This window comes from Salvelinus alpinus, chromosome 24, assembly GCF_045679555.1.
Source record: "Salvelinus alpinus chromosome 24, SLU_Salpinus.1, whole genome shotgun sequence".
NCBI lineage: Eukaryota > Metazoa > Chordata > Actinopteri > Salmoniformes > Salmonidae > Salvelinus > Salvelinus alpinus.
The window spans coordinates 10,917,388-10,989,476 of NC_092109.1; the positions used below are offsets into that span (position 1 = coordinate 10,917,388).

The 72,089-nt window shown below is 42.6% G+C and overlaps 1 protein-coding gene across 1 annotated transcript; it reads right to left on the minus strand.

The window, feature by feature from the left end:
- Positions 1-10,876: 10,876 nt before the first annotated feature.
- LOC139552140 (neuropeptide Y receptor type 1-like) lies at positions 10,877-42,017 on the minus strand. The gene is made up of 6 exons (XM_071363571.1): positions 41,871-42,017; positions 22,828-23,446; positions 22,453-22,694; positions 22,219-22,365; positions 21,468-21,684; positions 10,877-21,204 (listed from the first exon to the last, which is right to left on the minus strand). Exons 2-6 carry the CDS (start codon positions 23,134-23,136, stop codon positions 20,989-20,991), a joined length of 1,131 nt encoding a protein of 376 aa, XP_071219672.1. The 5' UTR covers positions 23,137-23,446; positions 41,871-42,017; the 3' UTR covers positions 10,877-20,988.
- Positions 42,018-72,089: the final 30,072 nt, after the last annotated feature.

A 72,089-nucleotide genomic window follows, 5' to 3' on the forward strand; every position in this document is an offset into this window, starting at 1 on the left:
TACTATCAACACAGTAGCCTATCAGATTGAAACCAACTAATTAAACCATAAGACAAAACCATTATTTTATAAATTTGCGAGCATCTCCAGCATAATCTCTTCTGGAATATGCCAGGAGGTGCCGATTCTGCAGGTGTCAGATTACGTTTGGACATGGTGAAATGTGGACGCTATACCAGCCACTAGGGACAGGAGTGCCTATTAGCATCTAGTAGACTTGTCAGGTCAAAGAGTACCACTGTATGATTCATAATACCCACAAAACCTAGTGGTCAAACAGAGAAATGGTTCCAATTGATTTTCCATCATTAATTTCCCCCATTTGTTTTTTTTAGAAACACTTAAAATAAGGGCTGTGCTTCGTGTGGGCTTACGCTGGCTTGACGTTTCGATAACCGTGCAAATATTTCTAGGACAAGGTGACTTTTATCAATATATTTGCCTGTATTTACCCCCCAAAAATGAAATGCTAATTAGCTGCTAATGTGGCTATCATAAAGAACTACAAATGCCATGATGATCTGGACAAGACTGCTGAATTGAGGCAAAGGTAAGAATCTCTGGATTAACTATCTAATGTTAGATAAATTGAGTAATTAATAAATTGGCTACATTTCTTTAAATTGACAATTCTATGAACTGTCTTCTGCAAGTTTTAAATTTACACAATAGATGACATGCAGGAGCTTACAAGGATTTGTAGTCTTGCATGATGTTTACTTTGATGCTAACTATCATTTTCGAATCTGAGAGGAAATAGAGTGGAATATATGGATAAAAGTCACCTTGTCCGAGAGATATTTACATGGTTATCGAAACGTCATGCCAGGGTAAGCCTACACGAGAAACAGCCCTTATATGAAGTGTTTTTTTGGAACCACTAAGACTCTTCCAAGAGCTGGCCACCTGGCCAAACTGAGCAATCGGGGAGAACTCTTTGGCCTGAATGCCAAGCGTCATGTCTTGAGGAAACCTGGCACCATTCCTACGGTGAAGCATGGTTGTGGTGGCATCATGCTATGGGGATGTTTTTCAGCGGCAGGGACTGGGAGACTAGTCAGGATCGAAGGTTCACCTTCCAACAGGTCAACGCTCTTAAGCACACAGCCAAGACAACAGAGGAGTGGCTTCGGGATGTCTGAATGTCCTTGAGTGGCCCAGCCAGAGCCCGGACTTGAACCCGATCTAACATCTCTGGAGAGACATCTTCCATTTAAGAATGATGGCCACTGTGTTCTTGGGGACATTCAATGCGGCAGAAATGTTTTGATACCCTTCCCCAGATCTGTGCCTTGTCACAACCCGGGCTCGGAGCTCTACGGACAATTCCTTCGACCTCATGGCTTTTGGTTTGAATAAATGTAAAGAAATGTCTAAAAATCTGTTTTTGCTATGTCATTATGTGGAATTGATTGCTGAAGATTTTTTTTACGTATTTAATCGATTTTAGAACAAGGCTGTAACGTATCAAAAAGTGTAAAAAGTCAAGGGGTCTGAATTCTTTCCGAATGCACTGTATATTTACTGCAACCGCCGCCAACCACAGGAGGAATCAGGAGCCCGCTCTCAATGAGTGTAGACAGCCTGCTGCTCTGCTAGTTGTCAGATGGGGGAGGGGAGGAGGTAGGGGCCCACGTGGGTAACTGGGGGGCCCTGCCTTGATTGGGTAACTGATTAACACAAAATAAAAAAGTTAACTGCATAATAAATAAATATGACTGGTCAATTGTGTGAGTCGGGGGCCCAACCACAGGAGCCCGCTCTCAATGTTCAAAATACACCAGAGAGCATAATATAGCAACAGAGGATAAATAGTTTCAAAAATATAACTGTGGATAAAATGCTATCTCAAGAGCATATGGGTAACTGCCAAAATAAAGGAAACACCAACATAAAGTTCTTAAATAGATGTTGGTCCACCACGAGCTGTCAGAACACCTTCAATGTGTCTTGGGCATAGATTCTACAAGTCGACAAACCATGCCAGGAAAATACAGCCCACAAACATATTGCCAAGGTCTGCGCCTTGCTGAAACTTTCCCTCCTCTAGATCTGAAATAATTGGATGGCGAAACCTGCATCCACCCAACCAGAATAGCAAGGTGAAGCATTTCAGGCAATATTGAAAGTCAGGGTAATCCTTGTCCTGCAAATAAACATTTTTATATTTGAAAAAATAGATGAAGTAGGCATTTAGAATACGTTGTGGAGTGGAGCTTTATAGTTATGTGACAACATCACGTGCCCCAGGTACCTTCAAAATGATTCAGCAATCATAATTTATTTGAAAAACACTGTCTCGATCATCATTTGTCGCAATAAAGTTTGACAAAAGAAAAATACAACCCTGTCGAACATATGCAAATGTTGTCTATGTTTAGAACATTTCTCCTTACAGCTGCCATTTCCATTACCCATGTCCCAATGTTGTTGTTTTTTTCGACAATGTTTTTGTCAAATAAACCTGGGTCAACGAAAACCTGCCTAATGACTTCACTGAGCTTCAGCAGGTCCTCCACACAGCTCTGTCTCCAAACTATTGATGTTACGTTTGATACCGGAGCTTCGAGGCATGCACTGCATTTGCTAAGCAGCTAACATGCTGACCAAACTGCTCGCATGTGCGCGTCCGCGCGCGCCATCACGCGCATGTTGTCCACCCACACCAGACGCGATCAGGACACGCAGATTGAGATTTCAAAAGGAACTCTGAACCAACTATATTCATTTGGGGACAGGTCGAAAAGCATTAAACATTTATGGCAATTTAACTAGCTAGCTTGCTGTTGCTAGCTAATTTGTCCTGGGACATAAACATCGGGTTGTAATTTTACCTGAAATGCACAAGGTCCTCTACTCCGACAATTCATCCACAGATAAAACGGTAAACCGAGTTTGTTTCTAGTAATCTCTCCTCCTTCAGGTTTCTTCTCCTTACTTGGACTTTATATGGCGGTTGGCAACCAACTTTGAGGTGCATAACCACAACCAACTGGACTGGGGTGTGGACCTCTGTTCATCTTCAATCACCCACATGGGTAAATGCTCCTAAAGACCAATGAGGAGATGGGAGAGGCGGGACTTGCAGCGTGTCAAGCATCACAAATAGAACCAAGTTCTATTTTAGCGCCTTGCTACGCAGACGCTCACGAGCAAAGTGGGTGCAATGATTGAATAACATGTAAGTGCAGTGGTGGTTTTAGCTTGTATGGCTCCCTTGGCGAACCCCCCCTACTGTCATTTTTATTCAGACATTTGGAACAACACAAATAAATAATCATAACATTTAGAAATATATACATACACAAATATATACAAAAATAAGACTCATAAATATCAAAAAGAAGTAACAAATACAAATAGAAACAAATTGTAGTATATAAATACAAATAAAAAAGAGAATCAAATTATTACACTATTACCCTATTGCTAACAAAAAACACACAAATAAAACTAAATTGCACAAATCCTATATCACACAAATACACAAATAGAATAACACACTTATAAAGAAGAGAACCTGATTATTACACTATTGCACTTCAAACAAGAAACACACAAAATAAATTGCACAACTGCCATCTAACCCTTTCTTGCCTTCCTTGATGCAAAGTCATCAATTACATTATCATAAGAAATCTGCCCAGCAATTGCATGGTTAATACTGATGACAGCAAGGCCACTAAGGCGTTCCTGTAACATGGTGAACCTCAGGTAGGATTTGATGCGCTTCAGCCATGAAAAACTCCTCTCTACTTCATCTACGGTCACTAGAAGAGTAAGACAAATTCTGAGAGCAGTCCACAAATTTGGATACATTTCTGAGAGCTCCCTTTCGTGTATAAATATCAGCATCTCAAGCAGGGTCATGGTCTTCAATGGCAAGTCAGACAAGTTCTTCATTTCCTGTGCAAGTTCTCTGCCATACAAGTCTGAACATCGACAACTACTGTGATTATTATTATTTGACCATGCTGGTCATTTATGAACATTTGTTATAATCTCCACCCGGCACAGCCAGAAGAGGACTGGCCACCCCTCATAGCTTGGTTCCTCTCTAGGTTTCTTTGGTTTTGGCCTTTCTAGGGAGTTTTTCCTAGCCACCGTGCTTCTACACCTGCATTGCTTGCTGTTTTGGGGTTTTAGGCTGGGTTTCTGTACAGCACTTTGAGATATCAGCTGATGTAAGAAGGGCTATATAAATACATTTTATTTTATTTTATTTGCCTGTTCTTTATAGTGCAGTGTCATTCTAAGGGCCTCACATTGTTCTGTCAGCTCCTTTTTTGAGAAACTTTGGAAGGTTGGCAGCACTCCAAACTTCTCTCCCACATTTTCCAATGTGTAAAATCTTTCCTGAAGGGCTGAGGTTGCACCATCAACAACGACATTGAAAAATGTCATCGCCGGCTTCTTCAGGGCATCACTCAAAGGCTCATCAAATGATTCGTATGAAAAGTGCAGCTTTGTGGACATCAGTCTCTTTTGTTGTAGAACGGCCTCTACATTCATACCCTGGAAAATATCCTTGGCTGACGGTTGTGCAATCATAAAGCCTGTTGCCCTGTAGTTGCTGAGACCTCTCTCTGTCTTTCTGAGACTCACTGCAACATCCACATGCATACTGGGAGACTGCATCAGCTTTCTCACATGTAGGATCTGGCTCAAGATGTCATACCACACCGCTGTACAGATGCTGAAGTGGTATGATCCCACCTCCTCTGACAAGGACTGGGCCTCAAGCTTTATCACATGGTCTTTGGTTTGATCCCTCACCTCAATCAGTGCCTCTCTCACCGCTGCTGCCTGATACATCAGTGGCTCGACACTCGTAACTTTACTCTCCCACCATGTCTCAGTTCACATCTTCAAAGTGATGTCTACATGTTTTTTCAGGATGGCCCATCGCTGTGTGGAGGCTGAGAACAAGGTGTACAGTTTGTGTAAGATGCCAAAGTAAGCTGTGTCATCGACAGAACTTTTAGCATATCAGCCACAACCAGGTTCAATGTGTGAGCCCCACATGGTACAAATAGAGCTCTTGGATTCATTTCCGGGAGTCTGGCATGGACACCTTTGTTTTTGCCTCTCATGTTGGCCTCATTATCACAAGACTGTCCTCTGCAGTCCTCATAAGGAATCAGGGATGCCAAATGAGAATCAGGGATGCCAAATGTTGGCCCATGGACACCTCTGCCTCCAAAACACCCAGAAAATGTTCCTTTATGTGGGGCTCCTCCTTCAGCGACACAATTACAATCACAACTGACAAATGTTCAGTATGGCTGACATCTGAGGTGCAGTCTAGAATGATAGAGAATCATTTTGCCAATCACTCACCGTTATTGAAATGACCTCGCTGCTCAACATATCAATGAGTTCATTCTGTATTTGGCCAATGTAGCTGGTGGTGTGAATCGAGGTCTCTTTTTAGACACGGTTAAGGTGCTTTTTCATGACTGGAGAAAATTATGCCATCAGTTCAACTTCTTTGAGGATATTTCCATTTGATGGAGAGTACAGTGTTTCTGTGTGTCCCCTTAGTGACAGATTTCCAATTGTCAGAGACTGCACAATAGCAGTCAGACGTGTCAACACCTCTCTCTCCATCTTATCCTCTCAGCCTCCATAAGTGCCATCTCATGCTTATCAATTGTTTCCACTTTTTTGATCCTCATTGCCAGTTCTATCCTTGTTTTCATGCAGTTTTGGTGTTCTGGACTGCTGTCGTGTGAAGTCAGCAAAGAACTTGCATGTTTCCAGTCTGTCAGTCCTGAGATAGCTAAATAAAATTTGAAAAGAGTTTGCAGCAGAAGACGAAAATGCTGTTGTTTCTTTCAGAATACAACAACTAACTTCTAGGGATTTTTTCACCACTCACCAAGGTCTTCCTGAACTTCTTCCATCACTCTCATTCCTTGGGAAAACAAAGTGAGGTGGTACCTCACTTGGTCCTCTGCAAACTAGTTGTGTCCGAGTTCTGTCAGTCAGAACTGAAGGACAGTCAGCAGAGTCTGTAGATAGTGGTTCATCATCAGCAGCAGGATTTGGTGGGGCTTCTACTACAGGCATTTCTAATGGAGAGCACATTGGAATTATTATACACACATTATTCACAGCATTTATAGTGGTGGAACATCCCACATACACATCCAGTAATATTGTTGTTACCGACAATATGGAAACTTAAAACTTTGCAAAAGGGAAATTATTTATTGTGTTTATGTTATGCAGGGATGCACACATAAACACATGTGCGTGTACCCACACACACACACACACGTGCGCATGCACACAACCACACCTGAAGAATTCTGCTGGGGGGAATTGGAAGCAAATGGGTCTTTATCCTCATCCGCAGACAACATTTATGAAGACACCTGTGTGGCTGAGGAGGTGGATGGCTCCTCATCCTGAGGGTCTGAGATAATTTCTGATGGGGCCTGTGTGGCTGAGGAGGTAGATGGCTCCTCATCCTGGCCAGTGCCAGAGGGTGCTTCAAAATATTTCAGAAGTGCCCCTGAATTTGCATTGAAATACAGTATATAAATGCAACAATATGTCTGTGAAACTATATATTCACAGTATTATGAATGAATTGTGGTTTATTTGGTAGCATTTCGTAGTGTGACTGATTTGACCAGTTGCATTAGTACTGTACAAAGTTAGAGGTGCGCTATTTGATAGATTCCTCCGCTCCCCCTACCTCGGGCTTCCAGTGGGGAGACCTGAGGTCAACCTAAAACTCCAAAATGTGAATGCCACTGCATGCCCGATGTGCTGCTGATGCAGCCCTAATTGCCGCCAGGTGTGTAGTGTGCAGCAGTCAATTAAGTCTCTGTAGAGAGTTGCCACACCTTGTACCAGGTTTACTTAGCCACCTGATGGGGCCAAAAGCATCCATCAGGTTGTCACACTTGATTGCCAATTTTTCTTCTTGCTCACTTATTATAGGAAGCAGAAGTGGTAGTCACACCCTGGTTGTAAACATTCGAGCTCTCTGCTTTAAATCCCATAGGTGTTTTTTGCATTTGTGAATATAAGCAATCTGTTGAAAGGAGAGTCTTGATTTTGTTTTACACATGATTGAATTTTCAACTAACATGTATTTAAAGGGAAATCAACTAAAAATGTTTCCACGTCATTGGATTTAGGTTAAAAGTTGGATGAAAAAAATACGAAATGCCCTTACGTTGATAACTTTTTGCAAATCCAATCAGTTTCCCAAGTTGATTCAACGTCATTAAAGATTTCTGGGGGTTGAAATTAAATCAAACTCAACTTGACACACACTGCTGATAAAGAAGATGTTGCTAAATATCCCCAAAATATCTCCAATTTATCGAAACAATTCAACGACTTTCACAGAATTGGAGAACTACAGCAATGTTCTGGTGAGAAAACTAGAGGAAATATGTAAAGAAATGTTTCGATGTAGCATAAAACCCATGAAGGGATTTGTAGGGGAACACGAACACTATTAGTGTATTAATGAGCAGGCATGACATCACACATCACTCCAATAATCCAATCCATTTATTGTGTTTGATTGTTTGCACTTTTCAGCACGTATATAAACATAGCTATGAAACTAAGTTAAACTATTGAGGTTATTATTATATTGGCCAGCAGTATATCACCCTGCATCCCACTGCTGGCTTGTCTGGGTTGGTCCCTGAATGGGAGACCAGATGCTGCTCGATTTGGTGTTGGAGGGCCAGTAGGAGGAAAAATATTCCAATGCCCCAGGGCGACATTGCCCTGTTTAGGGTGCTGTCTTATGGATGGCACGTTAAACGGGTGTGGTCACTAAAGATCCCATGGCACTTATTGTAAGAGTAGGGGTGTTAACCCCGGTGTCCTGGATAAATTCCCCATCTGGTACTCATACCATCATGGCCACCTAATCATCTCCAGTTTATAATTGGTTCATTCATCCCCCCTCCTCTCCCCTGTAACTATTCCCCAGGTTGTTCCTGAAGATGAGAATGTGTTCAACTCACCTGGTAAAATAAGGGTTAAATAAAATCTAATTCTGTCCAAACATGATATATTTAAGCAATAAGGCACAAGGGGTGTGGTATATGGTCGATATACCATGGCTAAGGGCTGTTCTTATGCACAACGCAACGCGGAGTGCTTGGATACACCCCTTAGTTGTGGTATATTGGCAACATGTCACAAACCCCCGAGGTGCCTTATTGCTATTATAAACTGGTTACCAACGTAATTAGAGCAGTAAAAATACATGTTTTGTCATACCAGTGGTATGATATACCACGGCTGTCAGCCAATCAGTATTCAGTGCTCGAACCACCCAGTTTATAATTCAATGTAAATGACAATTGCTGGTGGACACTCCAGACTGAATCTGCCCTGGACTCTCTCTAGAGGAGATGAGACAGGATGTGTGGCTCTGTGTAAGTCTGTCTGCCCCTGGACCCCAGGCCTTCCATCTGGTCCTACCAGTAGAGCATTGTGCAGAGTCTCCAAGCAGGGAGCCAGGGACCTCCAGCAGCTTGTAGAGAAATGTGGAAGCAGGTACCATGTTTTCAACATTAAGGACAGGGCCCGTGGCACTCAGGTCTCAGAGTTCCTGGAGCAGGTAGTGGAGATGTAGGCAGGAAACAAAAAGAGCTTCTACAGCAGTCAGATATACTAGGCAGAGGCCCAGGTCAGAGATATGGAAGGAATAATACACACAGAGAGGAAAGAGATGAGACAGAGGGCTGAGAGGGAGCTGCAGGACTCTAAAGTTGAGGGGTGATATATGAGGAAGATATCAGAACACTCAGAGAAAGACCCACTGAACTGGAGAGACAGGTGAAAGAAGAGAGAGGGGAGAAGAAATGAGCTGGAGATGGAGCTGAAGAGAGAGTCTGATAGTAGGGAGGATATGGAGAGATTTAGAGAGAATGAAAGGAGGGAGAGGAAGGAGAGACACAGACAGGAGATTGAGGAGAGCATGGAGAACCATGAAGAAGATGCCAGAGATGAAGCAGAGAGAAACCTGATGAAGATCGTTCTACCTGAGTTACAGAGGAACGTCATGATCTAACAGACAAAGATGCTGAGGGAGTTCAACAGACAGATGGAGAATAAAGATAGACTGGTGAAGAAGGATAGATAGACAGAGAGACTGAAACAGAACTCGGAAGAGGTCTATATTACAAGTGTGAGAGCAAGGTAGGAGTGTCATTAGCTTTATTTTGCCAACCCTTCAACGATCAAAGTTCACGGGCATACTGCTGTAAATGTTGAAACCTTAAACATACAGTATCTCTACAGTAGTCTGATTGTGTACAGACGTGCAGCATGCCGCTCACGTGAGATTTGGTTCCCGGTTTCGGAGACTACTCTACAGTGAAGGATTAATGAGTCATGCATGTGTATATTATGTGCTTGTCAGTTGAACCCATTAGTAATCAGTGATATGAATGAAGCTTACATTTAGCACTGTGTTGTCTCCCATTGATGCTGGGACTCTATCCTAATGGGACACTGACAATCACCACCTGAGACTGATATTGTTTAAAAAAGAAGACATTTCTTGATTTGAAGGGTTCTCTACAGTACAGAGCTGACGTGCTGCTTTCATCAGTGAGCTAGTCTAGCAATGGGTCTCTCACCACCAGGTGTCTCTGTTACAACAGGAGCTGGAGGAACTGTGAGGAGTAACGAGCAGCAGTAAGCCAGACTTACCATGGCAGTCTGTAGGGATTCTTCTCTGAGGGATATATCAAACCTGATTTATTTATTATGCACACAAACACCGATCTATGGTATGTCCAAGCGGACAGATTTTAGAACAAATATGAGTGGAGGGCCACCGTAGTGTTGCGGACAGTTCAAGTGTGCATCGTGTTAATGGTGTTAACACAGTTGCTATGCAGTTATCTTTGCTGTGGCGTTGTGTGTGTGTGTGTGTGTGTGTGTGCGTGACTGTGCAAATGTCTCATGCCCAGTTCCCCAGTCACCACCACACAGAGAGACAGACACGGTTATAAAAGAGTATGCTTCAATGTTTTAAAGCCAGTGGTTGGCATATATTCAGACCTGACAGTGTGTTTCTGTGAGTGTGTGGGTGTGTGTGTCTGTCTCACCATGGTGTTGTCATGGTATTTATGGGGGGGATGACAGAGAGAGAGGGGGGGGGGAGACAGAGAGGGGATGGGAGAGACAGGGAGGAACAGAGAGAAAGAGAGTATAAATATAAAAAAAATTGTCTGGCACATCTCTGATGTTCTGTCTTTATTTTGAAGGAAAATAACATGATGAATTATGGATGAGTTATCAAGAGATAAATGAGGAGAGAACAGAGTGTGGGGCCCGGGGAACGACAAGGGGGAGCAGGAAGAAAGTGAAGTCAAGGAAACTGCATTGCATCAGTAATTGCTAGCCTCTCTCTCTCGCTCATCATGTTTAACACACCAGTGAGGTGAGAGACCTGCTCCTGCAGCCATCCGTGAAATCTTCCGCCATGCGAGAGGGAGGAAAGAACCACTGAAATATCAGGGACAGACTACACAAAGAGGAGACAGAGTAACACCCTAACACAAACACATTTACTCTCTCTCACAAACGCACACGCAAGCAGGCCCATATGTGCGAGAAAGAAAACACACAGATTTACTCCACAGGCACTGTAATCTGCTCCATGGAGACTCAGATCTGCAGGAATTACAGAGGAAGGGAAGGAATACTAGCAGGAGGCAACAAGCTCTCTTCGAACATGATGATCCTGTTTCTCTAAGCCCCGACTCCTATCCATCCCTCTCTCAAGCCGAGTATCCTCCTCTGACCCGTGACATTCCAGCAAAACAGAAAAATAACATTTTTAGCTTTGAATCCTTGAAAGAACACAAAACCACGGAGATGCAGGTTGGACTCTTGTATTCAAACACATTTACAGAACATTTCAGCCTCATAAAAATCTATATGGAAAGTATATTAGAAACCAATGAAGACATCTAAAAGGAAAGCTTGGTTCAGAGGCTTGAGGCTCCGTTACATTCATCAGAAAACAGAAGAAAAAGAAAGATAAACATTCTTTTTGGGGGTTTTAAGTGCATTTAAAAAGAATCTCAGTCCACTTCAACATAATACACTGCTCTTTCTGAAAGTTACGGTACAGACACACTCAAAAGCACACACATCAATTGTCCAGATGTCTTGTAGTCATGTCCAGCACACTGTAGTGTCATTAAATGTCTGTGTTTGCTGTACCTGCAATCTATGTCAAGGTCCCTGTATGTATGAGTGTGTGATCATTAGGGAGGGCAAACACACTTAGGGTGGTGATTATGCAACACACAAACACACACGATGATTATTTATGTTGTTGTGACTCATACAGCCGTAACCACCTGTTATCTATCTTTTATCTCATGTCTTTGAGTGAGTATGTGTGCGTACATGCGTACGTGTCTTAAATTAACCAGCAACATGCATCAGCCTACCAAACACTCCTCCACAACATACAGAGTGATGCACCATGGGGCACCAAGGCAAGAGAGAGATCGTCATATCACAGACAGAAACACAACGTAACATATCTAGTTTGCACCTCTTCTTTTCAGATGAATAAAAATGATTGGAAACAAAACCAGAAATAAACCGCTGTGAGGTCTTTCTTCGTGTGCTTCGTGTGTGTATGTGTCACTGTGTGTGTGTCACTGTGTGAGTGTGTGTGTGTGCGTGGGTGTTTAGCCCTTGGAGTTGATGGTTTAAACAGTATATTCTTGGCAAGGAAATCATCCAGAGATGCTGAGTCAAATTTGTCTTGTCAAATTGTTGTGTGCGATTTGAACAGCTGGTGACAGCAGTCTTAACTCCTCTGTGTGTGTGTGTGTGTGTGTGTGTGTGTGTGTTTGTGTTCGCGTGTGTGCACACACTGTTGACTTGGTGAAGTGTGTTGGAAGTGCATACACCATAATTATATCTATTCTGAAACAGGAATTTAAATTCAGGATTTCTTATTTCAACGTATGAACATCTACAACAAGTATGAGGCAGGTTATTCCCAACACTTCAGTATAAGAATGCCAGGTTTCTCAGTACAGTATTTCTAGGTACAGTATTTTTACAGCAGCACAGTAATTTGTCAGAATACAGTAAGCATGTGAGTAAAGCATGTAAGTACAGTGGAGAGATACAGCGGAGAGAAAGGATGACAGTTCAAGTCTGTGAGCTAGAGTACAGAAGTTTCCCCTCAATCTAACCCTCTTCTATCTGATCCAGGACCTGTTATCCTTTTAGCCCCTCTGATCTACAGCCTGATCGTTTCTGCTTAAGACAACTCCTTGTGGTTGTCATACCAACCAGTCTGACCAACAGTACTTTACAGTAGTATTCTTTTCATCGTTCTATCTCTCTGTAAACATTTAATCTCTCTTCAATACATTCAGATTCCAATCTATTATCCTCAATGCCAGATTACCATGAGAACTGGAGCTATATCAATATGTGATATAGGGGTATCAACAGCATGACCAGATAGACTGTAGAATAGAAACATAGAATAGAAACATAGTCAATATTATATGACCCTCTGTAGCACGCCTACAGATGTCGGATCTTAATTTGACCCGTTTTGTCGCAGAAGGAAAATAATCCTGCAGCAAGGGGATTTGAATGTCTGAAGAAAAATATTGAGAATCGCCGCCAAGGGACAACTGCAAGCGGCGTTTGAATACAATGCAGTACTGTACATTCATTGTACCTTTGACTGCAGTTCCGCTGGGCACCAGTTCAAGTAGCCTATGTAGGATACAGCACGTCTCGTGTGAAAGAAAACGTTATTTTCTTTTACATCAATTGTTTTATTATATGTTCAAGGCAAGCAATACAGTACATTTCCACTTCCCTTTAACTCCCCCAGCTTCCCCGTCTTTCCAACACTGTTCTATCTCTACAATAAAAGCTACAAAATTACGAACATGTAAAAAAATACCTTTAAGAAAGAATAAATTATTGGACAATAACAATTTGATTGTGAGCACACGTCCAACATAAAACATGATTAGGCTAAATACAAGGTAGGCTAAATTGATTAATAAAACATTAACAAATCTAGCAAGCAACAATATATGCTATGTTCCACCATTGAACAAGAAAACCAACAAAGAAATAGAAAATAAACTCTGTGTGCTGGAATTCAGGTCGAAGATTTTGAGTAGGAAATTAAACACTTCAGAGGACTTTTAAGTCTTGAATACATTGCAAGTTTTCCCTTTCACTTTTGATTCAGACACTGAATGAGTGGAAAAGTTCCACAATTGGATCGCTAATTATTCTATTAATTTAGGCACACAAGTTAATTAAATTTTTTTCAAGAAGTAAAATGAATAGTCTAATAATTACACATCAAAGAAAAGTGTCTCAGCTCAACAACATTTTCTTTGGATAGGCTCAAATGCATATGCAACATCTTGACACCTTTATGAAATGAAATATTAAAGCCATACAATACAGGCTTTAAAATTCACAATAAGAATGACTTCAAATACCGGCATCAAACTGAAAGTACAGTAGGCCTATGCTACTGTAGCCGGACCATAACAGCTTAGCAATCGAAATCTCACCAACTGTAAACGATATCCACACCAGACCATAACTATATTGTCTTCAGAAAGTATTCACACCCCTTGACTTTTTCCACAATTTGTTGTGTTAAATTGAGATTTTGTGTCACAGGCCTATACACAATACCCCATTATGTCAAAGTGGAATTATGTTTTTAGAAATGTTTACAAATTAATAACAAATGAAAAGCTGAAATGTCTTGAGTCAATAAAGTATTTAACCCCTTTGTTATGGCAAGCCTAAATAAGTTGAGGTGTAAAAATGTGCTTTACAAGTCACATAAGAAGTTGCATGGACTGACTGTGTGTGCAATAATAGCGTTTAACATGATTTTTAAAGGACTACCTCAACTCTGTAACCCACACATATAATTATCTGTAAGGTCCCTCAGTTGAGCAGTGAATTTCAAACAGATTCACCCACAAAGACCAGGGAGGTTTTCCAATGCCTCACAAAGAAGGGCAGCTATTGGTAGATGGGTAAAAAACAAAACAAAAAAAACAGCCATGGAATATCCGTTTGAGCATGGTAAAGTTATTATTACACTTTGGATGATGTATCAATACACCCAGTCACTACAAAGATACAGGCGTCCTTCCAAACTCAGTTGCCGGAGAGGAAGGAAACTGCTCCTAACTCAGTTGCCGAAGAGGAAGGAAACTGCCCCGGGATTAAAACATTTACAGAGTTTAATGGCTTGTGATAGGAGAAAACTGAGAATAGATCAACAACATTGTAGTTACTCCACAATACTAACCTAAATGAAAGAGTGAAAAGAAGGAAGCCTGTACAGAATACAAATATTCCAAAACATGCATCCTGTTTGCAATAAGGCACTAAAGTAAAACTGCAAAAAAATTGGCAGAGAAATTAATTTTATGTCTTGAATACAAAGCATTATGTTTTGGGGGAAATCCAACAAAACACATCACTGAGTACCACTCTTCATATTTTCAAGCATAGTGGTGGTTGCATCATGTTATGGGTATGCTTGTCATCGGCAAGGATACAAAATAAATGGACTGGCGCTAAGCACAGGCAAAATCCTGGAGGAAAACCTGGTTCAGTTTACAATCCAAAAGACACGAGGAGAAAAATTCACTTTTCTGCAGGACAACAGTCTAAAACACAAGGCCAAATATACATTGGAGTATCTTACCAGGAACAATGAATGTTCCTGAGATGCAAAGTTACAGTTGTAATCACTGCCAAAGGTGACTCTAACATGTATTGACTCAGGGGTGTAAATACTTATGTATATTAAATATTTCTGTATTTAATTTTCAATACATTTTCTAACATTTCTAAAAACATGTTTTCACTTTGCCATTATGGGGTATAGGTGAGATAGGTGAGAGAGAAAAAAAATCTATGGAATCAATTTTGAATTCAGGCTGTAACACAACAAAATGTGGAACAAGTCAAGGGGTATGAATACTGAAGGTACTGTAAATAGCCTAACTATAGAACATGGGCGAGCACCCACACTCGAGGACAGTTTATAGTTCTACAGTAGGCCTACATCTGTCAATCAACTGATGGCTCAAATGTGCTCATCAACTCAGCCAGGGAAACACAAACAGTAGGCTATTATCGGTTTTCACACCTTTCATTACAGTATGTAACAATGGACAGGCTAACGGGTAGCATGAAGAACATATTAGAATATAATCCAAAAACAAGAGGCCTATTGCAAACCATCGATGGCACTAGATTATCGTCAGTTGATGTCTCGTTAAACCATCAATAACAGCTAGATTAACCCGCACAGGTGATCTCAATTGCAACCATATTGGTTACCTCATTATTGCGCCCTAAAAGATGTCTGTGTTGCCTTAGTCCTGCTTGCAACCAAAGTCTTTCAAGAGCAACTGCCCCTAAAAAAGAACCAATCCCTTTGAAAACGGCCTCTGTGGCATCAAAATGAGACAGAAACATTTGTTCTAGTGACAACATTGACTACAAACTGTAAATAGGATAATTTTTGACATAAAGTTAGTCTCATCTAAAAAGGAGTTTGGAACCTGGGTGCGTCACAACGAGTAAATGTTGGGTTGGGTTTGGATTACAATGACCACGTTTACATGCACACCAATATCCCGTTATTATTCAGGATACTCAAGTATTCTGTTTTCTGAGCTGATGCAAATAAACATCATATCCCGTTTACAATAACCCGAAAAAGCTTGTATCCGGATATGAGAAACCCATATAAGGGATATGCGGATCTTAGACGGGATACTGTGGCATGTAAACTTCTTATCCTGCTTACTGTTGTTTTTCACAGTCTGCTCAGGTGCAGTTGCGCACATCATGGGTGTTGTGTGATGTTTTCATCTGATTAGAATATTAGAATTTCCGACATTTGGTAGGCCATTTTATATTTTCTGACATTTGGTAAGCCATTTGTTTGTCGGATTATAGTTAGATAGGACAGAAGAAAAGCTGTATGTAGGCCTAACTTGTTGCCCCCAGAAGACTAAATAAAGTAGTCCTCACCAGAATAATGTTTTACATTGATAGAATGAATGGATTAGTAATCTAGTTAACACAGGTAAAGTTGTCTGTTTCATGTTTAATTTAGGGACCGGGGAGAAATATCAAGATTTTCAAAACAGTGGAAAGACTGGTCCTGTGCAAAATGTCCCATGTCATCAGTTTGACTGGTTTCATGAAAATGAAAAAGCTGAGAAAATGATGAAAGACTTCAGTTCATCTTGGGTGCATATTTTATGTGGTTGAAATACTGTCTGCTTGCATAACAGTGTCAAAGAAAGATAACACATTACATGTGCATTTGCATTTTCTCAAGAGATGCTGAAAGAATCATATTTCTCCTCTCTTGTTCCTAAGACAAAATTAGCATTTGTTGTATAATTTTACTGCAAGAAATGCATAATTATATTATATATTATATTACGCTATGTGAGAGGTTATAGGCCTATAGTCAGTGTCCATATTTCAGTTACTATTCCATTTAACCCATACAGTATGAACTTAAATTAGGAATATTCTGTTTATTCATGGTAATACACGTTCAAAGGATCACGGCCTTTTGAGACTGAAAAGCCCTATATCGATTGACCATACCTTCAGGATTAGGTTGGACAATGCATGCTTCCAGCAGGATGCACAGCCGAGCCAACTATGGTTTGCATGCCCTACCGAAGGGACCCTAGTATCCTGCTGCCTAGTCACATTAACCCTACCTATATGTGCACATATACAGTGCATTCGGGAAAGTACTCAGACCCCTTGACTTTTTCCACATTTTGTTACGTTACAGCCTTATTCTAAAATTGATTAAATAGTTTTTTTCTCATAATACCTCATAATGACAAAGCAAAAACTGATTTGTATAATTTTATGACATTTACATAAGTATTCAGACCCTTTACTCAGTACTTTGCTGAAGCAGCTTTGGCAGCGATGACAGCCTCAAGTCCTCTTGGGTATGACGCTACAAGCTTGGCACACCTATATTTGATGATTTTCTCCCATTCTTCTCTGTAGATCCTCTCAAGCTCTGTCAAGTTGGATGGGGAGTGTCACTGCACAGCTATTTTCAGGACCCTCCAGAGATGTTCGATTGGGTTCAAGTCCGGGCTCTGGCTGGGCCACTCAAGGACATTCAGAGACTTGTCCCGAAGCCACTCCTGCGTTGTCTTGGCTGTGTGCTTAGGGTCGTTGTCCTGTTGGAAGGTGAACCTTAGCCCCAGTCTGAGGTCCTGAGTGCTCTGGAGCAAGGTTTCATCAAGGATTTCTTTGTACTTTGCTCCGTTCATCTTTCCCTCGATCCTGACTAGTCTCCCAGTCCCTGCCGCTGAAAAACATCCCCACAGCGTGATGCCACCACCATGGTTCACAGTAGGAATGGTGCCAGGTTTCCTCCAGACGTGACACTTGGCATTCAGGCCAAAGAGTTCAATCTTGGTTTCATCAGACCAGAGAATTTTGTTTCATTATAATCATTGAACAGTACAGAGAATTAAGTAAAACCACAAGTCCAAATCCATATCTCCATCCATGGCTAATTTAGGAAAAGGACAATTTTAGCTAGATGGCTAGCTAGTCACCGGAGGACAACACAATGAGATGCAACAATTCAAGTTTTTCTGTCAATGACGTATGCTCTCAATAGGATTTGATAGGAGTGACGATTTCCCGATTAAGACATGAAGGTCAGTCAAAGTAATGTTGGACTGTCATTTCTCTTTTCTTATTTGAGCTGTTCTTGCCATAATATAGACTTGGTCTTTTACCAAATAGGGCTATCTTCTATATACCACCCCTGCCTTGTCATAACACAACTGATTGACTCAAACGCATTAAGAAGGAAGTTAATTCCACAAATTAACTTTTAACTAGGCACACCTGTTAATTGAAATGCATTCCAGGTGACTACCTCATGAATCTGGTTGAGAGAATGCAAGAGTGTGCAAAGCTGTCATCAAGGCAAAAGGGTGGCTACTTTGAAGAATCTCAAATATATTTTGATTTGTTTAACACTTTTTTGGTTACTACATGATTCCATATGTGCTATTTCATAATTTTGATGTCTTCACTATTATTCTATAATGTAGAAAATAGTAAAAATATAGAAAAACTATGGAATAAGTAGGTGTGCCCAAACTTTTGACTGGTACTGTATATTTTGGGAAGCCTGGCTTCCCTTGGCACCCATGAATACACACCACTGATTATACCCAAAGCGGACATTGCCATTGGCTGCACGAAGTCACATTAACAGAAATCCCATGCAGCCTTGTTTACAAGTTGGAACACTGGAATTTGAGATGTACTATACATCTCGATAAGGATGATAGAAACCCTCCTTATTTAGTTTCATGATTTTCAATTTGAGCATAATTATTTCTATTTAGCGTACACTTCCTCGTTCTGAATTTCATAATTCAAGGGTGGCAGGTGTGGCTTCATGACAATGATTGCAAGAGCAGCTGCTCACCATTTGATGGCTCCAGTGCAGTTCCACCTCCAACAACGCCAAAGCATTGGCTATGCGGGTGTCTGCTTTCTCCGGTTAACGATTGATCTGATTGAACCTAGGCTTCTGTCCTTTTCGAACAGACTAAGGGCGAGGTATGTGTTTTACAAGCATTCAGTACAATTGAAATCAGGTGTTTCCTCATTTACCACGGCACATCTACTGTGGCATTTTACCCAACACTTTGTGTGAATGGAAACTAATGTTGGTGTAGCCTTCTGTTATTTTTTGATATTCATATTCATAATTCCTATTTATGTTATCCATTAAATACAAAAGTCTTTAAAATATTAGTGTCTGGTATGGTCTCTTTAAAAAAAAAAAAAAAATGTGTATTTGAAATGTGTAACTAAATCAAGTCAATCGGGTGGTTTGAATGATATGTGTCAGAAAGGTGTGGGTGCCAGAATCAAGCCCACGCCTACACGGCACTGAAGGTAGCAGCCCTGACTGCTAGACCACCCAATGCCACAATTGAAGGACATTTTGATAGTTGATTCGTAACCTTTTTGCCTATGTATTTTTTATCGGTCGCTCTCCTATGCGGCATTACGCTCCATTCCGTAGGCTACCTCACTATTCTCAATTTCACCAGTTGCAGTAATAGGACATATCGGTCTACAGTAGCAGTAGGAAGAAAAACATATATACTGTCTGGTGCTTTAGTGTTTGAGCAAGCGAGAGAGGGACAGAATAGTGATCAAATTAAAATCCAACATCTGTACTACAGTGGTGAGTTCATATCTGTACTAGGATCTATTGTCTAGATTCTAGTTCTGCACTCAGGGCCCAGGAGTTAGGGGCCAGGATTGTTTCTGGACCGGCCAAAGCTAACACGTTAGCATGTAGCAGTATTTACATGTTAACACATGATTGGCTCTAGTGAAGCAGGAAACTGCCTGCCGTTAAGATCCAAACAGGCCTCAATGTCTGGGGCAGGAGCCAATGAGAAGGGCTGAGGTGATTATATCCTGAACACACACCTAAGAGGGTTTACACACTGGGGCAGGAGCCAATGAGAAGGGCTGAGGTGATTATATCCTGAACACACACCTAAGAGGGTTTACACACACACACACACACACACACACACACACACACACACACACACACACACACACACACACACACACACACACACACACACACACACACACACACACACCAAAGCTAATACTAATTTTATACATGAGCGATATGGTTGGATCATTAAAATCAGAGCCAACTAAAAACAATAACAAAAACACTCCATATATAAAATTACAGATGCACAACATCAAGCTGGAGCCTTGGCAGTTTCACCGCAAATGAAAGGAAGAAGTGGAATTTTGTTTTACTTTTAGACAAAAATATAAAAATCATGATATATATATACGTATATATATTTTTACATCCATTTCCACTGTTTTGTACAATCATAAAGTTGATGTGGATTAATGATGAAGATCTACAGTAGGCCAGCCAGCCAATCAGCCAGTCGGCCACCCAGACAGATAGTCAGAAGAACAGCCAGACAGTCAGTAGACCAGACAGCCAGTCCTGTCAGTCAGCTCTGTGTGTGTATGATCTGTCTGCAATGCGTAAGCAACATCAGGGACTCTCTCTCTCTCCGCCCCTCTCTCTGTCTCTTTCATCAGCATGTCTCAGACTGATCTCTCTGATTACTGAACAGCTCACAAGGAGACAGCGACTGAGAGGGAGGGCTGTCAGTGTCAACAGGGTTATTCTCATGTTAGACAGACAGCTGTCATATCAGCTCAAGGCAGCCCTGAGTTCAGAATTGACTGACTGACTGACCGTCTGTCCATCCATCCATCTGACTGGCGTGACAGCAGCGTAACATCCTAGGATGATGTCAAACTCTGGTGACGACAATTCTTCTGGGAACAAACTGACTTAGTTCAGAAATACACCATCACCATGGAAACAGAGCCCACACGTCCCTGGGTCTGTCACTCTGTCGCAGTCTCTCCAGCTGTGTGCTACCTAGCGTAGCTGCATGTGTGCACTCTGTCCACGAGCTGCTCTGTTGATTAGCTGTATGGATCTTTTCGTTCATTTTTATTTTAGCTAAGTGCAGACATCAGTTCTGTATAGTCTGCTCGGCCTGCAATGCTTCATAGGAATTCAGAAATTGACTGTACCTCATGGGAACTGGGGCCAACTACCTCTGTCTGTCCTGTCTGTCCAGCTGCTTATTTCCACTCTGTCTCTCTTTAGCATCCGCCGCTAGCTCTGTCCATTAGCGTTAGCTGCTCTATGCCAGCTCTGTTCATTTGGGGGTTTGTCTGTTTGCTGCTTACTTGATATGAACTGTATCCTTGTTGTTACACCCTGTCTGACAGCTGTACACGCTACACTACTCATCCATTAGCATTAGCCACTCTGTTGGCTAGACGTTAGCTGCGTACGCTAACACTGGGCTCGGCCCGTGGAGGCAGCGCGGTGCTCATTGACCCTGCCCGGTTCAGCGTTGACATCTTGGTTATCCCCTCGCTGCCGACGGTAGAGAGCGGGAAATTCTCATAGCTCTCTGGCGCCCCCAAGCCACAGTGGCAGCGCTGCAGCTGAACCTTCAACTCCTTTTGAAAGTTACTGTTCAGGAAGCCGTACACCTGTGTGGTGTGTGTGTGTGTGTGTGTGTGTGTGTGTGTGTGTGTGTGTGTGTGTGTGTGTGTGTGTGTGTGTGTGTGTGTGTGTGTGTGTGTGTGTGTGTGTGTGTGTGTGTGTGTGTGTGTGTGTGGAAAAGGTGTTAATGTACAGCACCAGCACATGTTTGTAATGACATTTCCATTTCCACCATTTTTATCAATACAGTTCAGTTCAATAAAAATTAAGTTAATTTAATTTCAATTTAATTCTAGTCCAGTCCACTCACCACAGGGTTGACACAGGTGGAGGCCATGGCAGTGAGGTGGCAGGCAGAGAACAAAGCATCGTGCTGGCAGGCGGGCAGCGCCTGGTGGTGCCAGTCGAATATCGTGTTGAACACGTTGAGCGGCAGCCAGCAAAGGGCGAAGGCAGCTACGATGGCCGCCAGCATAGCATTGATCCTCTGGGCTCCCCGGGCCGTCCGGCTCCGCTCCACCATGTCCCTAGATGGGAGAAACACAGGAATGGACTTTTTATTTGTTCTTGGGGGGGCCACAGGAACGGACTAGATGAATGGGATTTATACCACACTATACCAGGTACTCATTAACTTCATTAACATTTACTCATTAACTGTTCACTGGCTATCCCCTTTGATAATCATTGGACTACTACTGCACTCATTCATTTATTTCATTCTCCAATTCATCATTGGTAATTAATTGACTACCATTCACTGAATCCTGTCCTGATGTATTACCTGCGTCTGAGTAAGTAGACTCTCATTTGTCTTCAACTTTTCTTCACAATGACTCCATTGACTATGAACGACTCATTCATTTGCCAATTCTTTGACTGTCCTGTGTGTGTGTGTGTGTGTGTGTGTGTGTGTGTGTGTGTGTGTGTGTGTGTGTGTGTGTGTGTGTGTGTGTGTGTGTGTGTGTGTGTGTGTGTGTGTGTGTGTGTGTGTGTGTGTGTGTGTGCCTGCTTGCGTGTGAGTGTGCATGCACGTGTGTGTGCGTGCATGTGTGTGTCACCTGCGTCGACGTAGGCGTAGGAAAATGCGGAGGTAGCAGAGCAGCACCAATAGCAGAGGGACGCAGTACTGGAACAGCAGCAGGAAGGTGGTGTAGGCCAGACGGTGTCTATCTGTCGGCCATTTCTCCATACAGATCACATGGTCTCTGAGGAGAGAGAGAGAGGAAGAGAGAGAGAGTGCTACATCTGGCATGCACAATCAAACACACACACACACACACACACACACTAACCTGAAGGGGTTGGCGGGCAGTGTGAGGTTCTGGAAGGGATCGTCAGTCAGAATGTTGTAGGATAGGAAGGGGAGGGATATTAAGCAGGCGACCAACCAGGTGAGACCTACGGCCAGATAGGAGTGGCCTGCTGCTGGGGACCAGCCAGTAGGGTGCAGGATCAACTGATGGCGCTCCAACGCAATCAACACCAGGGAGAATATAGACACCGTCACTGACACACACTGTACAAATGGAGTGACCTGAGAGGGAAGAGAGGAGATATATGAGGGAGAAGAGAGGGAGCGGGAGGAGAAAAAAAAGACAGATTACAGACACAAACAAACACGGAACGGTTATCCAACAAACATACAGGTGCAGGAACTGTGTTCTCACCTTGCAGAGTGCCTCTCCCAATACCCAGCGGTCCATCAGAGTGTAGATGACGGTGACTGGCAGACACACCACACACATCAGGATGTCCGAGCAGGACAGGTTGGCGATCAGAATGTTGGTGACGTTACGCAGCTCCTTCTGCCGCCCAATGATGAACACCAGGCCCACGTTGCCTAGTAACCCCACCGCGATCACCGTGCTGTAGGCCACAATAAGGAATGTGGCCCCGCACACCGAGGGCGGGCACTGGCCTGACTCGGACCAATCAATGGTCTCCCAGATGCCAGGGGAGCTGCTGTTATTGGTCATGGTGGAAGAAGGGCTTTGGAGGCTGTTAGAGGGTGCTTACTGAACTCCCTCTGAGGGGGTAGAGACTGGGAGTTGATGGGGGGCCCGAGAGAGTTCAAGGCGGTGTAGAGGGGTACAGGGTGATGGGGTAGACAGGCAGTTATAGTCTTTCTATACCCTTCTCAGTTGGCCACAGCTGGTTGGTCGTCATGTTGCTAGAGTCGCCGTGATTGGCTGTCCGAGTCTGCTAATCACTTTTATTGGCTGAGCCCACTCCCTCGGTCTGCTGGAGACACTGTGACTGGCTTGGCTCAGGATCAGCTCAAAGTCTCTATGTGTAAAACAGGGAAGACAATAGAAGATAATCTCACAGTCTATTTACTGTATAAGAGTAGAGAATAATCTACAAATAAAAAAAAATAAAGGCAGGGGATGGAGGAAAAGAGAATATAGCTTCGAAAAGACCATAAGAAGGAGAATGTAGAGAAGATGAGAGAACATGTGAAAAGACAGAACAGGAGATGAGAGGAGAGAAGAGACTAGAAGAGAGGACAAGAGGATAATGAAAAAGGAAATGAGAAAAAGGAAAAGAGAGTTTAGATGAAGACAGAGAAGATACGAGAAGGGTTGAGATTCGAAAAAAGGAGTTGAAAAAAGTTGAACAGAAAAAGAGAGAAGAGGGGGATAACTAATAAGAAGAGAAGAAGAAAATAAGAGGGAGGAAAGGCTTTCATTGTCCACTATATACAACAATGTCCACTTAATATGCATAAAATGTATTAAGTCTCTAGCCAGTGTTGAAGAGCTCAGGGATAGATATTTAAGGAGGAGAAAGTAGAGGAGGGGAGAATATAATTATGTCGGTCTATCTTCCCTCAAGAAAGCAGGTCTCTTTTTAACGCTGTATGACTGACAATTACTACAGATTCTCTCTCACTGTCTCTCTTTTCCTCTCTCATTCTCTCATCTTTATTTCTTTGTCTCCCTCTTTGTCTGTCTCCCTCTCCCTCACTCTACTGTAACCATCTTATCATATCTCTTTCCTCAGAACTCATCTTTCATGTCTTTTGTTTCTTTCTTCTTCCCCAGCAGGTTGCGCACACACACACACACACACACACGCACACGCACACGCACGCACGCACGCACGCAAACACAAAGCTAAATGCTGGACAGCAACAGTAATTTCTGGCTCATTTGCATGAAAGAGAGAATGCAGCTCAGATGAGGCATGTAGTCATGCAATCATACATACACTACCCATTAGGACAGGAAACAAGCACACACACACACAGGAGAGGAGAGATGTGGGCAACTATAGATAGACTGGGAACACACACAGATGCAAAAACAAACACAGACACACACACTGCCCTCAGGTTAATGGTGTTAGTTACTGGGTCCTCTGATGAGATTAAACACTAGAGACAAATGGCTTAATATGACCCTAAAATAAGTGTGTGTGTTTGTATGCGTGTGTCCATGCGTACGTACATGCACGCCCGTGTGTCTCCTTCGATTAGTCTAGACAGTTGTAGTAGATATATACAACAGTATAGCTATGGCTCGTTAACATAAACATAGAGTAGGCTGTAGAACAGAGATAAACTGTAGTAGAATATTCCCTGATCTGGCAGCAGACAGGGATGTCTGAAATCCCTGGCCTCTCTAAAAATACCAATGCGCTCCCAGACACATTTAATAACACACGCATGCATGCTCGGATGCACACAAACACACGCGCAAATATGAACACTCACAAATATGCACGCGCACACACATGCTGTATGTACGCAAACACAGTGAGCGTTTCTCCCTCCTACTTTATCTGGCTCACGCTTTACGCTCTCCCTCAGGCCAGCGGTGTCCTGGTTTGAGAAAGCTGTTTAATTAAACCTACTTTGAAAAGACAATACATCATGTTTATGACACCACCTCATTAACTCAGACACTTATCGCTAACACTAATCAGGAAAAACAACGTTAGTATCTCTCTTGTGTTTTGCTAGCTACTCTCTACTGAGTATTTTTACTGGGCTATGAATATTGCGCGCAAATGACCAGTCGGTTTCATCAAGAATTAACACTCCCCCGTCTCTTCCCTCACTCCCCCCTGTCTTCCACTGTCTCCCCTATCTTTTACCACCAATTCCTTTTTTTTCTGGCTCTCTTTAACTCCCTCCTGCGTCTCTCTCTCTCCCTCTCCGCTCTCTCTTCCTAACCCCTCTCTCTCCCCCTCCCCATTCTATTTCTGTCTGGTGATATTGTTCAGTCATTAAAGCAGCAGGTAGGGGTTGATGAGCAGCATACGGCTGGTTTATTATAAAAGGTAGAAAACAAATGCTACGGGACCAGTGATTTCAATCGGATTTGTCTGTCTGAAGAACACGTCTCAGTCTCGTCAAGCGTCTTTCTTAGTGTGTGCAAGACAAGAGTCTTGAGTCACTCAGTGGAAACAATTTATCCAGCGGAAGACAATAATCAAGCAAATATCCTCCATCCAACATCCCCCAGAACTCCCTGCTTGGATAAACAACGAACCCTGTCACACAGACACACACGCTAGCATTTGTGTCTCCATAGGTGTTCTAGTGGAATAGGACATGGAGGGCTCTATTTTAACAAACCTATCGCAGTGGTAATTCTAAGCGCAGGCGGTAGCACTATAGGTTCAGGAGTGTGTCAGAAATATTTGAGAAAGTGCTCCATGGCGAAATATGTGTTGTGAATTTATGGTATTTTATGTATTGCCTTGGAATCAACTCCAAATTCCAATGTTAGTGCGTTACAGTTAGTTAAATTGCTTACCGAAACAAAATAACAAAATGTAGACCTATCTATGCTAAATATGTTCACTTGAACCCATTTGCAGTCCACATTGTTCTAAGTAATTGCATGGCCTCAATAGCATTCACACTGATATATGGGCTCCTACTGTACATTACATGCCAAACATTGTCAATAAGCAAGATTAAATTCATTATTGATAAGGCCTAAAAAAAAGAACAAATCATTCTAAATCAAATTCTAAACACAACTTGTTTTAAATAGGCTATGTCACACTTACAGGCGTCATCATTTCTCCCCGTGGGCATATAATGTTACCTTTTGTATGCATATCCAAAATGTTCACAGTAGCTGGACAAAGATCCAATATAAAGAGAAAGGGAGAATGTACCCTCACCGTTATACTGCTCCCAAATAGAACTGTGTTTTATGAACATAATCGCAACCATTTTACAGATCAGATCGCATTCACACATCTCCAGAATTTACATTGCAAGTGTGCCACGGACGTTGTCACCATAAAACCAGGAAGGTGAATCCTAATAAGTTTGGTTGTAATAACATTAAACGAAAAACAAGCAGTTTTTTTTAACAACTACAATAAATAAATGTCAAATGTAATGATAAAAAAGACACACATTACTGTTGAACCAGCCTTTGTTATAATAGGCCTAATAACATGCTGACCAGACCGGACACGTCGCGTGTGCGAGCATCGCAAAATAAATGTAGAAATCCATGTTATTCAATTATTGCGCGCGCCAACGAGCGTCTACGTTGCCAAGGGCTAAAATAGAAGTCATTCCTATTTGTGACGCAGATCGCACTGAAAGTCCTGCCTCTCCCATCTCCTCATTGGTTTATAGAAGCAGGTACCCACGTGCCATCTCCTCATCGGTTATACCCACGTGGGTGATTGAAAGACGAACTGTGTTGCCGGTTGTCGTGGTATTACTATGAAAGTTTAGATGGATCACCATATAAGTTCAAAGATGAAAAAACCTGGAAGGAGGAGAGATGACTAGAAACGATTTGGTTGACCGTTATATGTGTGGATTAATTGTCGGAGTAGAGGTCCTAGTGCATTTCAGGTAAAATAAAAACTCAATGTTTATATCCCAGAACAAATTAGCTAGCAACAGCAAGCAAGCTAAATAGGACAAATTAGCTAGCAAGTGCAAGCTAACTAGCTAAATTGCCATACATGTTTAATGCTTTTCGACCTGTCCTCAAATTAATGTCATTGGTTCAGAGTTTGTCTTTATATTTTAACCTGCGTGTCGTGATCGCGTTTGGTGTAGGGGGACAAAATACATTTATGCATGACAGTTTTATCTAGCTAATGTTAGCTAGCTAACTAACTGTTATTGTAGCTTTCTGTTTGTATGTAACTTGCACCTCAATGATTTTCTTTTATCTTTCCAACCAGGTGAAGTACTATGAAGGCCCAACTGATCTCGACAACAGAAATTCACAATTCAGGGTAATGTTAGGCAGTTAACTTCTATTAGATAACTGGAAGGATTTAGCTATGTACAACCATTTTTCAACAACCATTTTCCATCTAGCTTATTGGTCATCTACATGTTGCTAGCTATACATGCAGTTAGTTATATGTCTGTCATATTGTGGTATCGAGCTATAAGTTAAACCTGATCAATCAAATGGATAGGTGGAAGCAATAATGGTAATTCCAACTGCCCTTAACTAGGTCTCTTAGCTAGACTACACAAACAGAGAGAGGCTGGGGGGGGGGGAGAAAGGATGAAAGTGAGAGAGAGGTGGGAAGAGAGTGGAAGACAGAGAGAAACAGATAAAGACAGCAGTGCAAATGTACTTAGACTTGCGTATTTCAACAACTCTTCTCTTCCAACTTGTTAGGCAATCACATGCGGGGGAAGGATGGCCAGCCACACAGGAGGCTGATTTTCACTAAGGACGAGAAGGAGGCTGTGCTGACCGAAATGCATGCTTGCCATTTTGGAGTGAAGCGCATGATTGCCAAAATCAACCCACGCTTCTTCTGTTGTGGGATTGTCATGGATGTGGACAGCTGGGCAAGTGAAATAACCTTTTGTTTATCAATCACATTCTATTATATCTGAAATTATTATGATTTCAATTACTGTCATAATCAAAGAACACACAATGTTTAAATTTGTCACTTTGTGCTTAAAACACTTTGTGTCTAGCCCACCAGAAGTTTGAGAGGGTGAATACTGTGGCGCCGGAGTTGAAGCCCATCAGTTGTTTCACCATGGCACATGATCGGTAAGCCCATCAGTTGTTTCACCATGACACATGATCAGTAAGTGGCACAATTCACGTTTTGCCCTGATAAGTTGTTTTGTAATGGCTGCTTTATTTGACCACAGCAGAGTTCGATATTATAGAATGTGTGTGTGTCAGTATCCTTACAAATATGAACATCTGCATACTGTACGACACAGATACGGGTAAGAATGATGTAATATTCTATCTAATACTTTGAATATTAGGGCGTAGACAACATCGAACACTTCACGAAATCTAGGAATGGCAACAGCTGGTGTCTGACGACGACCGATCTCTTTAACAAGTGGATGGAGGCAATACCCATTAATGTCAGTAAAGAAAGAGAACATTCTTAACTCTAAATTCCCTTCTGTAACCCATTAAAAAGGGTCAAGGATGAGACTGGCGAGGCCACCTCCAAGGCGACGATGGACATCTTCAACACCCACGATTTTAGGCTGAGTTCATCTTGAGTGACCGAGGTCGTGAACTCTGGAACAAGGCACGGCTGTTATAGGTTATATTCTGTCACCAACGGTTTGTTTTGTTTCTCTTTTTAAATTTGTTTTTGTTTTTCTATGGTACATAGTCAGACATACACTACATGACCAAAAGTATGTGGACACCTGCTTGTCGAACATCTCATTCCAAAATCATATGCATTAATATGGAGTTTGTCCCCCCTTTGCTGCTATAACAGCCTCCACTCTTATGGGAAGACTTTCAACTCGATGTTGGAACATTGCTGTGGGGACTTAATTCCATTCAGCCACCTGAGAATTAGTGAGGTCTGGCACTGATGTTGGCCGATTAGGCCTGGCTCGCAGTCGGCGTTCCATTTCAAATCAAAGGTGTTCGATGGGGTTGAAGTCAGGTCTCTGTGCAGGCCAGTCAAGTTCTTCCACACTGATCTTGACAAACCTTTTCTGTATGGACCTCGCTTTATGCTCGGGGGCATTGTCATGCTGAAACAGGAAAGGGCCTTCCCCAAACTGTTGCCAAAAGGTTGGAAGCACAGAATCGTGTAGCATGTCATTGTATGCTGTAGCGTTAAGAAGCCGGTTGGATGTACTGCCAAATTCTCTAAATGTACATTCAATTCTTTGGCAACAGCTCTGGTGGACATTCCTGCAGTCAGCATTCCAATTGCACGCTCCCTCAAAACTTGAGACATCTGTGGCATTGTGTTGTGTGACAAAACTGCACATTTTAGAATGGCCTTTTATTGTCCCCAGCACAAGGTGGATCTGTGTAATGATCATTCCAGGGTTTTTCTTTATTTTTACTATTTCCTACATTGTAGAATAATAGTGAAGACATCAAAACTATGAAATAACACATGGAATAGTGTAGTAACCAAAAAAGTGTTATTCAAAGTAGCCACCTTTTGCCTTGATGACAGCTTTAAACACTCTTGGCATTCCCTCAACCAGCTTCATGAGGTAGTCACCTGGAATTCCTTTCAATTAACAGGTGTGCCTGGTTAAAATATAATTTGTGGTATTTCTTTCCTTCTTGTGCCAATCATTTGTGTTGTGACCTGGTAGGGGTGGTTATACAGAAGAAGCCCTATTTGGTAAAAAACCAAAGTCCATATTATGGCAAGGACAGCTTAAATAAGCAAAGAGAAATGATAGTTCATCATTACTTTAAGACATGAAGGTCAGTCAATGCGGAAAATTTCAAGAACTTTGAAAGTTTTTTCAAGTGCAGTCGCAAAAATCATCAAGCGCTATGATGAAACTGGCTCTCATGAGGACCGCCACAGGAATGGAAGACCCAGAATTACCTCTGCTGCAGAGGTTAAGTTCATTGGAGTTACCAACCTCAGAAATTGCAGCCCAAATAAATGCTTCAAGTAACAGACACATCAACATCAACATCAACTGTTCAGAGGAGACTGTGTGAATCAGGCCTTCATGGTAGAATTGCTGTAAATAAACCACCACTAAAGGACACCAATAAGAAGAAGAGACTTGCTTGGGCCAAGAAACACGAGCAAAGGACATTAGACCGGTGGAAATATGTTTTTTTTTGGTTCCAACCGTGTCTTTGTGAGACGCAGAGTAGGTGAATGGATGATCTCAGAATGTTTTTGGTTTTTGGTTCCAACCATGTCTTTGTGAGACGCAGAGTAGGTGAATGGATGATCTCAGAATGTGTGGTTCCCACCGTGAAGCATGGAGGAGGTGGTGTGATGGTGCTTTGCTGGTGACACTGTCAGTGATTTATTTAGAATTCAATGCACACTTAACTAGCATGGCTACCACAGCATTCTGCAGCGATACGCCATCCCATGTGGTTTGTTTTTCAACAGGACAATGACCCAACACACCTCCAGGCTGTGTAAGGGCTATTTGACCAAGACGGAGAGTGATGGAGTGCTGCATCAGATGACCTGGCCTCCACAATCACACGACCTCATCCCAATTGAGATGGTTTGGGATGAGTTGGACCGCAGAGTGAAGTAAAAGCAGCCAACAAGTGCTCAGCATATGTGGGAACTCCTTCGAGACTGTAGGAAAAGTGTTCCAGGTGAAGATGTTTGAGAGAATGCCAAGAGTGTGCGAAGCCAACATCAAGGCAAAGGGTGGCTACTTCGAAGAATCTCAAATCAAAAATAAATGTTGATGTGGTTAACACTTTTTTGGTTACTACATGATTCCATATGTGTTATTTCATCGTTTTGATGTCTTTACTGTTATTCTACAATGTAGAAAATAGTAAAAAGAAAGAAGAAGCAGGTGTGTCCAAACTTTTGACTGGAACTGTATGTACTTTTTTTGTTGCCTGTTTTGCATGTTATTTCGGCATTAATTTGTATCACAAATCAGTGTGCAAACAATGTAAAAAAATATTTTTTAAAGTTTAAAAGGTAATAAAGCCACATAAAAACATGGTCGTTTTTTTGCTTTCTTGAGTAAGGCAGCTCCAAAATACAAGAGTTTCAGCCTAGCTCAGTGCTTTCTGTGGTGGTGATGCAGGCAACGGAAAATATCTCTTTGCCAAGGCATCTCTGGCCTCTTTCTAGAGCTTTTTTCCCCCCAGAGTTCCCAGTTGTCTTGAAAGCACCATAAATCCAGAGAAAGTCAGACTTTGATGACAACCTTTGATTACAAAATTTGCCCACAAGAAGGACCGCCACCTTCCTCTTCAAGTAAGCACAGTACAACAAGGTGAGTCCAAAAATGTATTGCATGCTTCTGCATCAATTATGTAATATGCCAATGAGATATGTATACTGTAGCTAAGAAATTAATACTAAGTTTATGTTGTATAGTAAGATGTTAATAGCCCATGTGCCACACCCTAATAATTTGGCACCTTTCCCCCTCATAACTCAGCCTACTGTTCTGACTTGGTGGTGCACATGTAGCCTATAGCCGGTTTTAGAGAAATGTCATCATCGAATATTGTAAGAGCTTTCATTGTCTGCTTATATCCCCCCTTTATTTTTTCTGACTTGGTGTACAGGGAGAATGGAACCTCTTACCCTTTCAATTTGTCTATTAAAGCCATGGGTACACTAGCAATGGCTACCAGTCCTGACTTGAATGGGAACTGCCATCTATGGATTATATTTCAATGGTTGGTTGTGGCTCTTTGTCTTTTGCAAATTTCAATATACAATCGCAGGAAAAACGGACAGTTTGGAAAGCAAATGCCTACTGTTGAAAAGAGAAGACTAATATGTCTGTAAAGCCAATATAAAAAAAAATCTCAACAAGATAGGCTTTTGCCAAGACGCATGCATCGACCAATCACCTTGAGTAGTAGCCTATGGCTTCAACTTCATCATTAGGTGAGTCAGTCTACTCTAGCCTACAATATACAGTATATACAGCATATATATACACAGTCATACTATCATTCTTTGAATTCAAGACCAGATTGATCTCAGTTTGTCAGCGTCAGAGGAGCACCTAATTTCGGTCATTTGTGTAGTATTAAATAAAGATTCAGCTAATGTCTTCTATCATGTAAACTAAGTACAAATGCATTTTTAAAGGCCAATACTTCTCCGGACTCTGCTAACAAATGTTCCCCATGGGTGGATATCCTAAAAATGCCTCTGCTCAACTCTGCTCAACTTTTTCTTCAACAATACATTCATCATGCACCTTGTTGCCTGGAAGTGGGCTGCCTAACAGTACAGTTCAAGATTGCCAGTAGAGCAGTCCCTCCCTTAAAGCCTTAGCTCCCATCACATGTTGTTTCATTCACAGTGTACTCATCTACATGACAAAATGAGATGCAACCGCTTTGTGTTTCAGGAGAGAGATCTTGTTCTCCTCTCACTGTTTTCTACAAGGACGAGGCTCAAGACAAACTCATATATATGGTGTATTACACAAACACACGCACGCACACGCACACACACACACACACACACACACACACACACACACACACACACACACACACACACACACACACACACACACACACACACACACACACACACACACACACAGCTGTGTTTTCAGGAAATGTCAGGACTTTGAGTGTACCTTTTTTTTTTACAATAAAAAAAAATCATATTTGACCTAACCATAAACCTTAATCTAACCCCAAAAACTCTAACCCTAAACCTAACCCTAACCCCAAAATCCTAAACCTAACTCTTCAGCTTAAAATAGCATTTTAACAAATTCAGGACCTGAAAAAAAGTCCTATCTTTTCAAAAAGGATATTGTTTACCTAACTTTTCAGGACATTAAGGTGAAATGTTAGGACATTGGGCTCCTGATAATGTAGGAAAACAAGTGCAAATACACACACTTAGGGAGACATGCAGACACACACTACAGTCTGATGAGAACCATCAGGAGTCCTAAATGGTTTATTATTCATATCAACTCATAAAGTTACAATCTAATATCAATTGGCTTCGGTTGATAATTAACTGAGAACATCACTGTGAGTTCTGAACAACAGTAAAGAAACAGCACGACATTAGTTATGATCTGACACTTACAGAGGCTTTGGTGTAGACTGAAATGCAGTCCCAAATGACACGCTATTCCACATGCAGTATAGTGCTTTCCACTTGAGCCTTATTCCCCATATAGTGCACTACCTGTTTACTATATACTATATCGACCAGGCAGATCCTACAGGTCCTAGTTTTGTCGCACCTGGACTACTGCCCAGTTGTGTGGTCATGTGCAGCAAAAAAGGACATAGGAAAATTGCAGTTGGTCCAGAACAGAGCAGCACGTATTGCACTTAGACGTACACGGAGGGAGTGTCAGTAACATGCATGTCAATCTATCCTGCTCAAAGTTGAGGAGAGATTGACTGCATCACTATTGGTCTTTGTGCGAGGTGCTGATGGGTTAAAGGTACTGAACTGTCTGTTCAAGCAGTTGGCACACAGTTCAGACACTCATCGGTACCACACAAGACATGCAGCCAGAGGTCTCTTCACAGACCTCAGGTCCAGAACAGAGGCTGGGAAACACACAGTATTAAATAGAGCCAAGACTACATGGAGGTCTCTGCCACCCCAGGTAAATCAAGCTAGCAATAAAACCAGATAAGAAAAATCTGATAAAAGAACACCTTATGGCACAACAGGGACTGTGAAGACACAGCCATTTTATATATTTTATACTGTATTTTGTACTGTATTATGTATTGTATTATGTAGTGTTATCTATATTATGTATTTTATTTGTTCTGTTTTGTTTCCTGTTTCAACCCCAGGAAGAGTAGCTACTGCCTTGGTAGTGGCTAATTGGGGATCCTAATAAAATACTAAATATGGGGCAATAGACCATGAGTACTTCCTGGTACTTATTGGTACTCTCTACTTCCAGTATGATGTAAACCTTCTAACGCTTCTTTATGTTAATCCAGTATAGTCTCTAGTGACCCTCCCGGTATGTCCTTCCAAAAAATTTCTAAATAATCATTTACAAGCGACTCCAATTTACAAGCGACTTGGCAACTCCAATGTAAATCACTCGTTACTGCCATACACAGGTTGGAAGTCTACAATAGCCGAAGAGGCATTTTTTCAGTTGCTTGTACATATTTATCTGGAAGTATATATTGTCAGTAAAGGACATAACGAACGTATTTTGACATTATAACACTTGCAGAGCTGTCTAATGGGAGTTTGAATCAGAGCTTCCTGAGCGTTAGAGAAGTGACATGTCATACTCATTGTCGACATCTCTAATGCACAGATATTGGACCAGGCTGGAACTAAAGCCTGTAGCTCTCCAGGACCAGGGGTTTAGACAGCAACATCTGCAGACCCATCTGACTTCTGCTCACTACAATAATCCACAAGCCATAGTCCCTCAGTGGCACTTCATGAGAAAACTTAAAACAGAAAGTGTGGTAGCAGAGAGAACAGTCTAGGACTTGGGTGACTAGAGTATTTGGCAATTTTTTGGGCCTTCCTCTGACACAGATAGGTCCTGGATGGCAGGAAGCTTGGCCCCAGTGATGTACTGGGCTGTACGCACTACCCCCTGTAGTGCCTTACGGTCAAATATCGAGCAGTTGCCATTCCAGGCGGTGATGCAACCGGTCAGGATGCTCTCGATGTTGCAGCTGTAGAATTTTTTGAGGATCTTGGGTCCCATGCCAAATGTGTCCCGAGAGGGGGAAAAGGCATTGTCGTGCCCTCTTCACAACTTTCTTGGTGTGTTTGGACCATGATAGTTTGTGGACACCAAGGAACTTGAAACTCTCGACCCGCTCCACTACAGCCCTGTCAATGTGAATGTGGCCGTGTACGGCCCTCCTTTTCCTGTAGTTCACAATCATCTCCTTTGTCTTGCTCACGTTGAGGGAGTGGTTGTTTTTCTGGCACCACACAATGTGTGTGTGTGTGTGTCTGTGTGTAGCCAGGTCACACCAGATCCAAGTCCCCAGGACGTCGAGAGGTGCCTTCAATACAGGCCTCTAGGGGCAACGGTGAGCGCTATTACTATCAAGTAGGCTTGCAGCTTGCAGGGGTGTTGTGGATGGGGGATGGGAGTAATCCAGCTCTGAGGATCTGCTGGACTCCGGCAGCATGGTGACCCTGGCTCACCCGCAGTGGCTCACACAAGAGGGGAAGGAGGAACTGGGATCGAGGAGGTGACGGTGTCCTGTGTACACGGGGACACGAAGAGGTACCCAACGGTGCCAGTGAGGATAAACACCCCAAGGGGGGAGTGCCAGATGCGCGTGGGAGCTGTTCCTAACCAACCCAAGGCCCTAGACGGACCTCCCAACACGGGAATCCTCACGGGTCAGTTCGGGACTGCCCAGTTAGAAGACCCCAATCTCCAGAACGCTAGGGGGCAGGTAATTGCGGTGGATGGCGTACTGTTACTTGGGGTAAGTGATTGGAGCTACCCCCACTTCGCAATCAAGCATCATTTATTGTATCAGGTAGTAAAGCGTAATGGGGAGACAAAATACTTGTTACTCATACCCAGCCAGTATGTTAGGACTGTGTTGCAGCTTGCCCACGCCCACCTGCTTGGGGCACACCTGGGGATGGAGAAAACCAGGGAGCGTTTTGGGAACCGGTTCCACTAGCTCGGAGTCAAGCGCGCCGTGGAGGACTACTGCCGTAGTTGCCCAGAGTGCCAGATCACAGCTCCGAGGGTGCATTATAGAAACTCTTTGGTTCCCTTGCCCATTATAGGAGTGCCATTCAAGCGGGTGGCAATGGATCTGGTGGGTCCGTTGGTGAAGACCGCAAGGGGACACCAATACATACTTGTAATTGTGGAATACGCCACCCGGTATCCTGAGGCAATCCCGCTACGCACGGCGGCAGCCAAAGGTATCACACGGGAGCTCTTCCATTTATTTAGCCGGGTGGGTATTCCGTGGGAAATCCTGATGGACCAGGGCACCGCATTCATGTCTCGCATGATGAAAGATGTCTGCAATCTGTTACGAATAAAACAGGTGAGGACCAGTGTGTACCATCCACAAACAAACGGGCTGGTGCAACGCTTCAATAAGACCCTAAAACAGATGCTGAAGAAGGTCATAGAGAGAGACGGGAAGAACTGGGACCAGCTGCTGCCCCACCTGATGTTTTCAGTGCGTGAGGTACCCCAAGCATCCACGGGGTTCTCCCCCTTTGAGCTCCTGTATGGCCGTCGGCCCCGCGGGCTGCTGGACCTAGCCAAGGAAGTCTGGGAAAAGCAGCTGACCCCTCCTTCGCAGCGTAGTAGAACATGTGGAGGAGATGAGGGAGAGGATGACGGTGATTTGCCAGTGGTGAGAGAGCACATGGCCCAGGCACAACGTGCCCGGGAGCATGTCTACAACCAGGGGGCCCAACCACGAGAGTTCCAACCAGGTGAGAAGGTCTTGGTGCTGATCCCTACAGCGGATAGTAAATTCCTGGCTACGTGACATGGGCCCTATGACATCGTTGAGCGGGTAGGCGACGACAACTATAAGGTCCTCCAAACGGGGCAGAGAAATCCCCTCCAGCTTTACCATGTGAAATTACTTGAGAAATGGCAGGCATGTGAGGCGCTGTGTGTAACGTGGACCCGGCCACAGCAGGTCCCGCCCTCGGTCGAAGTTGCAATGGGGGAAGACCTCAGCCCGACCCAACGACAAGAGCTCAGAGAGTTGGTCCAGCGGAATACGGACGTGTTCTCCGAGGTGGCGGGGCACACGGATCTCGTGGAACAATATATCCACACACGTCCGGGAGAAAAAGTGCGCAAACGGCCATACCGGATACCAGAAGCCAGGAGGGTGGCGGTCCAGCGGGAAGTGACGATAATGCTAGAAATAGGGGTATTGGAGGAGTCACACAGTGAGTGGTCTAGCCCCATAGTGCTGGTTCTGAAACCGGATGGAACCGTCAGCTTCTGTAATGACTTCCGGGGCCTGAATGAGGTCAGTAAGTTCGATGCCTACCCCATGCCCTGGGTGGACGAACTGATCGACCGCTCGGGGATGGCGAGATACATCAGCACCTTGAACCTGACGAAGGGGTACTGGCAGGTGCCACTGGCAGTGGCCTCCCGGGAGAAGAATGCCTTCTCCACCCCGGGTGAGCTATACCACTACCGGGTTCTGCCTTTCGGGCTCCACGGGGCACCAGCGACCTTTCAGCGACTCATGGACCGCGTCCTGCGGCCGCACAGTGAGTACGCAGCTGCTTATCTGGATGACTCAGCACTCAATCGCTGGTTGAAAACTGTTTTCTGCCCCCCCCAAAAGATAGAATTTGTAGATAATTGGCCCTCTTTCTGGGACTCACCCACAAACAGGACCAAGCCTGACCTGCTGAGGAGTGACGGACTCCATCCTAGCTGGAGGGGTGCTCTCATCTTATCTACCAACATAGACAGGGCTCTAACTCCTCTAGCCCCACAATGAAATAGGGTGCAGGCCAGGCAGCAGGCTGTTAGCCAACCTGCCAGCTTAGCGGAGTCTGCCAATAGCACAGTCAGTGTAGTCAGCTCAGCCATACCCATTGAGACTGTGTCTGTGCCTCGACCTAGGTTGGGCAAAACTAAACATGGCGGTGTTCGCCTTAGCAATCTTATTAGGATAAAGACCTCCTCCATTCCTGCCATCATTGAAAGAGATCGGATGACATAATTGTGCACAGTGACAGTTGGGAGTCACATCTTTGTAGGTTACAGGCCGTGGTTGATGCACTAAGGGATGCAGGTCTGACCGCGAACCCCCACAAGTGCAAGCTGGGCTACGCCGAGGTGGAGTACCTGGAATATCAGATCGGGAGAGGAAATGTGGGGAAAAAATCATTGCCAATAGGGGATGCCCGGTCCCCCGAACTAAGAGGCAGGTGAAGTCATTCCTGGGGTTAGCAGGGTACTACAGTAGATTTGTACCCAACTTTGCCGCAATAGCTTCTCCCCTCACAGACTTAACGAAGGCACGACTACCCCAGACGGTCCGATGGACGGAGGACTCAGAGGCGGCGTTCAAGGCCCTGAAGTATGCACTATGTTCGCATCCGGTACTCGTCACCCCGGACTTCTCAAAAAAAAAACTGGTCCAGACAGACGCGTCTGACACCGGGGTAGGGGTCGTTTTGTCCCAAGAGCAGGAAGGTGAGGAGCACCCAATCATGTATGTCAGCAGGAAGCTCCTCCCGAGGGAGAAGAAACACTTGATTGTCGAGAAGGAGTGCTTCGCCGTGAAGTGGGCACTGGACAGCCTCAAGTATTACCTCCTCGGGAGGAAGTTCACCCTGATCACTGACCATGCCCCCCTTGTGTGGATGGCAAGAGGTAAGGACACGAATGACTGTGTCACCCGCTGGTTCCTGTCCTTACAGCGATTCTCTTTTTCTGTAATCCACAGGTCGGGGGCCCAGCGCGGCAATGCGGACGCCCTCTCCAGGAGGAGTGCAAACCTAGCCCTGAGCATACCTCCCTCCCAGTCAGGGCTAAGGGGGGGGGGGGGGGGGGGGTGGTATCCCAGGAGGTCTACCCTGGGGGATGGTAATAGAGTGGAGGTACGTGAGGCGACGTTGGCTCCCTCTGCTGGGAATACGGGTGCTGGGCACCCCGACACGGACAGCTCCAAGTGAAGGTAATTAGGGGGAAGTGCCAACCAGCCATGGAGGCCAAATAAAAGGAGCACTGTGGCACACCGAGAGAGAGAACGGGAAGAGACTGACACCAAGCAAAAGTAGAGGAGAAGGACCGCGCCAAACCTAAGTGATTTTCTTTGTAATGTTTTTTTTCTGTCCTAGTAAAGCTGTTTTGCGGACTAAAACCTCCCTGTCTCTGTATCAATCTCTGCACGCTCAACCCAACACCCCACGGTTTACCACAACACATACCAACAAACGAGTGTGATCATTCTGCAGTGGTCCCTACAGTGTACCCTCAAACCGGTGTGATTAGAACGCTTATTTAGAACGTACAGTTTCGATTGAGGCAACAGTCAGCATTTGAGCTAGCCATACTGTTTTTTGGGGGGGATGCAATGTTCAGACATTCACAGAAGTAGCGACAGCATACACAATCATCCAAACCGGAATATGTAGGCTACATTAGTCCTAGCGCTAACTGAGGAGAGATTGACGTAACACAAGCCATCATTTTTAGATAACTCTCGGCTGTCAGAAACCACAATATAAATGAGCTAATAGCAATTACTGTTTATAATTCAACACAATACAGGTAACCTTAACATTGATCAAAATAAATGAGTAAAACACTTTCTAGAAAATGAAAGTAATCCGACGACGGCTAGTTTGTGCACGCCGCCATTATTGTTTTTTTGTATCAACCAAAGATAATAAGAGGAGACAAGATAAGTTTGGTCTGTTTGCAGTGTGCATGTTGAAGGGGGTGTGTTGTCTACGATCATTCATGTCCCTTCATTCACTTCCGGGAAGTTTACTTGAGAGATGATTGACCCATTCTTTCACCTCATAATAATATCTTTGGAAAGACAGACATTTACGTTACACCCAGAATGCATTGTATAATGTCAACAAACATGGCTCCACACATACCTGGCAAATAGCTTAGCATTAGCTCATTATAATCAGTACAGCCTTCAAAAAAGTATTTTACACAAATCATATGTGTCCAGTACAATCTAAGCAATAATCGGAATGCATTACTTGTCACCAGGACTTGAAAACGTGAATAAAACTGTAAATACATTTTGCTCCATACATACTCGGCCTTCGGAAAGTATTCAGACCCCTTGACTTATTCCACATTTTGTTACGATTACAGTCTTACTTTAAAATGTATTAAATGGTTTTTTCCCCCTACACACAATAGCCCATAATGGCAAAGCAAAAACTGTTTTATAGAAGTGTTTGCTAATTTAAATATATTTTTTTACTTATATATCACATTTTCCATAAGTATTCAGACCCTTTACTCAGTACTTTGTTGAAGCACCTTTGACAGAGACAGCCTCCAGTCTTCTTGGGTATGACGCTACAAGCTTGGCACACCTGTATTTGGGGAGTTTTTCCCATTCTTCTCTGCAGATCCTCTCAAATTATGTCAGGTTAGATGGGGAGCGTTGCTGCACAGCAATTTTCAGGTCTCTCCAGAGATATTTGATCGGGTTCAAGTCCAGGCTCTGCCTGGTTCACTCAAGGACATTCAGAGACTTGTCCCGAAGCCACTCCCGTGTTGTCTTGGCTGTCTGCTTAGGGTCGTTGTCCTGTTGGAAGGTGAACCTCCGCCCTAGTCTGAGGTTCTGAGCGCTCTGGAGCAGGTTTTCATCAAGGATCTCTCTGTACTTTGCTTCGTTCATCTTTGCCTCGATCTTGAATAGTCTCCCAGTCCCTGCCTCTGAAAAACTTCCTGACAGCATGATGCTGCCACCACCATGCTTCACCGTAGGGATGGTGCCAGGTTTCCTCCAGATGTGACGCTTGGCATTTAGGCCAAAGAGTTAAATCTCACCTCCCTGACCAAGGCCCTTCTCCCCCAATTGCTCAGTTTGGCCAGGTGGCCAGCTCTAGGAAGAGTCTTGGTGGTTCCAAACTTCTTCCATTTAAGAATGATGGAGGGCACTATGTTCTTGGGGACCTTCAATGCTGCAGAAATGTTTTGGCACCCTTCCCCAGATCTGTACCCCGACACAATCCTGTCTCGAACCTCTACGGACAATTCCTTTGACCTCATGGCTTGGTTTTTACACTGACTTGCACTGTCAAATGTGGGACCTTTTATAGACAGTTCTGTGCCTTTCCAAATAATGTCCAATCAATTGCATTTACCACAGGTGGACTCCAATCAAGTTGTAGAAACATCTCAACAATGATTAATGGAAACAGGATACACCTGAGCTCAAATTCGAGTTTCATAGCAAAGGGTCTGAATACCTATGTAAATAAGATATTTCTGTTTTTTATTTTTAACACATTTGCAAAAACCTCTTTTCGCTTGTCATTATGGGGTATTGTGTGTAGATTGATGAGGGGAAAAAATTATTAATCAATTTTAGAATAGGGCTGAAATGTGGAGGGGTCTGAATACTTTCCAAATTCACTTTATTGTGGTCTGACTCTATGACTAATGGCATAGCTGCCACAAACACACACACACACACACACACACACACACACACACACACACACACAGTGATTTCCACTGCAGTAATGCCCTCCATATTCAGTGTCCTATTCTGCAGTGTTAGCTGCTGTGTTATTGTGTAAGACTTCATGGTGTATGTTTTTGGCCTGCTCTGGGAAATGTGTTGTTTGCTTTACACTGTACAATACAGGATATAAAACACTACCATGTGTTTTACTGAAAAGGGTCTGTCTTCAACACTGTACATGTTATAACACACACATGCACACATAGACAAAGAGTTACACGATGTCTGGTATTGATCCTTTCTCAGGAGTAGCCTGGGTAAACAGCAAGCCTGGAACTCACTCTCTCTCTCTCTCTCTCTCTCTCTCTCTTGCTCTCTATACTTCATTAGCGTATCAGTAAATCAGATCACTGTACGTGAGTGAGAACCATTCACGCTTTATCAGAGTCAGTATGGTTCCCTCGTGCTGAAACAGCTGTCTACCCCGAAACCAAGTGATTGACAACATCTTAAAAAACACAAGATTTCAAGAAGACAACAACTGCACTAATGAATAAACGGTAACATCGGAGAATACAGGAGCATCAGAGCTGGACAACACAAATCTCGGTGAAGAATGAAACCAAATGTCTGAATGAGATTGAGAGGACATTTACCTTGTGTCTATCTCCGAATGCTCAGCCAAGTCACCTGCTGTAGGCTACACGGACAGAACAGATGCGTTCTCTCTCTTGTGTGTGATATATCGGCGCTTCTCTGCTGCCGCCTCTGGGCTGTGCTGTGTGGAGGGACTCACTGCGCGTAAACGCGGCTTTATAACGAGAGGAGCATGGGGAGAAACAGGGGAGGGGAGAGACAAGTAGGGGGCAGTCGGCAGCGAGTCTTATGATAAGAGAGAGAGACAGAGAGAGAGAGAGAGAGAGGGGGGGGGGGGGGTTAATAAGATAACTTCTTGGGAAAAACGTGTATTTCTTCTAAGACATTCTTCTAAGATTATTAAATCAAGAGGAAGATAAAAAAAATTAAAAGAGGCATCCTGCCTTTGGTGTGAATATGTCTAATAATCTCAAATTACATATGAAGGCATGAGTCATCATATTTGTGCATATTCTTCTTTTATCTAGAAGAGACTAATAGTCAGACAAGTCTTATTTTACTTATTGTCATTGGATACTCTTAGAGATGGACAAACATAGGCCTAGACTAGGGGAAAATAAAGAGTTTGGCGGGAATGGACACAGTATGCTTTATTCTATAGCTATAGAATGATATCTAAGTATAATTGTTGTCTTAATTTGTTGTTGTCTAGTACCAATGGTGTAAAGTAAGTAGTCTTTTGGGGTATCTGTATCTGTATATTACTATTTATATTTTAGAAAATGTTTACTTTTACTTCACTACATTCCTAAAGAAAATAATGTACTTTTTACTCCATAGATTTTCCCTGACACGCAAAAGTACTTGTTACATTTTAAATGCTTAGCAGGACAAGAAAAATTGTCCAATTCACACACTTATCAAGAGAACATCCCTGGTCATCCCTACTGCCTCTGATCACTAAACACAAATGGTTTGTTTTTAAATTATTTCTGAGTGTTGGAGTGTGCCCCTCTCTATCCGTAAATTAAAACATCTAGAAAATTGTAACGTCTGGTTTGCTTAATATAAGGAATTTAAAATTGTCACACCCTGATCTGTTTCACCTGTCCTCGTTATTGTCTCCAACCCCTCCAGGTGTCGCTTGTTTTCCCCAGTGTATTTATCCCTGTGTTTCCTGTCTCTCTGTACCAGTGTATTTATCCCTGTGTTTCCTGTCTCTCTGTGTCAGTTCGTCTTGTATGTTCAAGCCTACCAGCGGTTTTTCCTGCTTTGCCTTTTCTCCTTTTTCTAATCATCCCGGTTTTGACCCTTGCCTGTTCTGGACTCTGTACCCGCCTGCCTGACCATTCTGCCTGCCCTGACCTCGAGCCTGCCTGCCACTCTGTACCTCCTGGACTCTGATCTGGTTATGACCTTTTGTATGTCCACGACCATTCTCTTGCCTATTCCCTTTGGATTTATTAAACATCTTCAACTCCAACCATCTGCCTCCTGTGTCTGCATTTGGGTCTCGTCTAGCGTCATGATAAAAATGATGAATACTTTTACTTTTAATGCTTATGTATATTTTAGCAGTTGCATTTACTTTTGATACCTAAGTATATTTAAAATCAAATACTTTTAGAATTTTACTCAAGTAGTATTTTACTGGGGGATTTTTGCTTTTACTTGAGTCATTTTCTATTAAGGTATCTTTACTTTTACTCAAGTTTGACAATTGGATACTTTTTCCACCTCTGTCTAGTACTATCTTTTTGCTAACTAGGACCATCTACTTTAAGTGGTGCCTGTCTTCGCAGTAGCCTACTTGGTGTGTGAACTGCTGACTGCTCATAACTTGCAGCTGATTGTTGACACATCAACCAGGATTAAAGGGCAGGGCAATTTGACTGTTGTGGTTTTGGCAATACTGTCTGTGTCAACGGCGGTCTCATCAAAACTAAGACCGTAGCTGAAACAAAGATGGTTCTGCTGAGCTATTTGTGGAAGGAAAGAGGAAGGCTTCATACCACTCACTCGTTTACCTAGTTATTTTCAGCTGATCTCATTTTGCTCTTTTGTAGCTTTGGCAACTACTCCTCTCTACCTTCTATCCCTCTGTATCCGCTGCTAGAGGCACATTCTATCACTCTACATTTCATGCTCCTGCCTCCACCATAGGAAACTCTTTTCCATCTGTGGAGACTTTCTCCCATTCCTCACTTCCCTCATCAACTCATCCCTGGCCACTGGCTATGTCCCCTCTGACTTCAACAGGCAGAAATTGCTCCCCACCTTCAAAAACCGAAACTCTGATGTCCAAAACTACAGACCGGTATTCATTTTTTATTTTCTTCCAAAACACTTGAGCGTGCTGTCTCTGACCAACTCTCTTGCTATCTCTCTCAGAACATTTTTCTTGTCCCTAACCAGTCAGGCTTCAAGACAGGTCACTCAACTGAGCATGCTCTTCTCTGTGTCATGGAGGCTCTCCGTACTGCCAAAGCTGACTCTCTCTCTTCTGTTCTCATCCTCCTAGATCAGGGATGGGCAACTGGCAGGCCACGGCCTCCCTTTTGAAGGCCCTCGGATGCATGAAAATAAAACCTCAGTTGGGGTCTCAACCTTCTGTTGCAAGTTACAGTAGTAGAATACACAAGATGCAATTTCGAAATTTGGTTGTGCATCAGCAGTTTCCTCTTGTTATGTCAGTCACTGACAGTCACTCAATTAGCCCATCAGCTAAATGTTTTTATATTGGTAAATTAGTCTAGCTGCCAACTATCTAAACTTAGTAATCATGGTATGTAGTGAACTACTACACCATTCAAACCAACCAAGACGTTTTCTCGCCAACTTTTCTTTATATATGAAAGGTATTGCCAGCGACAAAGCTTATATAGCGCATTTGGAAAGTATTCAGACCCCTTCACTTTATCCATATTTTGTTATGTTAAAACCTTATTCGGAAATAGGTCAAATATATATATACATATCCTCATCAATCTACACACAATACCCCATAATGTCAAAGCGAAAACAGGTTTTTAGACATTTTTGCTAATTTATAATAAAACACAACAGAAACAAAGTATTCAGACCCTTTGCTATGAGACTCGAAATTGAGCTCAGGTGCATTCGGTTTCCATTGATCATCCTTGATGTTTCTACAACTTGATTGTAGTCCACCTGTAATAAATTCAATTGATTGGACATTATTTGCAAAGGCACACACCTGTCTATATAAGGTCCAACAGCTGACAGTGCATGTCAGAGAAAAACCAAACCAAGCCATGAGATAGGATTGTGTTGAGGCACAGATCTGCGGAAGTTTACCAAAAAATGTCTGCAGCATTGAAGGTCCCCAAGAACACAGTGGTCTACAACATTCTTAAATGGAAGAAGCTTGGAACCACGAAGACTCTTGCTAGAGCTGGCTGCCTGGCCAAACTGAGCAATCGGTGGAGAAGGGCCTTGGTCAAGGAGGTGACCAAGAACCCGATGGTCACTCTGACAGAGCTTCAGAGTTCCTCTTTGGAGATGGGAGAACCTTCCAGAAGGACAACCATCTCTGCAGCACTCCACCAATCAGGCCTTTATGGTAGAGTGGCCAGATTGAAGACACTCCTCAGTAAAAGGCACATGGTAGCCCGCTTGGACTTTGCCAAAAGGCACCTTTGCCAAAAGGACTCTCAGACCATGAGAAACAAGATGGTCTGATGGATCCAAGATTGAACACTTTGGCCTGAATGCCAAGCATCACGTCTGGAGGAAACCAGGCACCACTCATTACCTGGCCAATACCATCCCTATGGTGAAGCATGGTGGTGGCAGCATCATGCTGTGGGGATGTTTTTCAGTGGTAGGGACTGGGAGACTAGTCAGGATCGAGGGAAAGATGAACGAAGCAAAGTACAGAAAGATGCTTGATAAAAACCTGCTCCAAAGCTCTCAGGACCTCAGACTGGGGTGAAGGTTCATCTTCCTACAGGACATCGACCATAAGCAGACAGCCAGACAACACATGAGTTGCTTTGGAACAAGTCTCTGAATGTCTTTGAGTGGCCCAGCCAGAGCCTGGACTTGAAACCGATCAAACATCTCTGGAGAGCCCTATAAAATAGCTGTACATCAACGCTCCCCATCCAACCTGACAGAGCTTGAGAGCATCTGCAGAGAAGAACAGGTGTGCCAAGCTTGTAGCGTCATTCCCAAGAAGACTCGAGGCTGTAATCGCTGGCAAAGGTGCATCTCAAGAATGATCAATGGAAAGACGATGCACCCGAGCTCAATTTCGAGTCTCATAGTAGAGGGTCTCAATACTTATGTAAATGTGATATTTTAGTTTTTTTATTTTAATACATTTGCCAAAAAAATCTAAAAAACGATTTTTTCTTTGGCATTATGGGGTATTGTGTGTAGATTGATGAGAAAGAAACAATTTAACCCATTAGAACAAGTCTGTAACGTAATAACATGTGAATAAAGTGAAGGGATCTGAATACTTTCCGAATGCACTGTTATTTTCACCAAATGGCTTGTCATGATTGTGGTGACGCTCTTAAACTCTTGATGGTTGCTTGGCAACGCATGTTGCTACTATCATCCTGGCAGTTCTAAACTTTGCGAGGCATTTCACTTTTTTCTTAACCAAAACTGGATGGACCCATAAATAATTAATGTGGGAATAAAGAAATTATGAATTATGAAAATATTGGAATAAAGTAGGATAATACAATTGAAGACTTCAAATTGTTGCTTACTGAAACTCCTAAAGTAATCCAATTGTTATAATACATTTGATTTAAGTAATAGCCTACCCATGTGTGTGGTCAACTACACTGAACAAAAATATAAACGCAACATGTAAAGTGTTGGTCACAGACATTTTAGATACGTGCAAAAATCTTATTTCTCTCAAATTTTGTGTTACAAATTTGCTTACATTCCTGTTAGTGAGCATCCATTCTTTGCCTAGATAATCCACCTGACAGGTTTGTCATATCAAGAAGCTGATTGAACATTGTCATTACACAGGTGAATCTTGTGCTGGGAATAATAAAAGGCCACTCTAAAATGTGCAGTTTTATCACGCAACACAATGCCACAGATGTCTCAAGTTTTGAGGGAGCGTGCAACTGCCATGCTGACTGCAGGAATGTCCACCAGAGCTGTTGCCAGAAAATGTAATTCCTGTCAGTAAAAGGAGCTGGTAGGTCCATATCTATCAAGTGTAAAAGGACAGAAAGTCCCTCACCTCTCCTCTCAGATCAATCACCTCCTGTGGGACGCATTCCCTTGGTATCATGTCAACCTGTCAGCTAGCCACTCTCTCACCTAAATACATTTTTGTGATGTATCATCCAGAAGGTGAGTACACTACAAACCCTGACCAGAGGTCTACACCTTTATAGCACAGGAGGTAGTTTGGTTGCCCTATTCCTGGAGTTGCTGGTTCAAGCCCTGCTGAACCCCCGCTGTCTTCTACAATCTCTACATTGAGGCAGTTGTAAGTAGAGTTCCTGTCTGCCATGAGTAATTGGGAATCAGTGTGCGTGTGTCAGTGCTCAACAGGCCTCTACTCTCTCGTTGAAGTGAATGTATGGACATGATGCCACACATTTCCATGGGGGCCACATCATTTGGGGAAGAAAATCATTGCTAATATTATATATAAGTTCCAGTGAAGCACCATTCACTGTGCAATCTGAGTTTACACATTGTTCAGAATAAGTGCTGCCTATGCTGACAAAAAGCCACTTTGGGAGAAATGAAACAAGCAGATTGCAGAGCTGCCTTTGTTCACAACTGTTCGCAATTTACTTTGATAATGAGTTTCTGATTCTTCGAGATGGATTGCATACTGAGAGAGTAATACAGAGAGAGAGGGGTGGAGGGAAACAGGGTGGGAGAGAGAGAGGGAGAGAGCGAGCAAGACACAAAGATCCCAGCTAACAACAAATGTTCCCACATCTTTAGAGAATGTTCCATTTAAGAGTCTCATTTGGTCATTGCCTAATGTTTTCATAGGAATGTTCCAGTGATTTTCAAGGACGATTTCCAAGAGACCATTCCCTTAATGTCAAACAGTACTTACCCAGAACGTGGTTACCATGTTCTCAGGATATTAAATATTAAGGACACGAGACACGATTCATTGGAACTTTGCAAGACCATTCCTGTAAGCAATGACGTGCAAAACATAGGACCGTCTGTTTTTTCTAGTTCCCAGCTTGTTCCGGGGCAGTTTAAGACGTTTATAGGATGTCCCCTGATGGTCCCAAAGAAACGTTTTCCACCATAAAACGTGTTTTTGTACATACCATCCCTTGTTACTTTTGCCGAGGCCATCAAGGCCCTGATTATTAAACAAATAATATATTTACAGATTTTTGTCTGTGGCAACATTAGGGACTACCACACACAGTGCTTTTAACATACAATGTTTTCAACTTACATATTAGACACACATGATTACATAGTGCATGTTCATTTATACAGTATTATTCAACATGTCCTCATCTGGGATTTGAACTCAAAATCTCTTGGGTCACGGCATTTCGACCTTCCTGCTATGCCACCATGTCTGTTTCTGTTATCCGTTAATCTAAATATTCTCTCATTATTGATTTGATTTACTTGTTTCAGCACTGCAGCCCGCTGTCCCTCTTTTGAAGACCCTCGAACCAATAAATGAAGTCAGGGGTGCACACTTGTGGGTACGCAGACCCATGAGCAACTGTGGCCCCTCATGATAAGTTCAGATATTTGTATCACCCCCCATCAAAGTTACCCATTCCTGATGTATGTCAAATTGTGTAAAATATGTAAGTTGAAAAAGCTTTGTGTTGAAACACTGTTTGTGTATGTGGGGTGTCCCTAACCTTGCCAACAGACAAAGAGCTTTATGGGCTTGACAACGTTTCTTCGGGACCATGTCTTTAGGAACATCCCCGGAACAGGTCGGGAACTATACAAAAACCTCCAGGGGACCATGACATAATGTCCTACATTTAAACGTTCTTTGAGACAGGATTGTCCTTGCAACGTTCCATATTAACGTGTCTAGAACATTAATATCTTATATTCTGAGAGCATGGCAACCATGTTCTGTATATGCTTGGTGTAACGTAGATAGAATATTCTCCTACGCTTACTATTTATCCACGCCAAACTTGGTGCAAAACCACGCCCATGAGAAAACCTAGCAACATTCAATGCTGTACTGATTGGTCAGAATTCGGTTGTTCCCTGTGATGATGTAAAAGCGCGCGAGAGAAGGTTCAACTCTAGAGATGGATTTCCCACCAAGAAAAACTTTGCCATCCATTCCTTGCATTTCCCCTGAATTTGGATATGAAGTTGCATTATAATATGCAGCTTTTTAGTGAGTGATTGAAGTCAGCCTGACCAGATGGATAGCATCAACATCATGGATAGTTGCATTTGTTTTGGCGATACAGTATGTAAAGCTGTGAATTATATTAAGTGTTATCGCTATCTTACAACATCGATTGGGCTGAAGCTGTCTAGCATTAAATTAGTGTTGTTATCTAAGTGTTTGAGAAAGGACTGTTGGGATACTTAGCTACATGACATTTATGCTAGCTGGCAACTAAAAGTGATGCTGCATAGATAGCTAGCTGAAGGACAAAGCTAGCTACATTGATTCACTATTACTGATAATCATGCAATGTTAGCTATCTACAGAGTCACTTGTTGGTTAACTTTTATTTTGCTCATTTCAAATGAGGCTGCAAAACTGCGCATCTCCTGTGGTTTGTGGCATGGCACAAACAAACTCTGAACTCCCCGTTCTCGGGGATTCCCTTTAGCGTTCTACCTCTTTCACAAGCATTAATTGAATTCGAGGAAATGTCCAAACTCTGACTAATCAGCGTGGCTTTGAATGTTGCTAGGTTACTCGTGGGTGTGGTTTTGCACCAAGTTAAGTGTGGGAAAAAAGGACAATTCTCGCAACCCTCAGAACACTGGACACATGAATATTCTTGCAAAGTCCCATGAAATGTGTCTAACATTCATATCTTATATTCTGAAGAACAGAAAGAAGGGAACACATTGTTACTTTGGCCCAACGCCTAGAAACAATGTGTGCAAATTCATGATCAGCGTAGAGAGCAGAGACGCCTAGTTTGTTCATGAGTTTAAAGAGTGCTGAAGGGAGAGCATCCCTTCAGAGCTTCTGACAGACTTGTACTTGGACTATTACATTTGTTGTAACCTCTCCAGCCCTGATAATAAAGATCTGTTCATTTAACTTTGAATTTGAGTCCTTAGTGGTAATTTCCACGACAATAGCAAGCATGTTCTGTGTACGTTAAGTGGGATGTTGATGGAATATGCAATTCTGAATTGAGCCCAACCCTGGTGAGTGCCTGCGTACGTAGAATGAAGCAGGAAAATAATAACAAAATTCAACTGAACACCCTTCAAATATTATTTTGTCACGATTCTTTGGTTTGATTTTAAGTTTGAGATTCTGTTTTGGACGATAGACACCCATTTCTGGAATTTGATTATTTCAGACTGAGTGAGAGTCAGGCAGAGCAACATTTTAAAGTCTGTAGAGATTCTCAGAACGAGAGAGAGAAATAGAGAGCAAGCTACACTAGTCATATCATATATTTTGAGAACATGGCGACCATATTCTGTGCGTTTCTGGTGGGGTAAATACAGGCAAATATATTGATAAAAGTCACCTTGTCCTAGAGAGAATTACACAGTTATCAAAATGTCATGTCAGGGTAAGCATACAAGAAACACAGCCCATATTTGAAGTGTTTCTAAAATCCCCAATGGGAAAAATGAATGGTGGAAAACAATTGGAACCATTTCCTTGTTTGACAGCTAGATTTTATGGGTATTATGACTCGTACTGTGGTACTCTATAAGGGATCACAGCCTTCACCTGGATTCATGGAAAGAGCAGGTGTTCCTAATTTCTTGTACACTCATTGTATGTCCGAACTCAGAATCAAATAAGGCTTCCCCAAAATAACATGGTTTCTGTGGTGGAACGTTTATTTTGATTGGCGATTTTATGCATTTATCAAAATCACAACAGGTAGGCTGATTTCAGAGGTGTCATGCAAACAAGATTATTAGGGAAATCGTTCTTCTTGCACTGCATGTTAATGTTTAAATTGAACTATTATATTAATATGACTTCACAATAATCGTATTATTGTTTGCATACTCAGTGCCGGCTGTGTTCCTATTGGTCAGTCACCGGGATCAGCTCGTAACACCAGCCACGCTACATGATAAAGGGCCAAAAATCCTGACACGACCAGAACTTTGTCTGAGCCTACGACCACACGTAGTGGTACTTAATCGGCGGACCTTAACCCTGTTATACTAAACGAGCCAAGATGTCCGACAATCGTTTACAACCAAGAATTTGCCCACGACATGGACAGCAAAATCCAGGCATAAAGTGGCTAAAATTGTACAGTCTGCAAAGGCTTTAACAGAGACAAGCCACAGTAATAGTCAGACTTTAAGAGATAATTTCAGCAGATTATAATGGTTTGGTCTTTTGACTGACTCACACAGAGGATGATTTATCTCATCAGAGGCCAGATGGCATGAGGGTGTGTGTGTGTGTGTATCCGCTCTGTGACATCAGCCACTACTTTGGATGAAGGTGGGAAACACAGCACACACACACACAGGGCCATATCAGCGATGGGTGATGTCATATCAGGGTACAGAAATAACACACATGTTCTCAATTATCTCCAGGTCCTATTCATATATGAAACAAACTGGCCATTAGTGCTGAGAAATTAACCGACATTTTGGTTATTTTTCATTTTTTAAAGAACTAATTGACTGGCATCTGTTGAATTATTTGAATTCCATTTTGTTAGCTTTTTTTTCTGTGAGCTCAATGCACACTTTGCACAGTTTCTCTAGAGATGAATCAGATCAAGCCCGAACCGTGCAATGTAGTAGGGAGTTGTAGTTTCTAACAGTCCAATATTCAACATAATTACCGTGTTTTCTGCGCTAAACTAACTACAATGACCATAATCCATTGCCCGCCTACTTGTCCGGTCTATGTTTCTTTTATGCCTGCTACATAAAAGAGACAGAAAAATGCGTGATCAAGAGGGATAGAGAGCAGTTGCTTCATGATGTATCTCTACCTGAAAATACATGGTCAAAATGATTGATAATTGGTATTCGGCAGTCATAAAGGTATGGCTTATTTACTTTGCAGAACTCCTAAAATAGTGCATAGGCAGAAGCTCTATAGAGATGAGATGATGACTTGGAATGAAATAATAAAGTCTTTAAATAAAAAAAGTAATATATTATTAAAGAAAAGTAATGTGAAAGAATTATGGTTAATAAGTGATAAGCAGTAATGGGCAGTCACTACCATCACATAATTTTTATTAATTGTTTTTATTCTGTGTTATAGCATTCAACCCGCATAATGAATAGCGCATTTAATGCTTTCAAAAATGATCGTGTGTGCATGCGTGCCTTTGTGCGTGTGTGCGTGTGTGACGAGTGCAATTGCTCGCATGCTTGTCGCAGCTTAGAGCCCTCAGAAACACCTGCAGCTGTGAGTGTATAATCAAGCAGACAGGACTTCTGCAGCCAACCATCATCTCAACACACACACACATCCTGATCTCTGCTCATCGACACAATATCCACAATATCCACTCCAACCGTTATCTCTCAGTGACATTAAAAAGACTTCAGAAATGATTTGTTTTTTTATTAGCTGCATCTTCATTGATCTGGAGGACAGTCTCTCTCTATTGTCTCTTCTCTCCTCTGTCTTCCTCCCCTCTCTCCTTTTCCTTCTCTCTCTCTCTACTTCTCTCTATTTCTCTCTCTTAGTAATACTCTCTCAGTACCAGCGCTCCACACAGGCTGGTTGATGGGTATCTGAGCCCCAGTTGGAGACCTCTAGGATGGGAAATCATCTTAGCTCCTTCAAAATCATCTTAGCTCCTTCTTTGACACCGCCTGGAGCTCAACGTTCTAATATTACACGCCAGAGGAGAGATGGGATCATGGAGGGATAAGTAGAGGTGAGAGGGGGAGCACGCGCATGAAATGTGATTTGATGTGAACCCAATCTTCTCCTGCCAGAAAATCTTATCACACCCTGTTATCATTTCATCTCTCCATTTGAATAATATTTTCTCTCTCCATCCTTCATCATGAATGTTCTTCCATTGTTCCCGTGAAATGTGTCTAGAACGTTAATATTGAATATTCTGAGAACATGGTAACCACGTTCTGGGTAGGTTCTGTTTGACATTAAGGGAATGGTCTCTTGGAAACCGTTCTTGCACGTCACTGGAACATTCCTTTGAAAACGTTAGGTAACGACCTAATGAGACAACTTCTCCAATGCTCTCTAAAGTTGTGGGAGCGTTGGTTGTTAGCTGGGAAGTTTTTGATGGGATTTTATTTTTGAAACGTTCCAATGTTTAAAACATACAGTTGTCCACTGAGAGAGTGAGTGTCGCTGGGTGTCATCTCTAATGAAATGGAATGAGAGAGAACACAAAACATTGACAGTTCTCCAAACAAATTTTGGAATATTTCCTATTAAAAGAAGTTATGATTACTTGGCTTACTGCATATTTGCATTTAGAAATCACCAAATGTATGGTAATGTTTGGTGGAATATTCTTCAAACCAGCAGAAAACTGATTTGATGTGAAACCAATCTTCTACTGCCAGAGAAGCTTATCACACCTTGCTATCCCTAATGTTCTCTCCCCCTCTCTCATACTCCATGAAACACGTCTGTCCTACCCATTACTTGAACTTCAGGTCGTTCCCATGTATGTGTATGCGTACATGCACTGCCTAGTCACACCTGATGACATTGACAAAGCATGATCAGGGGAGTCAACTGTAAGCGTATGTGTGGGACAAATGTTATTACAATGTAAAGGTGAGGGGTCAGATGAATGAGATTTGGTTCCATAGGGAAATCATTGAATTAGGTAAATGCACCAGTAGATGTGTGTGAGTTATCAGATATGAAGGTAAGACCCAGATGCAGACCACGTCGGATAACCAATAGTTGAATAATCCCAAAGGGGCAGGCAAATAGACAGGTCAAGGCAGGCAGGGGTCAATAGACCAGAGAAGTGGGGGAGAGGTACAGGATGGCAGGCAGGCTCAGGGACAGGCAGAGTGGTCAGGCAGGCGGGCTCAGAGACAGGACAGGCAAGGGTCAAAACCAGGAAGGTGAGAAAAAGAGAGACTGGGGGAAAAGCAGGTGCTGAGACAAAATGTTGGTTGGCTTGAACAAACAAGACGAACTGGCACAGACAGACAGAAAACACAGGTATAAATACACAGGGGATAATGGGGAAGATGGGTGACACCTGGAGGGGGGTGGAGACAATCACAAAGCAAGGTAAAACAGATCAGGGTGTGACATGAGTAGTCTGTAGGTGTCACGCCCTGACCTGAGAGAACCTTTTATTTCTCTATTTTGGTTGGGTCAGGGTGTGACTAGGGTGGGTAGTCTAGTTTTTTCTTTTCTATGTTGGCCTGGTATGGTTCCCAATCAGAGGCAGCTGTCTATCGTTGTCTCTGATTGGGGATCATATTTAGGCAGCCTTTTCCCACCTGTTGTTTGTGGGATCTTTATTTTTAGTATTGTTGCTTTTCAGCCCTACAAAGCTGTACGTTTCGTTTGTTACTCTTTCTTGTTTTGTGCCGGTTATCATAAATAAAAAATGATTAGCCTACCCCACGCTGCATCTTGGTCCGACCATCCTTCCAACAACGATCGTTACTGTAGGCATATGTGTGCCAGTGGAGGCTCCACAGAGGAGGAAGGGGATGACCATTCTACTCAGGGAATTTCATCTAAATAAAATAGTGAAACATTAACTAAATTATCCTTTTTAGATAAAACTATACTAAATATATTCACGTGTCACCAAATAATTTATTAAAACACACTGTTTTTCAATGAAGGTCTACAGTAGCCTCAGAAGCAGTCTGTAGGGTAGCACCATGGTGTAGCCGGAGGACAGCTAGCTTCTGTCCTCCTCTGGGTACATTGATTTCAATACAAAACCTAGAAGACTCATGGTTCTCACCCCCTTCAAAAGACTTACACAGTAATTATGACAACTTCCGGAGGACGTCCTCCAACCTATCAGAGTTCTAGCAGCATGAACTGATATGCTATCCACCCAATCAAAGGATTAGAGAATGAGTCTAGTACTGAAAGCATAAGCTACAGCTAGCTAGCACTGCAGTGCATAAAATGTGGTGAGTAGTTGACTCAAAGAGAGAGAAAGACAATAGTTTAACAGTTTTGAACAAATTAATGTATTCCAAAATTGAGAGCTATTTGGTTGTATATATATTTTTTACTTTCACTTTACAAATGCAGCTAGCTAGCTAGTTTAGCCTACTCAAACAACCGGCTCAAACAAAGAGGGATGCTGTGTTAGCTAGCTGATTATGGCTAACCAACACTGGAACTCTTCCAAGTCAAGGTAAGCTTTTGGTTTTATTAATTTATTACCCCAGAGGACCGTCGGTTAACTGCTAAACTGCTTTCTGACTGTACACTGTACTGCATGTTTATAGCAGGTTTACTAACACGTTAGTTCTAGTAGGTATGTTGACTATGATGTGAACACGATGTATGCTGCGTGTAGTGGTTAGCGGTCATGATATGAAGGTTTGGCTTGGAAAGGATTTTTCACCTTGTCAAGGACAGCTGAAGTCTTGCTCACTGAAGTCCGCAAGCGAAGGGAAAAGGTGAGAGGAGGAGAACACGTAGATAGTTGCGAGCAGGAATTATACAGTACCAGTCAAAAGTTTGGACACACCTACTCATTCCAGGGTCTTTCTTTATTTTTTAATATTTTCTACATTGTAGAATGATAGTGAAGACATCAAAACTATGAAATAACACGTATGGAATCATGTAGTAACAAAAAAGTGTTAAACAAATCAAAACATATTTTATATTTGAGATTCTTCAAAGTAGCCACCCTTTTTTTTATGTTGACAGCTTTGCACACTCTTGGCATTTTTCAACCAGCTTCATGAGGTAATCACCTGGAATGCATTTCAATTAACAGGTGTGCCTTGTTAAAAGTTAATGTTCCTTCTTCCTTCTTAATGTGTTTGAGCCAATCAGTGGTGTTGTGACAAGGTAAGGGTGGTATACAGAAGACAGCCCTATTTGTATTTATTATGGATCCCCAATGGCAGCTGCAATGGCAGCAGCTAATCTTCCTGGGGTCCAGCAAAATTAAGGCAGTTATACATTTTAAAAACATTACAATACATTCATAACATATTTCACAATATATCAGGGGTGTATTCATTCTGCCGATTCTGTTGAAAAATGTTTCTTAAATGGAAGCCAACGGAACGAAACGGGAATAAACATACTTGAATTAGTCCAATAGAAACTCTCATTTGCAAATATTGGACTACTGATTACACCCTAGATCAACTAGATGCAGGCAAGAGTGTTCAAGGTGGTATTGAATGTGTCACTGTCTGTCACCTTTATTACAAAAAATTCTCTCGACCTGTGCACTTACGTTGTAAACTTTCATTCATAGGCTAGGTTGTAGCAACCCCATGATGGGTATAGGGAAAATGTGTGTATCATGTAGTAGCCTAAACCTAGTGATGTTACATTGAGCTGGGTGAATGGAATATGAATGACAGTCATCCAATATGCTTTAATAGAAATAAGGCCATGCTCGTAACAACAACAAAAAAACATTACCAACCGCCAAAGCTGTGTGCATATGGGTGAGTGAAATGAAGCGTGAAAATAATAAAAATTACTTGGTTTGATTTTCACATTGAGATTCTGTGGTGGTCGATAGCCACCCACTTCTGGAAATAGATTATTATAGAGTGAGTCAGAGTGAGATTCAGGCAGATATCAAATTATACAGAGGAACATTATAAAGTCTGCAAGAGATTCTCAGAGAGAGAGAGAGAGAGAGAAACAGAGCGAGAAAAAACACTAGCCATCAAGGTCCATCTTACACTCCTAACAGAATAGAGAGGGGGATGCTGGTGAGATTAAGGCGAAGGGAAAACTGGCCACCTCTTCCCTCCATTCTACTGGCCAATATACAGTCACATGATAATAGTAATGGATAATAATGGATGACCTCCAATTGCGGATTCAAACGGGACTCTCAAAACAGGACTCTCAAAACAGGACTCTCAAAACGGGACTCTCAAAATGGGACTCTCAAAACAGGACTCTCAAAACTGCAATATTCTCTGCTTTTCTGAAACATGGCTCTCGGACAAGATGCCCCCCATAGCTTTCCAACTCAATGGATTCTCTATTCACCCTGCGGACAGGACAGTGGAGTTACGGAATTTGAGAGGGGGAGGGGTTTGCCTCTTCATCAACATCAACTGGTGTGCTGAATCAAGCGCAGTGGGAGTGTCGACCCATTGATCACCCGTCTTGGAATACCGGATGGTCAAATGCCGACCCTTCTACCAACCGAGGGACTTTTCAGCTGTTATCGTGACTGCTGTATACATTCCACCCCAGGAAAAGAAAAATAACAAGCTGGCAAGAACTGTACGAGGCTATAAACAAGCAAAATAATGTACATCTGGAGGTTGCTCTTCTGGTTGCCTGCGATTTTAATTCCACGTCATAAAGACAAGTGATGCCCAACTTCTATCAACACGTCTCCTTCGCCACTAGCGACGATAAATTCCTAGACCAGTGTTATTCTAACCGCAAGCAAGGCCCTCCCTCATCTGCAATTCGGCAAATCAGATCATGACTGCGTACTCGTGATTCACTCCATTGGGAAATTGTCACCAGAATCAGAGAGTATACTACAGGACTGCTTTGCTAGCGCTGATTAGAATATGTTTCGATACTCCACTGATAACATTGACGAGCTAACCACCTCAATCCCCGGCTTCATTAGGAAATGCATAGGTGACGTTGTCCCCACAGTAAATGTTTGCTGCTTCTCCAATCAAAAGCCCTGGATTAACACAGAGGTTGGTGCTAAACTAAAGGACAGGGCTACCACACACAGGGCAATCACAGACAACCCTGATGCTATGGCTGAAGACAAGAACAAGTACAAGAAGTCCCGCTACGACCTCCGCAGAGTCATCAAACGAGAAAAATAACAATATAGGAATAAGGTGGAATCATATTACACAGGCTCCACCACCCACCGCATGTTGCAGAGGCTACGATCCATCACAGATAACAAAGGAAGACCCAGCCGGGATCTGCCCAACGCTGCCTCTCTACCAGATGAACTCAATACAATTTATGCACGCTTCAACAATAGTAACATTGTGTCGAGTGTGAGGGCCGTCACCAACCCAGAGGACTGGGTGTTCGAACGTGAGTAAGGCCTTTAATCAGATCAACACCCGCAAGACCGCGGGGCCCGACAGTATTCCAGGGCTCATTCTCAGAGCATGCGCAAAACAGCTGGCAGGCATATTCAGGGTCATTTTCAACATCTCCTTGTTCCAGTCTGTCATCCCCATGTTTTAAGATGACCACCATCATTCCTGTTCCCAATAACCCTAAGGTTTCATGCCACAATAACTATTGCCCTGTAGCACTCACATCTGTAATCATGAAGTGCTTTGAGAGGCTGGTTATGGCACACATCAACTCCATCATCCCAGACACCCTAGACTAGTGATTCCCAACCAGGGATACTAGGACTAGGTACTTGGCCTATCCACAGCGGGTACTTGAGAAAACTCATGAGACTATAGGCTTTATGGTAAAATGCACATGAGTGGGTACTTCAGGGGAAATCCGGGCAGAGCAAAGTTCAGTTGGAGGTACAATAACTAAAAAAGGTTGGGAATCACTGCCCTAGACCCACTCCAATTTACATACCGTTCCAACAGATCCATAGAGGACGCAAACTCAATTGCACTTCACAAGGCCCTCACGGAACCTAGATAAGAAGAATACCTATGCGAGAATGTTGTTCATTGACTACAGCTCAGAGTTTAACACCATTGTCCCCTCCCCAAATGAAGCCGGAAAAAAAGAAACATTTAACTGAACACACTTCAAACATTATTTTGTATTGCTTCTTTGGTTTGATTTTCACATTGAGATTCTGTTGTGGTCGATAGCCACCCGTTTCTGTAAGTGTACTTTTATAGAGTTAGTCAGAGTGAGATTTAGGCACATTTCGAATCATACAGAGGAACATTATAAAGTCTGCAAGAGATTCTCCGAGAGAGAAAGACAAAGAGCGAGAGAGAGACACACACAATCATAATATACGCTGCTGCTACTCTGTTTATCATATATCCTGATGTCTAGTCACCTTACTCCTATACATATACGGTTGAAGTCGGAGGTTTACATACACCTTAGACAAATACATTTAAATTCAGTTTTTCACAATTCCTGACATTTAATCCTAGTTGAAATCCCCTGTTTTAGGTCAGTTAGGATCACCACTTTATTTTAAGAACGTGAAATGTCAGAATAATAGTAGAGAGAATCATTTATTTCAGATTTCATGTCTTTCATCACATGAGGGTCAGAAGTTTACGTACACTCAATTAGTATTTGGTAGCATTGCCTTTAAAATGTTTAACTTAGGTAAAATGTTTCGGGTAGCCTTCCACAAGCTTCCCACAAAAAGTTGGGTGAATTTTGGCCCATTCCTCCTGACAGAGCTGGTGTAACTGAGTTAGGTTTGTAGGCCTCCTTGCTCGCACACACTTTTTCAGTTCTGCCCACAAATGTTCTATGGGATTGAAGTCAGGGCTTTGTGATGGCCACTCCAATACCTTGGCTTTGTTCTCCTTAAGCCATTTTGCCACAACTTTGGAAGTTGGCTTGGGGTAATTGTCCATTTGGCAGACCCATTTGCGACCAAGCTTATACTTCCTGACGGATGTCTTGAGATGTTGCTTCAATATATCCACATAATTTTCCTGCCTCATGATGCCATCTATTTTGTGAAGTGCACCAGTCCCTCCTGCAGCAAAGCACCCCACAACATGATGCTGCTACCCCCGTCCTTCACGGTTGGGATGGTGTTCTTTAGCTTGTAAGCCTCCCCCTTTTTCCTCCAAACATAACGATGGTCATTATTGCCAAACAGTTCTATTTTTGTTTCATCAGACCGGAGGACATTTGTCACGGCTGAGTAGGTGTGTAGAAGGAATCAAACGCAGAGAGCAGAGAGGTCCAGTGGAAAGATGCACTTTAATGCGGCACCAAAAGTAAATGCCCAACCACGCAGGGCGCAAAACACTGACCAACCCAAATACAACGGGTAACACGGTCCAGAGCACAAAACAACACCAAAAGACACAACCGTGAACATCAAAATAATCCCGCACAACAAAGGGGCGGGTTCCACAACCTAAATAGGGAAGTAAATCAAACGCACACAAACAAGGAACAGGTGTAACTAATGAGACAAAACTAACCGAAAAGAAAAAGGGATCGGTGGCGGCTAGTAGGCCGGTGACGACGACCGCCGAGCACCACCCGAACAGGCGGGGGAGCCAACTTCGGCAGGAGTCGTGACAACATTTCTCCAAAAAGTACGATCTTTGTCCCCATGTGCAGTTGCAAACCGTAGTCTGGCTTTTTATGGCAGTTTTGGAGCAGTGGCTTCTTCCTTGCTGAGCGGCCTTCCAGGTTATGTCGATATAGGACTCGTTTTACTGTGGATATAGATACTTTTGTACCTGTTTCCTACAGCATCTTCACAAGGTCCTTTGCTGTTGTTCTGGGATTGATTTGCACTTCTCGCACCAAAATACGTTAATCTCTAGGAGACAGAACGTGTCTCCTTCCTGAGCGGTATGACGGCTGCGTGGTCCCATGGTGTTTATACTTGCGTACTATTGTTTGTATAGATGAATGTGGTACATTCAGGCATTTGGAAATTGCTCCCAAGGACGAACCAGACTTGTGGAGGTGTACAGTTTCTTTTTCTGTGGTCTTGGCTGATTTCTTTTCATTTCCCATGATGTCAAGCAAAGAGGCACTGAGTTTGAAGGTACACCTCCAATTGACTCAAATGATGTCAATTAGCCTATCAGAAGCTTCTAAAGAAGCTTCTGGAATTGTGATACAGTGAAATAATCTGTCTGTAAACAATTGTTGAAAAAATGACTTGTGTCATGCACAAAGTAGATGTCCTCACCAACTTGCCAAAACTATAGTTTGTTAACAAGAAATTTGTGGAGTGGTTGAAAAATGAGTTTTAATGACTCCAACCTAAGTGTATGTAAACTTCCGACTTCAACTGTAGTATCTACCTCTGTCACTGCAGTATCCCTGCACACTATACATTTGGTACTGGAATTGACTGACCCTGTACATAGCTTACTTACTTTCTCGTGTTCTTATTTCTATTTCTGGTGTGTTTTTCTTCTACCTTATGTTATTTTTAGTATTACATTGTTATTGATTACTGCATTGTTGGGTTTAGAGCTTACAAGAAAGGCATTTCACTGTACTTGTGCATGTGACATTAAAACTTGAAACTTGAATAGAGAACATCTAAGATATACAGTATGCTATACTTGATGATTCTTTATCCAAGCTCAAAGCAGTTCATAAAGGTGTCTGTGATGAAAGCTTTTCACACATTCAAATGTCAAACATACAGTGCATTCGGAAAGTATTCAGAGCCCTTCCCTTTTTAAACATTTTGTTACGTTACAGCCTTATTCTAAAATGTATTAAATTAATTGTTTTCCTCATCAATCTACACAAAATACCCCACGATGACAAAGCAAAAACAGGTGTTTAGACATTTTTGCTAATTTATTAAAAATGAAAAACAGAATTACCTTTTTTATATAAGTATTCAGACCCTTTGCTATGAGACTTGAAATTGAGCTTAGGTGATTCCTGTTTCCATTGATCATCCTTGAGATGTTTCTACGACTTGATTGGAGTCCACCTGCGGTAAATTCAATTGATTGGACATGATTTGGTAAGGCACACACCTGTCTATATAATGGTCCCACAGTTGACAGTGCATGTCAGAGTAAAAACCAAACCATGGGGTTTGAAGGAATTGTCCTTGGAGCTCCGAGAAAGAATTGTGTCAAGGCACACATCTCAGGAAGGGTACCAAAAAAATTCTGCAGCATTAAAGGTCCCCAAGAACACAGTGGCCTCCATCATTCTTAAATGGAAGAATTTTGGAACCACCAAGACTCTTCCTAGAGCTGGCCACCTGGCCAAACTGAGCAATCGGGGGAGAAGGGCCTTGGTCTGGGAGGTGACCAAGAACCTGATGGTCACTGTTACAGAGCTCCAGACTTCCTCTGTGGAGATGGTTGTCCTTTTTGGAAGGTTCTCCCATCTCTGCAGTACTCCACCCATCAGGCCTTTGTGGTAGAATGGCCAGACCGAAACCACTCCTCAGTAAAAGACACATGACAGCCCGCGTGGAGTTTGCCAAATGGCACGTAAAGGACTCTCAGACCATGAGAAACAATATTCTCTGGTTTGATGAAACCAAGATTCAACTGTTTGGCCTGAATGCCAAGAGTCAATTCTGGAGGAAACCTGTCACCATCCCTACGGTGAAGCATGGTGGTGGCAGCATCATGCTGTGGGGATGTTTTTCAGTGGCAGGTACTGGGAGACTAGTCTGGATCGAGGGAAAGATGAACGGAGCAAAGTACAGAGAGATCCTTGATGAAAACCTGCTCCAGAGCGCTCAGTACCACAGACTGGGGGTGAAGGTTCACCTTCCAACAGGACAACGACTCTAAGCACACAGCCAAGACAATGCAGGAGTGGCTTTGGGACAAGTCTCAATGTCCTTGAGTGGCCCAGCCAGAGCCCAGACTTGAACCTGATCGAATATCTCTGGAGAGACTTGAAAATAGCTGTGCAGCAACACTCCCCATCTAACCTGACTGAGTTTGAGAGGATCTGCAAAGAAGAATGGGAGAAACTCCCCAAATACAGGCATGCCAAGCTTGTAGCGTCATACCCAAGAAGACTCGAGGCTGTAGTCACTGCCAAAGGTTCCTCAACAATGTACTAAGGAAAGGGTCTGAAGACATATGTAAATGTGATATTTCTGTATTTATTTGTAATACATTTGCGAAAAATACGGGGTATCGTGTGAAGATTGATAAGTAAATATTTTTTCTAAATCAATTTAGAATAAGGCTTTAATAACGTAACAAAATGTGGAAAAATTCAAGGGGTCTGAATACTTTCCGAATGCACTGTTTGCCAACTCCCACTATTCAATTTGACAGAAGCCTGCTTACCTAAAATGGGTGTACCAGCAAATCTCTACAGTATAGCTGTCACGTTCCTGACCTTATTTCCTTTGTTCAGTATTGTTTAGTTGGTCAGGACGTGAGCTGGGTGGGCATTCTATGTTATGTGTTTCTATGTTGGGTTCATTGTTTGGCCTAATATGGTTCTCAATCAGGGGCAGGTGTTTGTCATTGTCTCTGATTGGGAACCATATTAAGGTTGACTGTTTTCACTGTTTGTTTGTGGGTGAATGTTGCCGTGTCTGTGTTTGTTCGCCACACGGTACTGTTTCGTTCGTTTGTTCCTGTTCGTGCGTTCATGTTTTATATGTTCTCAAGTTCAGGTCTGTTCACGTCGTTTTGTTGTTTTTGTATTTTGTCAGTGTTCTGTTTTGTTGGATAATCATTAAAATTCAACATCATGAACATTTTCCACGCTGCGCCTTGGTCCTCCTCTCTTCTACATAACGACGAGCGTTACAATAGCAGTGATATGCATATATATAAAAGTGATATGGGTATATACACTGAGTGTACAAAACATTAGGAACATCTTCCTAATATTGAGTTGCAGTTGCACACCCCTTCTAAACTCACCCCTGACCATACTGATCCACATGGAGGAATCCCAGAGCTCTGCATAGTGCAGGCTTTCATCTCCCAGTCAGTTTGATTTGGGTGGATTCACCAACCATGGCAGAAAGTGCATAGAGGAGAGAGATGAAAACCAAGATTCAGGATTTTTTTACTGGCTTCAAGGAAGCTGTAAAACTTCCCAATCCCTCCTGGACCGACTGAAGCCCGATAAAACTCCTGCACAGTCACAGCTCACAGCAGGGGAGGACCAGCTAGGATGGGGAAATAGGGTACAGAGTTTGGATGTAGAGTTTAGATGTAGAGTAAGAGAGTTGCAGAGTCAGTGTGAAGACAGAGGGTGCAGAGTTAGGTGGAGAGTTAGTAGGTTGGAGAATTAGGGTGGAGAGTTAGTGAAAGTGCACAGTGTTAAGAACGTCGATTTAACTAATAGTGAAGGTAGATTGAGTATGAAGTTAGCAATCATGGGACATGGGGCTACCACTTTTTCCAGGCCTGAGGATAAATGGTTTGTTTTAGCTTGAACATGAGCATCTACAGATATCCAAACTCAAAAAGGAGAAAGGCGTAATAACACTGTAACGGCAGTGGTGGGCCGTCAGGGCCTGCAAGGCCTTCTCTGCTGGCCTAAACATCATCAGAATATAATTTTTTTTTTAAATATATTTTCCCACAAATATGTATTAAATTATTCCCCAGAGTAAGAGTTATACTCTTCATTTCATAGCTTTCCTCTTGGTTGCACTGCTTCCAGCCCCAGGTTGAGATTTGGAGGGCTGGTCTTTATGTTAGATCTTTTATCCAATCATATTCAGCCATCATGTGTTGCCAGGGGTCTAAAATCTGCCCTCAGGCCTTCAGAATCAACAGTGCGGGCGCTTGTAGCTTATAGTGAATGGAAATGAAAATTTTGTGTCAACCAATCAGCTTTAGAGTTGGCTATTGTATGCCTGCTGGCTGGCTCCAGTGTTACACAGGAGCCAGCTAGCAGGCGTAGTGCGTGCACGTCTTTTGATTGGATTACCAATATTGAGAGGCAGGTCCTATGGGCAGGTCTATGCAGATCTAGTTAACTGAATTTGATAAACGAATTAATTCGCGTACTACTAAACTGTTTTTTCAACCCACAATGGCGGAAGGAGGAGAAGATATCGATTTGGTCGAGGATATAATTATAACGCCATTCTCAAGACGAACTTTTCAAGAAAAGTTAGACATTGTAAGGAGAGGTCGCCCGACGCCACAAAGCCTGTCACAGGCGGGAAAGCCACTTTCAAAGTTTCAACTACGAGCGCTGTCAATGGCTCACAGGCTCCGAGAAGCACTGCAAACTGTACTGCTGGGAATGCCTATTATTTGCAAGTGATCGATTTGGTGTTTGGAGCCACACTGGCTTTGCAAACTTGAGTTGTCTAACCAAGGCAGCAACGAGACTCCAAAGTACGGCTGGGCACTTACAAGCAATTGTGCTTTTGAAAACTTTTGGGGACACCGGAGTGGATCTACAGCTCAAAAAACAAGCGCGCAGGGCAACGGAGCTGCACAATGAAAAGGTGAAGGGAAATATTGAAAAGACTCATTGATTGTGTCATGTTTTTGGGTAAACACTGTTTACCCAAAAATGTAAATTTGTCAATTTCAAGGTGACGCAACGCCTGGTTATACTGCGTTTCTGTCTAAATGTATAGTGTCTAGAGCCATGGCATCATAATGATGGTAATAAGAGGTGGATTAATTCGGGTGGGACTGTGTAGTACCTCACTGAAGGCCCAGGCCCCAGGCCCACGGCACGCCACTGTGTAACGGAGACGCTGGGAGTCGAAAAGCAGATGCAGCTGGTGAGTTTAATAATAATACAATAAACGATACAAAACAAGAGTAGCGTCTGGACATGAAACACATAACTAATAATCCCTGGGGAATGAACCAAAGGTAGTGACAGATGTAGGGGAGGTAATCAGTGAAGTGAGTCCAGGTGAGGCACATAATGAGGTGCAAGTGCGCGTAACGATGGTGCCAGGTGTGCGTAATGATGATAGTGAGAACCAGTGATCAGTAAACCGGCGACGTCGAGCTCCGGAGAGGGGGAGCGGGAGTAGACGTGACAAACACGCTCTTAAACATAACACACACGTGTCACAACATTTGCTCATTAGCAGACACACCCTCTCCACTGCAATTAGGGAACTGCAGGGGCTCGTTTTCCATGACAACCACTCTGTCACTTTCATGCTCCAATCAGGGGGCGGCCTCACAGTGAAGGTGCTTAATGTAGTAAATGGTGGCATCCAGCTCCTGATCACAGGGTGTGTGTGTGTTTGTGTAACAGACATCAAGCTGCTTCCTTCTACACCTGCATTGCTTGCTGTTTGGGGTTTTAGGCTGGGTTTCTGTACAGCACTTTGATATATCAGCTGAGGTAAGAAGGACATTATGAATACATTTTATTTTATTTGCTTAGCAAGTACCGCTTCCTCCTGATTAGGCTCACAGGGAGGCTCGAACACAGGACCTCTGCCTTGCTAGCACACATGACCACCCTCCTGAAAGCATTTTACCAGTCGTGCCATGCAAAAAGCCAGCTATTCACCAATGTGTTTCACACATCCCAGTGCTACATATTTGTGTGTGTCTGTGTTTGTGCCTTATTTTGCTGTAAGATTCAGACAGGCTAGAGACTACCCCTTTGTGTGTGAGTGTGCTAATACAGTATGCACATTGCATTCGTAAAGTATTCAAACAGCTAGACTTTTTCCACATTTTGTTATGTTGCAGACTTATTATAAAATAGATTAAAACATTGTTTTTTCTCATTAATCTACACACAATATCCCATAATGACAAAGTAAAAACATGTTTTTAGACATTTTTGCACATTTGTTAAAAATACAAAACTATAAAATATCAAATTTTCAAAAGTACTCAGACCTTTAACTCAACTTTGTTGAAGCACCTTTGGCAGCGATTTACGCCTCGAGTATTCTTGAGTATGATGCTACAATCATAAGCGGCTTATTTCAGCATGTTTCATCATGAACACAGGTATTGTGGTTAGTGAAGGGTAAAACATTTGAATGTTAACCAGGTTTAAGATTGAGTGAACTGCTAATATCATTAAGGAACAGAAATTATCCCAGATTTGACCTTTAGCTCAATTCACGTAAACATTGCCTGTTGTTCATATTGTGTGTGTATGTGTGCGTGTGTATATTTCTTAGGTGTTTAGAATTCTCCATATTGCTACGGCACTGATACTATGCCGTCTCTGTAATAATATAGGAGATCCAGGGAAGCAGAACATCTGACAGCAAGGAAGAGAGGGGAGCAGACAGGACAGAGTGAGAACACAGGAGAACATAGAGAGAGGGGAGGCCCCACACAATACAAACATGGCATATTCCTCTCAAGCCAGACGAAGAAGTCCCTGCTAAACATTATCTCTCAAAAAAAGAAAGATGCCACTTCCGACATGTCCTGTGTGTATAAATTGTTAGACCCTGATATGTTCCCATCACTGCAGGTAATCATACAGGCCGCGCTGACCATCCCAGTTAGCATTTGTGAGAGATCTTTCAGTGCATTAAGACGTCTACATACCTCCACTAGTGGAAAAGGTACTCAATTCTCATACTTGAGTAAAAGTAAAGATAGCTTAATAGAAAATTACTCAAGTAAAAGTCACCCAGTAAAATACTACTTGAGTAAAAGTCTAAAAGTATTTGGTTTTAAATATACTTCAGTATCAAAAGTATATGTAGTTGCTAAAATATACTTAAGTATCAAAAGTAAAAGTATGAATAATTAAAAATTCCTTATATTAAGCAAACCAGACGGCACAATTCTTTTTTTTAAATCTACGGATAGCCAGGGGCACACTCCAACACTCAGACATCATTTAAAAACAAAGCATTTGTGTTTAGTGAGTCCGCCAGATCAGAGGCAGTAGGGACCACCAGGGATGTTCTCTTGATAAGTGTGCGAATTGGAGCCTTTTCTGTCCTGCTAAGCATTCAAAATGTAAAGAGTACTTTTGGGTGTCATGGAAAATGTATGGAGTAAAAAGTACAGAATTTTCTTTAGGAATGTAGTGAAGTAAAAGTTGTCAAAAGTAGAAATAGTAAGGCAAAGTACAGATACCCCAAGAAACGACTTAAGGAGTACTTTAAAATATTTTTACACAACTGCATACTTGGCTTAGGAGACCAATGACTCAAGATAGAATGCATCATGACAATTGACAAAGATATACATACTAACACGCTTGAGAAAGAGTGAAGTCATAGACAGGTTTGCACCTACAGTTTAATTTTGTTTAATTTCTAATCTTTATGGATGGACTAACATCCTAGTACTGTGTAATATACCTCGCAAACATTGTGAATATTTATTTGGAGTCTAGGATTTATTACCACAATTATTATAAAATCATGATTTTCAAGTGTGTTTGGTGCCCCCCCAACTAATCTACAGTTATAATACAAGCCTACTACTAATGAGTTTTTGGAGTTCCAACATAATCCGAAGGATGGCAGCCTAAAATCCCAATCCTGACATATTGCACGTAACTACAATATCTTTTCATGTAAAACATTCATTTGTGGTTTAGGCTACCACCATTTGGACTATTTTGGAACTGCACAGTGTGCACACCACTATCTCAGCAGTAATGTGACCAACATCAACATGAGGCTTTTTTTATTGCCAATCAAATATTGTACATGGTTTATGAAAACATTGCAACAAAATGATAAATACTTTTTCCCAAAAATTTTCTTCATGGAAAATTGTGATGAACTCTTATCACAGCACTGTCCAGGTCCTTCCAACCTCCCTTACAGCAGTAAACCCCTTGTGAAATCTGTGAATGTGTGGACTGAGGACAGCATCGAATCACTTAAGGGATGTATTTTATGTACAGATTGGGGCATTTTTCATGAATTAGACGTGCACAGGTCAACACTGATTGTCACAGACAACATACATTTCTGTGTTGACTCTGTGATACCCAGAAAGCAAACCAAGGCACACCCAAACAACAAACCGCACATCACAATGGAGGTAAAGGACTGTATCAACTGCAAGAGGCAAACATTCAAAAACAAGGACCAACAACAACTGAAATGTGTGCAAAAGGAGCTCAACCAAAAGCTCAGTCAGATAAGGAAACAGAACAAGGAATCATTGTAACATTTCCTTACAATGAACTCCAAAAAACTGTGGGAGTACGAATAAGGCAACAGGTCCTGATGGCATCTCTGCTTTTCTTCTAAAAACATGTGCAGAGGAACTGACTCTGGCTTGGTGCCCTATCTTTCAGAGGTCTGTAGACTCCCATACTGTCCCATCTCTGTGGAAAAAGGCCCTTATCACTCCAGTCCCCAAAAAGCTTTGTCCAAAAGAAAATAATGACTAGACCTGTTGCCCTGACGCCCAGTGTTTTGAAAAGATAATGGTGTGTGAGCTCCGTTCAGATGTGAACCGTGTTTGGCAAATAGATAAAGGATCTATAAGTAAAGTCATGGGATTCATGATGCAATCAACACCATAGTGCATCTCATTGTTAAGCATCTGGAAAACTCCGAGGCTTATGCTAGACTGTTATTTATTGATTTCAGCGTTCAATACAGCCACATGTCCTACTCAGCCAGTTAAAGCGGATGGGCGTCAACCCCTATGCATAAGGTGGTACCACTAATTTCTGACTAGCTGTACTCAGCAGGTTAGAGTTAACAGTACCCTCTGAGGCTAGAGACATTAGCACAGGAGCCCCACAGGGTTGTGTGAGTTCACCAAATGTTATTCACACTGTATACAAACGAATGCACTAGAGTAATCCTTATAATTATATTGTCAACTTTTCTGATGATATATTTTTGGTCTGCTGTACAAAGATGCTGAAACTACTGTGTACAGGTCAGCGATTCAAAAAAGTTAGTCAAGTGGTGTGATGAGAACCATCTCAATCTTAATGGTGTTTGACCCCGAGGACCTGGGTGTACACATGGACAACGTGCTGTGCTGGAAGGTCCAAATAGAGAGGGTCTGCTGCAGAGTCCAACAATGCCTCTATTTCCTACTTAGACTCAGGGTTTTGGAGTTGACCAGAAAATAATGCTCTTCTTCTACAGTGCAGCCATAGAGATTATCCTGAGATATGGCATCAAAGCCAAATTGGCCACCTGGCACACACTATCATGAAGGTCATGGGTGGCAATTATCATCAGCCGTTTGCGTCAGGGGTGTAGACATGGATGAGCCTGGGTGGACACAGGCCCGCCCACTGGGAAGCCAGGCCTTCACAGGCCCACCCAAACAGATTTGATGTGGTTTAAGCATTGTTGTGGACTTAGAAAAAAAGTGCAATTTTGAGAGTGAAAATCTGAATAATCTATAGGAAAACATAGGATTTTTCACACAGGAGTGCCTTTCCTAAACTGGTGGACCGTTTGGGAACATTTTGGCAGAATTAGAGTATACCCACTTCTCCAGGCACCACTACACCACTGCATAGGGCTGATGGAAAGACAGCAGTCACACACAGCATGATGTTAAAGCACCACTACACCACTGCATAGGGCTGATGGAAAGACAGCAGTCACACACATCATGATGTTAAAGCACCACTGCATAGGGCCGATGGAAAGACAGCAGTCACACACAGCATGATGTTAAAGCACCACTACACCACTGTATAGGGCTGATGGAAAGACAGCAGTCACACACAGCATGATGTTAAAGCACCACTACACCACTGCATAGGGCTGATGGAAAGACAGCAGTCACACACAGCATGATGTTAAAGCACCACTACACCACTGCATAGGGCCGATGGAAAGACAGCAGTCACACACAGCATGATGTTAAAGCACCACTACACCACTGCATAGGGCTGATGGAAAGAAAGCAGTCACACACAACATGATGTTAAAGCACCACTACACCACTGCATAGGGCTGATGGAAAGACAGCAGTCACACACAACATGATGTTAAAGCACCACTACACCACTGCATAGGGCCGATGGAAAGACAGCAGTCACACACAGCATGATGTTAAAGCACCACTACACCACTGTATAGGGCTGATGGAAAGACAGCAGTCACACACAGCATGATGTTAAAGCACCACTACACCACTGTATAGGGCCGATGGAAAGACAGCAGTCACACACAGCATGATGTTAAAGCACCACTACACCACTGCATAGGGCTGATGGAAAGACAGCAGTCACACACAGCATGATGCTTTAGGATAAGCAGTCCATAAACTCTGACCTAGTAAACCAGTAGGTCCCAATCATAAGAATACAAAAACACAACCATTAAGCATTTCCCAATTGAAATGTACAACTATTACTTCCCATTGCAAAAAATAAATGAATGTTCCGCCCACAAAGTAACCGGTGACCTAACGTTTGAAGTGGAACTGACAGCGTTTTAACTACTTTGCAGATATGAAACAGGCAATCATAATATCAGTAAAAATATACAACAAAACCATCTTCATAAGAGGTTTTAAAAATAGGTTCTATTTGACTCAACGTTCCATGACGTACACTAAGGCATTGTTGTCAGAATAGATGGATGCAGTTCAATGCATGATTAATATAATTCACCTATACATTTCTTGGTAGTCCAAAAATATTACTATCAGGTTGTAAATCAGAGCTGGACTGGTACATAGTTTGCTGCCTGCATTCAGGATGCACTGTTTCAGTTTCAATGACTGAATATTCAGGACAAAAATGGACGAATGTAACTAAGGCTGGGAATGTCAATACAATTAAAACAGCAAGGGCAATGATCACAAGTCAGTCATAACTTGGGTAATTTGCTACTGTATTTATTTAGCAAGTTAAAAACACAGAGCCTAACATTAGCTAGATAGCTAGCTAGCTGCTAGGAGGATGTTATGCCATTGGAGGAGTGCGTGAGTGACTGACTTTTTACCTTCATATCGTTTTTTTGGTGGCTATACACAGCTCTGTGGAACTTGTTCAGTTTATGTCTCAGTTGTTGAATCTTATGTTCATACAAATATTTACACGTTAAGTTTGACGAAAAGAAACGCAGTTGACGGTGAGAGGACGTTTCTTTTTTAGCTTAGTTTAGTTAGTCAAGAAAGCTCTAGATAACATGTAAACAGTCTAACCAGCTCTGCTACGGTGAGTAAAATGGTCAGAGTGAGGTGTTCTCTCATTTGTGTCTGGAAGTAGCTAGCCAGCTAGCCAACTTTAGCCAGTTAGCTCAGGTGCTTGGTTGGGACAAGCATACATTGGCATTATTATAATATATTTTTTAAGATTCTAAACCTGTTTTTGCTTTGTCATTATGGGGTATTGTGTGTAGATTGATGAGGGGGGGGGAAACAATGTAATCCATTTTAGAACAAGGCTTTAAGGTAACAAAATGTGG

Coding starts and splice junctions, on each gene's coding strand:
- LOC139552140 (XM_071363571.1), bottom strand. CDS start 23,136: ATGACCAATAACAGCAGCTCCCCTGGCATCTGGGAGACCATTGATTGG. Junction 22,695..22,827: donor TGGGAGAGGCACTCTGCAAG/GTGAGAACACAG, acceptor CTTCCCTCTCAG/GTCACTCCATTTGTACAGTG. Junction 22,366..22,452: donor CTGCCCGCCAACCCCTTCAG/GTTAGTGTGTGT, acceptor CTCTCTCCTCAG/AGACCATGTGATCTGTATGG.